This window comes from Neolamprologus multifasciatus, chromosome 19 (assembly GCF_963576455.1).
Source record: "Neolamprologus multifasciatus chromosome 19, fNeoMul1.2, whole genome shotgun sequence".
NCBI classification, from domain to species: domain Eukaryota; kingdom Metazoa; phylum Chordata; class Actinopteri; order Cichliformes; family Cichlidae; genus Neolamprologus; species Neolamprologus multifasciatus.
In genome coordinates this window covers 30118641-30171468 of record NC_140457.1, presented here as the reverse complement: position 1 = coordinate 30171468, position 52828 = coordinate 30118641, and the positions used below count along the sequence as shown (strand labels likewise).

Below are 52828 nucleotides of genomic sequence, written 5' to 3'. Positions count from 1 at the left end.
GGTCAATCTAATGAACATTTTTAAGGAGATGGCAGTTACTGTGAATTCACAGCAGTTACACAGTGATTATTAATAAACAGAGCCAGTGAGAGCGAGTGGATTTAAGAAAGTCAGTGACTCAGGTGTGTCGATTGGTTTGTCATCTGTTTGTCAGACTGGAGGAGACGTAGACATCTTTTGTTTTAAATCTTAGTTAGGAAGATTCCTGTTTGAAAACAAGCACTTTTTGTGAGAAATGCAAGAAGTACATCTGCAGAAAGCACACAGTTACATTCTGTCCATCATGTGGACAAAATCGAAAATGTTGAACATTGAAAAACTGAGAACGTTGGGCAAGTTCAACAGAAATGTGTTTGTAAGAACGAAAAACTAAATCGTTCCTAAAATAGTTATGGAAAGTCTAACTGTTGTATGTCTGTGTTCTACGTGTTTATCTGATGGAAAATAAAGTTGCTATTGTTTTATTGCAGTTTCTTGACAATTCTGAGTGGATTTACACAGTACGGGTCAAAATGACCCGCAACAAAATCAATGTCACTTTTGTTTTTCAACATAATACAAGGGTTAATTTCCAAAACTTGCTTATGATCTTCAGTTTGTAGCAGATCCACTATCACATAGCAGCTGGAGCAGTCTCCAATGGAGGTCAGTCCACTGCTGCCACCTGTGGCCAAATACCACAGCCTACTACTAGATTAACTTGTGACACATCTGCACCTGCTGCTGTGATCACATTGAGTAGAGGCTGAGTGGCTGCACTTACCCCTGGTACATTCAGATCTACCCACAAACATGTTGAAAGATGCAATCCCAGCAATGTGGATTGTCAACACTAAAAACAATCAGTAAGCTAACACAACAGGGATCAATTTTTTCTGTTTATTTAGCAACCACAACATTTGTAGTTGCCTTCTGCAGAGGGGAAGTCCACACACACTGTGTGGTACCACTTCCCATAGAAGGTGCATTCAATCTGCAAGAAAAATTAGATTGTCAGAGCCATTCATCTGAAGTCAGGCTCTTGAGTAAAGCAACTAAACATGTTACAGTGTGCAGATACTGCATATTTCTGTGCAACAGTCTTATCTGTGTATCACTTGATGTTTCCATGCATCCTTTAGGTGCTCTAGTGTCTTTAAAGTGCAAAGGCATGCAGGTCACCACGAACAGCATCCTAACATAATTCCCTCTGCCAGTGTCCAGGTGACTCAGGGATGTGTGGAGCAGGTGAGATATGGCATCGTCTGTGGAACGATTAGTCCGGTAAGCAAACTGAAGAGAGTCGATGGTAGCAGGAAGTGAAGAAGTGATGTGATCTCTCATCAGTCTTTCAAAACACTTCATCACAATTGAAGTCAGTGCTACTGGACAGTAGTCATTGTGGCAAGCGGGCTGTTGTTTCTTTGGAACAGGAACAATAATGGACTGTTTGAAGCACGTGGGAACCACTGCTTGGGCCAGGGAGAGGTTGAAGATCTCCGTGAACACCGGTGCTAGCTGGTCAGTGCAGGCTCTCAGGACCCGGCCAGGGATTGCATCTGGTCCTGTTGCCTTCCTGGTGTTCACCCTCCTGAAGGTGTTCCTCACGGCATGCTCTGTGATGATAAATGCATTTTCTTCACTGGTGCACTCCAAGCGCGCGCAGCCGTTTGTTGTTTTAATTGCTGCAGCGTCAAAGCGAGCATAAAACGTGTTCAGCTCATCAGCCAGTGAAGCATTGGCATTCATCATTCATAGAAGAAGCTGGTCGTTTATAGTCCGTTATAGTCCGCAGTCCTTTCCACAGGCTTCTAGAGTCGCACTGTTGTAGCTGTGACTTTAGTTTTTCCCCGTAGCTCCGCTTTGCCTTTCTGACCGCGCTGCGCACGTTGCAGGACGCAGCCTTGTATAGGTCCATATTACCGGAGACGAGCCCTTCATTGTAGGCAGCGGTGCGTGATCTCAGAGCGTCGTGGATGTTTTTATCCTTCTGGTTGGGAAACGTTTGGATGATAGTTCTTTCTGCTGTGTAGTCCGCTAGTTTCCCGATAAATCCCACAACCGCTTCCGTAAACATGTTGATGCCGTCAGAGCTGCGCCGAAACATGTCCCAGTCTGCGTCAATCGGTGCGTCCTGCAGCGCGGCCACTGATTGGTCCGTCCAGCAAGCAACCTCCCTCCTGATTGGTGGTTGCTGCTTTAGCCTTTGTTTGTAAGCAGGCATGAGGAAGATGGCGGCATGGTCCGATTTTCCAAATGCCGGCATGGGCTGAGCCTTGTAACAGTTCTTGAATGGGGTGTAGCAGTGGTCTAATGTCCTAGTGCCCCGGGTGGGGCAGTTGATGTGCTGGTGAAGGTTGTGAAATGTCCGTTTGAGATTCACTCTGTTAAAATCTCCCATAACAATGAGTGCGGCATCTTGGTGAAGTGTTTGTTGATGTGTGAGAGCCTCATGCAGCTCACATAAGGCAGTGTCCGAGTCCGCGTGAGGCGGAATGTAAACAGTGCAGGCAATGAATTCCCGAGGGAGATAGAAAGGGCGACATTTAACGATCAAAAGTTCCAGATTGGGCGAGCAAGAGCGTGTGAGTGGGGAGATGTTTGTGCTGTCGCACCATCTGTTGTTCACCATCAAACACACTCCACCACCTCTTTTCTTCCCCGACTCCATTGTCCTGTCCATGCGGTAAACCGAAAAGAACCCCGCCGGCTGCACGGCGTGGTCTGGTATCGCTGGGTTCAGCCAAGTCTCGGTGAAGCAGAGGAAGTAGCAGTCCCGAATGTCTCTCTGGAACTTGATTCTGGCTCTGAGGTCATCAAGCTTGTTCTTGATGGATTGAACATTGGCTAGCAGGATACTGGGCATGGGTGCGCGGTGTGCACGAGCCCGTAGCCTGTTCCTGATGCCGGCTCGTTTCCCTCGAGGCCGTCACTTAGGGTCGCGTCCTTTGTTCTCTCTCAGCATCTCCTTTGGCCAGGTTGGGTCCGGAGTTAAACATGGTGTTTGTGTATTGTAGACCAATAGAAACCAGAGTGTCTCTACTGTAGCGAATTTGTGTGTTTTGCATGATGCCCAAGCAAGATTATGGCAGATATAGCAAAAAGTGACGAAAAACCGCAAAAAGTGGAGAAGTTGGGGCAGAGCATCCAGCACGGCAGCCGACCTCACCGGCGCCATTTTGCCATTTTGCCCAAGTGACGTACGCAAGTTTTCGGGAGTTAGACCAGAGGACGAGGTCTGGTCACAGAGTTGTTGTTACAATCTCTGTGGGAAAAATTAGCCTCTGATCCAAGTCCACTTGCATCTGCCAATCCCTGGCAACCTTCAGCGGACCCAGGTCTGGGATTGAGGGGCTTGTCTCCTTCCTGGACAAATGTTGATGAAAACTGATGCTGCTCTTAGTTCGTGAAAGGTTGAGCGATGATGGATTTTCTTTTGCACTCAACTTTCTCGGCTAAACACCTGAGAACCTGGTTGTGTCTCCATGTGTATCTGCCCTGAGTAAGGCTAGTCCTACAACCAACCAAGATGTGCTTGAGTGTTGCTGGGACTGTACACAGGGGGCAGGATGGGTCCTTTCCAAACCACAGCTGCAGATTTATTGGGGGAAGGTAGCACATCATATGTCGCTCGGATGATGAAACTTAGTCTATTAGACTCCATGCCCCAGATTTCACTCCATGAGAGTTTCCTCTTTTCCATACTCTCCCAATTCATCCAGTGACCTTGCTTGGCCAGTGCCACGGCTCTGGCATGTCTGGCTGTTTCCTCCTGTCGACGCACCTCCTCCACCACCATTTTTTGACGTTCAGTTACAGATGCCTGTCGCCACCGAGGTGTTACTGCGCCAAGGCCAAATCCTCCTCTACCCTGTTGGACGTGACCACATCATAGTGCCGAAGAGCGGATTTTGCCTGTAGCACAGATGTGGCTGCGGTCCACCTCCTCCCCGTTGCTAGGGTGGGACCAATGCCTCTCACTATGGGGTCCCGGGAGCCCGTGAGTGACATCTCAAGCCTTACTTTTGCACATTTAAACTCCTCAACCAGGCTAGGGATAGGCAATGACAGTATCCCGTCGCTGTAGAGTCCAACGCTGCTGAGGCATTTGGGAAGTCCGAGCCACTTCTTAATGTAGGAGCTCACTAGCCTCTCTAGTTGATTGGCATGATTGAGTGAGACCTCGTACATTGTCAACGGCCACAGTAGTCTGGGTAATAACCCAAACTGGAAGCACCAGAGCTTCAGTTTCCCTGGGAGTGCAGTGTTGTTAATCTGTTTGAGGTCATCAGCCAAGTTCTGCCTTAGTTGTTCTAGTTGCCACGTATCATTGAGGTCTGCATTATACCACCATCCCAAGCTCTTTATGGGCTTCTCTAAGACTGCTGGAATTGGTTCTCCACTGATATAGAATTGCTCGGCTGTCAGTTTTCCTTTTATGATGGAGATACTGCAAGATTTACTTGGCTTAAACTCCATTCTTGCCCATTCTATGTTTTCCTGGAGCTTCTGTAGCAATCGCCTAGTACATGGTTTTGTAGTTGTAATGATGGTCATGTCATCCATGTAGGCCCTAATGGGTAGAAGATGAAGGCCACTCTTGAGTCTCTCACATCCCACTACCCACTGGGATGCCCACATAACCAACTCCATTGCCATGATAAATGCCAGAGGGGAAATTGTGCAGCCTGCCATAACTCCAATTTCCAGGTGCTGCCAAGGAAATTGGAGTTATTAGTTATTATTAGTTATTAGTGATGTGTGAATGATGAGCAATAACTTTGTAGAAAGGCAATTTATAAAGTTCAGCCATTTACTAGTATAAAGGGCAGATCTGCCAGATGCAATGTTGTACGTGCTGACCAACCCACTCAATATGCTGTCTACGTCTGAATATAGGTTTGAAACCTTATACCTTAAATTACCCACCCCAAATAAAAAATAAAACTTCGTTTACGCCCATGGAGCTTAACCTAAACCAAAATCCTTGACTTTAATCCCACTATTTTTAACAGCTTCTGAGCTTTCTTAATATTATTATAAGTTTTAGTGGGGAACGCTGCCTTGTTTATTGTTGTGTCATGAAGCCTTATGCAAACTGCAAGAAAACAGGCACCTGTTGCTACTTTTTTCCATCTTGTTCTGTGTGTGTAAGGTTCTTCAATGAAAATGGCTGCAGAGTAACTTGAAAGCTCTACTTTGGAGCTTGGAAGCCGGACACCGGACCAGCATGGAACAATGGAACTGTGAGAAGAGCTTGATGATTGGACTTTTCAACAACCAATCATGGAGCAAAGAAAGAACACAGATGTCATGAACAGCATGGAGTAGAGTGAGTGTTTAAAAAAAACAAACACAAAAACAAAACAGGTGATCACCTTTGGTAAGCCTGCTTAAATTCTCATATTCGTGGGATGCAACAGTGTTATAAGAGTTTCTGAAATTAGAATTTCCATATCCTTTGGCCATGGTACTCAGAAGTTTACATTCGTTTGGACAATCTAGGACTGGAAAAATGAGTAAGACAAACACCTAGACCAGTAGTTAAACCCTGTCCTTCTCCACAGAATTTGTATATCTAATCCTAACCTGGAGATTCTAATGACTAAACCAAATCCCAGCGTTATTCCACTTTTGACAACTAGGGTATTCAAAGCACAGGAAATAAATCAGGATTGGACCCTAAATTTAGCTGATTTTATGAATGTAAATTAAAATGTAGTGCTTGTGTTGCCGTCTTAGGTTATCCTGGTGACTGTGCAGTTAGCTATATGGGAGTAGGGAGATGACATGATTAATGGGGAGTCACGGATTACACTACACTTGTGGTTGGCTTTCTATTTGATTTATTCAAAGCAGTTAACACAATATAAAGTCAAACTACAAAATCATTTACAATCACATCAAACAAAGTTCCAGGATTCAGTGCCATATGATATATTTTTTTCCTCCACATACACTGTATATAAAAAGATGGAGATGGAGGCAACCGCCAAGACATTAAGTATTATTTCCGAAAAGTGTGGTGTGTTGAAACTTAGCTGTTTTGAAAACAGATGCAACAAATGAGGGGTGGAGCCCATTGAGGAAACTGAGGGATGCTCCTATGGTAGTGACAAGCCAACTACACGGCTAACACCAAATACTAATATGGTCATTTGATTCTAACACCAGGCTATAAGGCACATCCTGTACAAGTGTGATGGATTCTGATGTGCTACAAACACACGATTCACTACAAGTTATGCCCCAAAACAATTCCAGCCTTATCTTGAAGTCTTGGCATCTCTTCAAAGAAAGGTCTTAAACCAGTGTTTTGTTGGCTGTGAGCTGTAGAAAGACATTAGTTTCTGTTCAGGACTGAGGTTTGATATGACAGGATCATTCCAACAAAAACACAGTGATGCATAATTACATGGTAATTAAATAATATAACCCATTTCTGTCAATACATCGCCCAAAATTTTACACCTACATCATTATTATGCTTGAAGCTATTGGCTGTAAAGTACTAATCAAGTCCATAAACGAATCAGGACATTCAGCATAGTGTAAATCATGATTTAAAGTTAATTCATCACTCTGCCACCAAAGCAAAGTTATCAAACTGGGCCAGTTCAAATGAGCGTGTTCCTATGGCAGCCCAGCCAGCCTTTGGGGTCAGTACCACAGCATTCTTCCACAGAGGGTATCCATTCAGTGACCCTGATGCATACTGTCCCTACAGTAAAGAGAAAAACATCTTTACATTTTCAAATCCGTGCAACAAGATAGACTTTTCATAGGTTAATTCGTAAATTAATGTGGCTGTGACAAGACAGGCATATTGCTGAAATGTTCAATTACAGTGTGTCAACACAATAACCTACATCAGAAAGGACTGTTCCTGCACAGCTACCAGCAAGCAGGACTGATTACTGCCCCAGTTAACTGTGTCGTCAAGGTTATAATCCTTCACTTTTATTTTGTCTTCATATATGATCACAAACGGTTTACCTTGCCTTTTTTCAGTACAACCTCAAGTGTGACGTCTGTTATTTCTTGATTTTGACATACTGTATTAACACACCTACAAATCTACAAATCACCTAAAAAAAAAACAAACTTCCACATAAAATCCAAGTTGGAAAAAGGTAGATTTTTTGCTATGTCTTGCTAATACATCATCTTAAATCTCTCATGTGATTTAGATGCTGACTCAAAATACTATTGATAATAAGAGTAGCTAATCTGAGTTGATCTAATCTCCAAGTCCTAACATGGTTTATTGGATTACAAACTCCTTTAATCATCATAACAGTGGAAGAAGTGAGAGTATAAAGAAACATTAGAAATAGTAAAAAGTGTCTACTTACTTTTACAGTGAGTGACAAGGTGTACCAGCTATGTACCTCAGTACCAGACTGTCCCTCTGCAAGTACAGTCTCGCCAACTGTTGACAAAAGAACAGTGATGAGAGGCACAGCAACAACAAACTGTCCAACTATGGAAATTATGGAGAAACTGTCTACGAAATAAAAGACTACAAGTGATGATTTTGGTTTTCAGTTTGGAGTTAAGTGTGATGAACCAATTCAATTCTATTTTATTTATACAGTGCCAAATCTTAACAGCAGTGGCCTCAAGGAGCTTTGTCAGTACTGTCAGTACTCTTGCTGCAGGATTTTGGATCATCTGAAGGCTTTTCAGGGAGTTTTTAGGACATCCTGATAATAATGAATTACAGTATTCCAGCCTAAAAGTAATACATGCATGAACCTGTATTTCAACATCACTCTGAGACATGATATTTCTCATTTTAAAGATATTGCACAAATGGAAGAAAGTAGTCCTACATATTTGTTTAATATGCACACTGAGGGACATACCCTGGTCAGAAACAACTACAAGATTCCACACAGTGTTATTGGAGGCCAAGGTACTGCCAATCAGAGTAAGCCTCTGGTTAGATACTATATTTCTAAGATTTTTGTGGCCGACTATAATAACCTCAGTTTTATCTGAATTCAGAAGCAGGAAATTAGAGGTCATCCAACTCGTTATGTCTTTTAGACATTCCTGCAGTTTAACTATATTGGTGTGTCATCTGGCTTCATGGAAAGATAAAGCAGGGTATCATCTCTATAGTACTGAAAATGTATGATATGCCTTCTAATGACACTTCCTAAAGAAAGCAAGCATAATGTACATACAATTAGCCTAAGCATAGAGCCCTGTGGAACTCCATAATTAACCTTACTGTATGAAGAAGACGACTCCTTAACAGGAAAAAATTGGAGTCTATTAGATGAATGTAATTCAAACCACTGCAGTGCAGTCAGCCATGGAGCTACTCCAGTGCTCCATTAATAAACAGCTAACAACGCACCCGGACTGCGCTGTGACCATGGCAGGAGATTTAACCAAGCTTCCCAACAAGTGAAAACAACACACTTGACCAGGTCTACACCAACATCTCAGATGCTTACAAAGCCACCCCACTGCCTCATCTTGGACTCTCAGACCATCTCTCTCTGTCCCTGATCCCTGCTTATAAACCTCTAACTCAAAGACAAAAACCATCTGTAAAAACAGTACAAGTGTAGACCATGGAAGCCCCCAGGGCCCTACAAGACTGTTTTGATAAGATGAATTGGAGTGCATTTGCAGAAGGATCAGACTTGGAGGGCCACACATTTGCTGTACTCTCATTCATCAACTTCTGTAGCGAGAGTGTAACAACAACAAAGACTGTTAAAGTGTTCCCGAACCAGAAGCCATGGCTCAACAGTGAGGTGCGAGCCCTACTAAGAGCATGGGACAGTGCCTTCAGATCAGGAGACCAACAAAGAGGCACGCCAATCTCTGCTTAAAGGCATAAAAGAAGCCAAGCGGAAATACAAACAGTGCATCAAGGAACACTTTAACACAAACAATTCCAGAAACATGTGGCAGGGGATCAAGACACTCACTGGCTACAAGGACAGTCGCACACAAACAAACTCCCCGGACATCACCTTACCTGACACCCTAAACCAGTTTTTTGCCTGCTTTGACCAACAAAACAGGGACACCAACACCCATCCTGCTGTTTCAGAGAGGGAAGGCATGCTTTAACTGCTCTAATAGAATATTATGGGCAACAGTATGGAACGCTGTACTGAGATGATGTGCAACCTTAACTAATGCTGTTTCAGTACTTTGATAAGTTGTGAAACTTGACTGAAACTCTTCTAATTTTAGATTTGTTTTATGTCTTATGTTTTTATGATTATGTAAACGGCATGCTTTTATGTTACTTTTATTATTCTGCTGTGTACAGTGTCCTTGAGTGTTCTGAAAGGTGCCTTTTAAATAAAATGTATTATTATCATTTTTAATAAAATCAATCCTCTGTAGAGGATCAGTTACTTGTTTTAGGACTATTCTTTCAAAAATTTGAGAAAGAGTTGACAAATCTAATATTAATGTTAGGCCAATTTTCAAAAGGTTGAAGACTGGCCTAGAACTAGCTAAGACAGCGGGATCATGTGATAGCTTTGTATCACATGATCTTTGTAAGTAATGGTTTAACTAGTAGAACATCAAAACCCTGTGGTACACAGTCCATTAATAAAGACAGATTGATCATTTTTTAAGACTCAATCATTAACTAATGGTAGGACATCTTATATAAGGTTGGAGCAGAGACAGATTGTACTGACCAAGATCATTGGTAACTTTGTAGGTGCCATCAGCAAACACCCAGAAGAAGACTCCTTTAGCACTGCGGATTGACTGTCCCCCTTTATCCACTCTGGCTGCTATGAACACACCACCAGCATTCATCTTCTCCATGAAGACATCACATGTCACTGTCAGGCTCTGCCTGTATAAAATAATGTAACAGGGTGGAGAAAAAAAATATATATATATTTTGTGTGTCTGTGTGTCTGCCTACCTCCTCAGACACCCCATGAATTACTTTAGTTGGGTTAGTGATAGTAGTGACTAACCCAACTAAGGTAATCATAGTAGTCACAGGACTACTCACCAGTAATAGTCTCCGATGACACTAATGGTCTGATCAGCATCCGTTGCCCATGTGATGGGCCTTTCTGTCAGAACCTGTCTTAAGGTGAAAACGTGAGGTCCAGGATCAGTCAGGTTAATGTAGTACTCAAACACTCCTGTCTGATCAGCAAAGTATGGAGCTTCTGAAAAAGGTGGCCTTCCTATACATACACAGAAGCAGATTTAAAATAAAGGTCACATTTTCTGTCATTTTAATGGACGTTAAAAATTCGGTGAGATTTCGGTTCATGCACATGGTTAACTTACGAACATCAAAGTCATCCTTGTACACTTTAGGAAAGCGAGCTGAGGGAGGTGGGTCGGGATAGCTGCCTTTGCTTCCTGTGATAACAGTGGTCAGTGTGTAAACCTCGTCTTCAGCCAGATTCAGGGTAAACGAGCCATCTACAAGCTAATGTCATATAAAGACAATGTTACAGTTGACAAACTGGTGCCCACATATCACTGAGGTGCATCTTTCTTCAGAGTGTAAACAGCACCTTCAGTGGTTTTAGTTTCTCAAAAAAGGAGGGCTTGTTCGTCTTAAAGTCAAACTGTGACCGCCACACTTGGAGCTCTTTAATGGATGCCTAAGAAGAAATAAATAATCTTGAACATGAGAGATGTACAAGTCAGAAACTCTAAGCAAGATTCAAGAAGATAACATGAACTTACAATAGACCCCTTTAGCCAGAAAGTTGCATTTTGGGATGTTACATTAAAGGGAGGTAGTGGAGGTCTTATGCACACTGAATGATTGTGAGTCTATAAAGGAAACAGAAAGCTTTGTTAAAAGGAGCATTCCAAACATTAGAAAGCAGAGTTGGATGTGGCTGATAGTGCTCGTATGTTTGAGCTATATATTTTTATGTATTTGAGCTACACACACACACACAAACAAACATTGTCTACAAGTGTCTACAGAGTCGGCTAAAATGGTTTTACTAAAGCTGTGTTCCGCATAGTGATAAGATGATAAGACTCCCTGCTTGTATTTGACATGACTTGTAATGAACAAAAGTAGAGGCCAACTTTAAGCCAATAGTACATCTTCGTTGAGTTCTTGATGAAGGCTTTTAGGGTCCTGTTGTCAGTCATGTTGTACATTTCTAGCCACTCCAGGATCCATGTGTGAGGCATTGAGTTGGCATTGGCTTTCTTATAGTCAACCCAGGTGGTGCACAAGTTGGTCAGTCTGGTCTTGGTTCCCTGCTCATGTATTCAGCCATGTGCCTGTTCATCTTAGCCGCTGTGAGGCCTGACAAGAGCTTCCATGTGTTGTTGAGGCCTGTTATTGGCCAGAATGAGACCAGTCCCTTCTGGGGATCCTTACTGGATCCTGTTCAGGGAGGCTCATGTTGTCAACTCTTAGATCCACTAGCCACTAAGCATTGTAGTTATCGATTGCGTCCTTCTCCCATATGTTCTTCCAGTGTTTCTGTCTCCAACCTGGGTGGGGCTATTCTGATATTATTATTTCGATGCCACTGAGTACACCAGACTGAAAGTGAATTACTATAAAGTACGTTAATATTTAAAAACATGAAAACTAAATTAAATTAAATTGACATGTTCGGTACTTATTTTACCTGCTCTGTGTGTATGTGTGTGTGTGTGTAACTAACTTACCATTGTTTCTATGACAACAGTGAGATTTCCCTTCCCATCAGTCAAGGCAATATAGCTTCCACCTTGTGCCAGATGTCCAACAGTCTGCAGGTAGGTCCATCCTGGCTGGGTGAACTGTGTGGTGTGGGCTGCAAGGAAAACATTTTAAAACAAAGGGTTACAAAACAATCACTCAGCCAGACCTAACAACTATCAAACTAATTCACTTCTAAAAAAAAAATCAAATTGCTTTCATGCCAAAACTTTCGACAAACCATCAAATCTGTCTGACAAGTGAGATGTCTTCTAATTACATGCAGTCTACCCCATCAGTATGCAACATACAGTCAACACTAAAAATGCAGTGACATAATGAATTATATTTACTCAGAACCTTAAGGGTTAGTGTCATGATTTCTGGATTTAAAAGTACACTGCTGACCTTTATGATCCGCGATAAATAAGTAACAGAACACTCTCTAATAACTTTGCTATTATGAGAAATGTTATGTTGATCTGAAACACATTTTCAAACTATCTGTCTCTGTATGCAGACCCGTGATCCAAATTGGAGACTCGACCACATAGTTGCCACTCCAGGGCTCCTCAGCTGTCATGAGCCCGTCCCTGCCGAATGGGAGATCCTCATAATAACTGGCCACCAGATTCCAGGAGATCGTGCTGGAGGAAGGATCACAGTCATATTAACCACATTGTTCAACATTAAGGCTTAACAGTCTGTCCAAAGCATGTATTCACCAAGTTTACACTTTATTCTAACTAAAAATAAACTTACCATCAAACTGATTAAAATTCAATAAATTTAAAAACATTCTGTGTAAGGCTTAATATTTTTGCTGGCATGTACTGCTTGTTTTTTAACTTACGCAGACATTTGTCCATTGACATAGTTCTGGTTGAGGATACGAGCCCAACAACCTCCTCCCACCTCATTGTTAAAGGTGCTGTAGTCCTCTGACGACCACAGCTTCTTCTGTGTCTTCAGGGCCTCTGTTATTGTGGTGGTACCCGGGTAGTGAGCCCTGATCACCACAAACAAAAGTCAAGTCAAGTCAAAATTTATTTCTATAGCACATTTGAAAGACTAGTGTACCGCAATGCGGGCAGAACAAGGAACAAGTAGTACAGTTACAATTAAAATTACATTGCATGGTGTAGTGCAGGACACTTGCCATCCCCAAGTTGAACAGGTGTGTTTTAAGCATGATTTGAACGACTGAGTTGATTCCAATTTACGGATATCAACTGGGAGATTATTCCAGAGTCTAGGGGAGGTAATGTCAAAGGCACGGTCACCTCTGGTTTTTAAACAAGATCTCGGCTGCATTACGAGCAGTTGGCTGGAGGATCTTAGTGCTCTCTTTGGGTTGTACAGATCAAGGAGATCACTTAGGTAGCTAGGGGCCAGGTTATTTAGAATTTTAAATGTGAGCAGAAGGATTTTGAAATCACAGCGATATTTGATGGGAAGCCAGTGTAAGTTAGCGAGGGTAGGGGTGATGTGCTCATGCCTTCTAGTGCCAGTTAAGAGGCATGCTGCCACATTTTGGACTATTTGCAGGCGCTGAAGGAGGGAGAGTTGGAGGCCCAAGTAAAGAGAGTTGCAATAGTCCCATCTGGACATACAAAAGGCCAAACTTGGTGATCACAGTTCAGATTTCTGTATTCAAGCTGTTCCCATACAGCAAAAAAACAAAAAACAAAAGTAGCTACAAAAGGAGTTAAAGCTGAGTATCAAACAGTCACAGATTGTAAAGCCTGTATTTTATAGCTTGTGAAGCAAACAGTTATGTCTATTTGTCAGGGTTATATAGTGGATTGTCATTTATGCTTAGAAATATCTACTCATATATGCTTAGAGTTTTATAATCAATGTCGTGTTGGTAGAGGTTTGATCCTTAGTAGTCTGTGGAGACTCTGTGTGCCTCCCAGAGCACTCTGGCATGCACACACAACTTAAGGTCAGGAGAGAGGTTATATCTGCTCTTACTGATATATGGTATAACAAGTGCCTTTTGTTTAGATGATCTGCTGGACTTCCAGACCAGCAGGTTTAGGGAAGTCATTTATGGGCCACACACTGACCCCACACACATACACACACACATACACATACACACACACTTACACAATGTACAGGCACAAAGGTACTCTTTGTGTGTATGTTTGCCGCGTTTGAGTTTTGGACGAAATGCATTCTGGGATATTTAGCTGTACCAAGTCCACACAAGTCACCACCGATACATGCTCGATAAAACAGGCGGAGCGAAAACACATCCGGGACTTTTTCGTGTTTTCGGCTTGATGCGTACTTTGAATTGGAACAGTACTTGGTCTCCGACTGATGACGTATCTCGAGTACATGAGTGCTTGTTGCACAGCATTACATAGCATTACATAGCTTCTATGACTTAATTACATAGCTTCTATGGTTACATAGCTTCTATGATTTAAGCATGCAGCATTCCTAAGAAAGGTAAAATTGTTTCTTAAACATCTGGCTGTAGAGCTCCACTAACTGTGAGTTTAGAGAGCCTGAAATATTACCTAGATGAACCTGAACAGACAATCTGTGGAGTGGACAGAAGAGAAGGATGTGACAGGGTTTCTTTAATAGTCTAAGGAGCTTGGAAAGAAAACGGTCTGGACATCTTTAGTAAGTTGCTCATTGGTCTGAACTAGTGTCTGATCATGCTGTGTAAATCTAAAGAATCTTATATTATATTACATTACACAGCAAGCTCGTAGCACACCTAGCTTGCAGCAGCTAAGTTTTTTATGCTTTGTGGTCATCTCTGTGCAGGTAACCACTGGATTAACTTTAGTTATATCTGTTTTAGATCCGTCAGTCTGGTCTCTGGGCCTGGACTTGCAGACCACAGGGAAACATCACGCATCTATCAGCTGTCTGACAAAATTGCACAATTTCCTTGAAATTCTTTTAATTTTTGTTTAATAAGTTTATATATTTGTTTATTTTAAATCTTAAAAGTGTTCAGAAAGGTACGAGCAAGAACAATATTAAAAAGCTGTTTCTGCTCTGTACTTAGATCCCTGGTTATTAGTAAAATTACTGATCACTGTTTTGATGAACAGTGAACAAATGCTCTGATCAAATATTGATTAACTTTTTACAATTGTGGAAGAAGTACTTATCCTAAATCCAGGATGCCATCCAGGCCAAGGTAATGCCATCCAGAGTAAGCATCTAGTTAGATACCATTTTTTTGATACTAGAAGCAAAAAAAAAATTAGAGGTCATCAAGGTCAGTATGAGACATCTTTATGAGCTTCTTAAGACATTACTACAGTCTAACTAATTGGTGTGTGTGATCTGGCTCCATGGATAGATAAAGCTGGGTGTCATCTGCATAGCAGTGAAAATGTATGCTATCCCTTTTTCTTTTTTTTTTTGCCTGTCCCGTTTGGTTCTTTTGCCATCAGAATTATTGTCTAAAGGCGAAGAAAGATGTCCAACGGATTTACTTTACCAAATTGAACATCCCAGTCTTTGCCGTAATGGTCTATTTGATTCACCTTTTATTGTTTATTTTATTTATTTTTTTATTTTCACTTGCTAGATACGGGACAGACTTGAATGAAGAAAAGAAAAGGGAGACCGAGGAAGACCAACAGAGGGGCAGCTGCGCCACTATCCCAGAAAGAGCTGAGGAGAGTCCCAGATGAGGGGTCACTCAGCAGCCACGGAGCAGAAGCTGGGGGGGTTGCAGTGACGTGCCCGTGAGCTCCGCCGGCAGCCAGCTGTGCCAGAGTGACCGAGCCCCAGGCTGAGAGGCCGGGGGCACCCCTCCTCCGAAGTGGCCCGAGCGAGCCCCAGGCTCCAGGCCCCGATAAGCAGCCACCAAGGAGTGAGCCGGTGTGTACCTGGGCGCCCATCCCCGGACACAAAGAACCACCAACGCACCAATGTCTGAGGGCGTCTGCCACTGGCAGGGGAAGTGGTGGGGGGAGATAGGCCTCCGTACCTTAGAGGGCCTGAGATGTCCCCAGAGAGGTGGCGTCTGATACCCAACCTGACATATAGACACAGACATACAGGCACACACAGATACAAACATCCATTCCCACCCTCATGCTCTCATATGCAATTACTCAACACTCAGCCAACGTGGAGACAGACATAGAGAGACACTGTACACACAATCACACTCCCCAAGTGTACTCTAAGAACCGGGTCTAGGTACCTTTGCCCCTGGAGGGGGAAACTGCACCCAGGCCCAGGTGGTGTTACCCTTTTTCCCTGCGGTGGGGAGAAGCAGACCGCCCCGACTCCGCAGCAGCAGGGTGTCATTTCTGTAATATTATAATCCCACACCCCACATTCCGGACCCCAGTCGGACGGCCAACTCCTCCTCCTGGCCCCCCGCTCCAGCAGGTCGCAGAGAACGGGGGTGTGAGAAGACTCCAAACCTCCCTCCGCCCGCTCATATGTAGTGTTGATGCATGTGTGTTCTAAGGTGCATTTAAAACCCAGGAGGGCATGGAGCTACCTGCCAGAGAGCAGCAGGTAAGCGCATAGCCCCTCCTGATAGCCCTCAGTGTCTACGTGTATTTAAAATTGAGAGGTGGGCAACGATGCCAGGGTTGGGGTGTACACCCTGATGGTCTTTTGGAGGCTGTGTAGCGTGCCCACCCCCAAGATCCTATATGTATGTGTTATGAGAGTGTGAGTAATGTGAATGTCTAAGTTGTGAGATAAAATTGAGGCACAAGAAGCCAGAAGGGGACAGAGGGGGGATGCCTCCCCTGCACCCTGGTGACACACCTTTACCCCAAGGCCCTGCATGTGTGGGTGATTGTGGTGGAGCGGGAAGAGGGAGGCAGCTAGAGATGGGGAGGGAAGGAACGGAGGGGCAAGTGACCCCTCCCTGGGGCCAGATCCCCCGCTGACCCCAGTAGGCACCCCCATACTCCGCAACCCGCCAGGGAAAGGGGGCCCAGGCCCATCCGGACCGGGGCCCAGAACAGCAGCGCCGCTCGGCCCCATAGAGCCTGGGACAGCCCACCTGACCCCACCACAGAGAAAACTGCACCCACCCCGTCATCCACTCATCTTAAAGACTATACAAGACAATAGACGCCCAGGCTGAGATCTTCCTCCACCTCTCCTGTATCTCCCCCTCCTGCGGAGTGAGTTCTTGAAGAGAGGAGAGCTCCTGCAAGGTGTAACAACCTCTCCCACCAGTTGAAGAGCCCCCCAGGTGGCTCGATGCACTGGCGGAACCCTGCACCAAGGCCGGGCCCCACATACCCACCCGCCCACAACCCCAGCAACACACCAACCAGGACCCAAGCCCCCGAGGCACAGCCAGGGCCCCAGCCCAGAGACGGAGCGCCCCAGAACCTCACGCCCGTCCCGGACCCACCCGGGGGCAGCCAGGCTACCAGGTCAGTAACCCACGTCCGTCAGCACAGACCCTCCCCTAGCCCCGCTGCACGCAGCCACAAGGAAACCATCACCTAAGAGCCCCTAATAGGCCATGACCGCTACCCCGGGTTGAGCCCCCCAAGGAAGATGCTCCTGGGGAACCCCCCGACGCCCTAAGCCTGTCCCTACCCCAACACCAATCACTACAGCGAAGGTGGGAGCAAACTATGACCCCCCACCCCCACTAGGTGATGAAGCTAATCAAAGGAGCCCAGAGCAATTGATCTGATGTGGTGGCAGAGGCTGTATCGAGACTAATGTAATCTAATAGATCATTTCTATATTGGTTAGAATTAAGATTATTTTTATTTTTCCAGTTCATGAGGACTGTTTTCTTGGCTATGCATAGGGCAGTGAAAACCATATGGGCTATATTCTTATCTGTAGTGACATTATCTAAGCTGCCCAACAAACACACTAAAGGGGAAGTTGGAATGTTACATTTCAGACACTTTGGCTACGTTCACACTGCAGGCGAAAGCGCATCAAATCCGATATTTTTGACCCTATGCGACCCAGTATGACAGTGTGAACGGCACATATCCGATATTTTCAAATCCGATCTGGGTCACTTTCGTATGTGGTACTGAATCCGATACATATCCGATGTTTCAGAAAGCGACTGCTGTGTGAATGGTCAAGTCGCATTAAATCCGTGTTTTACGTCACTGACACAAGACAGACGCCAATTATCAGCGCCGGAGAAGCGCTCGATAAGACATCGTGAAACTGCTGGGAAGACAACGTTGGAGACACGTTAACATTATATTTGTACTGCATAATCTGCAGATTCTGACAGAAATCTGCAACTATCCTTTGAAGCACCGCTCCTCTCTAAAACAGCAATAAGGATAATTATTAGGTTATCTACATTATTATGTAAATAACAAAATAACTTAAAGCAAAACTTGGGAAACGTGAAGTGCCTTCAGCTAATCTAAAATGCTGCAGCAAGAGTACTGACAGGGACTAGAAAGAGAGAGCATATTTCTCCTGTTTTGGCTTCCCTTAATTGGCTTCCTGTTAAATCCAGAATTGAATTCAAAACCCTGCTCCTCACATACAAGGTCTTAAATAATCAGGCCCCATCTTATCTTAATGACCTTGTAGTACCATATCACCCTATTAGAGCACTTCGCTCTCACTCTGCAGGCCTACTTGTTGTTCCTAGAGTATTTAAAAGTAGAATGGGAGGGAGAGCCTTCAGTTTTCAGGCCCCTCTTCTGTGGAACCAGCTTCCAGTTTGGATTCGGGAGACAGACACTATCTCTACTTTTAAGATTAGGCTTAAAACTTTTTTGCTTTTTGCTTAAACCTTTTTGCTAAAGCATATAGTTAGGGCTGGACCAGGTGACCCTGAATCCTCCCTTAGTTATGCTGCAATAGACGTAGGCTGCCGGGGGATTCCCATGATGCATTGAGTTTTTCCTTTCCAGTCACCTTTCTCACTCACTATGTATTAATAGACTTCTCTGCATTGAATCATATCTGTTATTAACCTCTGTCTCTCTCCCACAGCATCTCTTTTATCCTGTCTTCCTTCTCTCACCCCAACCGGTCGCAGCAGATGGCCGCCCCTCCCTGAGCCTGGTTCTGCTGGAGGTTTCTTCCTGTTAAAAGGGAGTTTTTCCTTCCCACTGTCGCCAAAGTGCTTGCTCATAGGGGGTCATATGATTGTTGGGTTTTTCTCTGTATCTATGAAGCGCCTTGAGGCGACTTTTGTTATGATTTGGTGCTATATAAATAAAATTGAATTGAATTGAATTGAATTGAATCAAAGTCTTTATATTAAGGGCCATTAGTCAAACAATACTGTTTGCTCTGGGTCTAAATAGAGCGCGTTGTGTGTGACATCTTCTTTTGCGCATGCGGGCCGCTTTGAGCGTTCACACTAGTGCGCGTTTGCTGTTGCATTTTATTTGTAGTGCAAACGAGCAGACAAAAAAAATCAGATTTGATCAAAAAATTGGAATTGAGCATTAAGACCTGCAGTGTGAACGTAGCCTTTGATAAGTCTTCACATATCTCGCGCCAAAACGTCTGAACTGGTGGTATGCTATGCCTTCTAATGATACTGCCATAGGGATACCATGAACCCAGTGGAACTCCATAATTAAATTTAGTGTGTGAAAAGGACTCTCCATTTCCTGTCGTGTTCGGGTCAAATCAGACCGATTTACAAATTTAAAAACTCCTAAATATTGTGTTTTACATCCGATTGCCTCAAGGCCTTATCACATCCTCCACACTATGCACTTGAACATATTAAAGTGATGAGCACCTCTTTCGTTGAATTTTGAGTGTTTTAATCAATTTTGTTACATCTGTGGTGTTCAAAAGTGACCGTCATGGAAAATGAATGGGAATCCATCATCATTTATTTATATAGCACTTTAAAAAGTGCTGTACAATACAAATATAAATATAGTAATAAAATAACAGAAATCAGACATAGCAACAAAATTAATAAAAATGTCAGTTACCCACAGAGTTAAAAGTCAGGGAATAAAAATAGTTTTTTAATAAGGACTTAAAAACTGGCACTGATGTAGCCTGTCTAATATGGAGAGGAAGGTTATTCCAAAGCATCGCCGCTGCAACAGAGAACGCTCGGTCTCCTCTAAGTTTCAGCCGTGACTTTGGGACCGAACGCAACAACTGCTCAGCTGATCGAAGGGAACGAATGGGGACTTGGGACTTCAACAAGTCAGACAAATAAACAGGTGCCAGACCATTTAGAGATTTAAAAACCAATAAAAGGACTTTAAAACGGATCCTAAATTCAATTGGAAGCCAATGTAGAGAGGCCAAAATCGGAGTGATGTGGTCAAATTTCCTTTTACCAGTTAAAACATAACATTGCATTGATAATATAACCTACAGCATTGATATAGCATCAAGATGTTTATTAAAGCTACTGGCATTGGATTAACCTTTTATTACAGGTGCAGCCATAATCACTTTATACACACATTGCATATTTGTGCTCATTCAGAGTTGATGCTCAGTCTATTAAAGGTTTCAAGCTTTGTGAAGCGCTATGTCTTCACAATATATTGTGTAGGTGACGTGGAGCAATAGAAGGATAAACAGCATTCACGCTTACAGACATATATGATTTAAACATAGGCCAGGCCGAAGGCCTGGAATTCATTTAGCTTCTAACTGCATTTTAATTTGCTTAGTGACAGATGACAGAAGACGAGTCAAGAAGAGGACAAGCCCACAGGGACCGTCTGTGTCTGAAACAAATTGCCTTGTATGGAAGGTGTGATAGAAAAAGGAACTTCTTTGTCTAATTTTAGGGATTTAAGATTGACCATTTACTGTAACTGATGCATATTATGTTCATTTGTGACGCAGAAGGGGTTGAACCCTGACATGAATAAAACCATTCTGAATTGAGCTGTTCGGTGAAGATCGATGCTGGTGTTGCAGTATACATCTTCCCACGCGTGTACTCAATAAATCATTGTTTGACTGCACTCTTCTGGGCCTCTGTTGGTTTGTTCCATTGCTCAATATTTTCGAATTCGGGACAAAAGAGAATTGCAATAATCTAAACGTAAGGTAATAAAGGCATGAATAACACTTTCCAAGTCACGCTTGGAAAGAAAGGGCTTAACCTTCATTAAACGTCTGAGGTGATAGAATGCTGATTTTACCACCCCGTTTACGTGGTCATGAAAAGTAAGTGATCAACAGTATCGAACGCTGCACTAAGGTCAAGAAGGACAAGCACAGAGATGAGTCCACTGTCAGAGGCCATAAGAAGATCATTTGTAACCTTCACCAAAGCTGTTTCTGTGCTGTGATGGGCTCTGAAACCTGGATGAAATCTGTCTTAGAAGGTATTAAATGCTGCACTTTGTTTAAACGCAAAAGAAAGAATAACAAACTACTCTGTGCTATACTGCCATTAGAAAAAAGCATGTTGTTTTTACTGCTAGTAGTTTACATAATAATAATAATAATAATAATAATAAAAACTTTATTTATAAAGTGCTGTGAAAATAAAGATATAAATAAATAAAAGTGATGCATAGCAATACAAATTAAAAACACAAATTAACAAGTTAAAAACATAATAAAAGTTAAAAACGATAAAAATTTTAAAAAAAAACCTAAAAGGCAAAGAATTAAGACATGTAGGATAGGGTGAACAAGTGGGTCTTCAACTTAGCTTTGAAAACCTCCACAGAGCATGCCTGCCTAATATCTTGAGGAAGGTTGTTCCACAAAAATGGGGCATGAAAAGAAAAAGCATGTTCCCCAATAGTTTTTTTTCTGGCTCTAGGAACCTTTAAAGGGCCAGAATCCTGGGATCGGAGAGCACGAGATGGAACATAAGGGTGCAAAAGATCAGAAAGGTATGAAGGTGCCAAACCATTTAAAGCCTTGTAGGTGGTTCATTTTTAAGCAGCAACCATCAGCTGGCTGAAGTTTTAGCTGCTGAGGATAGAGAACATAAGCTACGTATACAAACTATTGACAGAGGAGGATCCTACCCTATCACGTCTACAGCTGTGCTCAGCTCAGGGTCTAGCAGCAGAGAGAAGGCAATGGGCTCCCACAGGTTGTCACTGGCTATGATCTTGACCCTCTCCAGACCACTCTTATCCAGAGTGTATCGCAGCAGCTGGTGCAGACGGTCACAGTCATAGAAGGAGATTGACAGCAGAGAAGACGGATTCACAACTAGCACAATTCAGAATTTGTCTATACAATGTTTGCTGCTTCCATATAAAACTTTTATATCCAGAACTAGTTTCTCAAGAAACTGGTGGCATTAAAGATGCTTTTGCAGAGACTTGATGCAATAGGAGGGATAAACTACTGACTACAGTTAACATTTCAGTGATTCTGTCCATGTTTGGGACAATTTATTATCAATCAATCAATGCAGTGAAATGGGACCCCCCCTCTCCCCGACCATACACACACAACACAGACATCACATGGGGATACAGGTCGGAGATCGGTAGCGTTACAGAAAAACACTGAAATATACACTACAATGGGAAAGTACAAGAGGAAAAAAAGAGACCTCTACTTATGCTGGGCTCCTGGGAGGACAGCATGAGAACAGGAAACAAAAAAACTCCTCTGCACAAAAAAAGCACATAAATGTCCACAGCACAACATTATGGAACACGTGACAAGCCACAGGGTTGGGTAGGGGGTGAGGAGTAATCCGAAGCAAACACAGCAGCCATCCTGCCCAGCGCTACCATTCCAGCGTGGGCTCAGACCCGCCGTGTTCCCCAGGAGGGAACAAGCATCGAAGGCGTTTGGAAAGGGAGGGGTGATGAGTGTGTGCATATCAGTGTATGTGCATGTGTGTGCGTGTCCATAGTTCAGCTGAGACAGTGTCCTTCGCCCTGCCAGGCTAAGTAAACAGTCTTCCAGCCAACCCAGGTGGCCTTGCATGGAATGGGAAGAAACAGTCTAAACACAGTCGTTATCAGGGAGTTTTTGTTTGGCTCCAGCCTTGAGCCACAGCTGGCGCCGAAGGGATAGCCACAATAAATGGTGATTTTTCTTTTATGCGAGCAACTCATGAGAATTTCAAAGCTGCTCTTTAACACACACTGGTCTCTCAATCTCCTGTTGGAGAGCCGCGAGCCTCTCCATTATGTTATCAAACTTGTGCTCCGTGGTCTTGTCATTCTTGTGCTCAGATAGCCGATTCTGAGAACTCACAACTAGGGATGGGTACCGGTATCGCACCGGTTCTGACATAAATGGTAGTAACCAGACCGAAAAGCAGCGCACATTTCGGTGCTTTATTTCGGTGCTTTTTATCCCTGAGCTGTGATACACTTTAGATTCTAGCCAATCATTTTACGTTTCTGAGGATAGTAGGCAGGCCCAGGTACGTACGTTCTTTTAGAGCAGAGCTACAGATTAAGAATGCCCAAGGCGAAGCGGTCAAAAGTCTGGCTGTACTTCACAGCAAAATATGCAAACTCAGCAGCCTGCAACAAGTGCTTTAAGCTGATACTGTGATACTGTCAAAGGAAGTAACACCTCAAATCCGATGAAACACCTGGCGACGCATAGCGTTTTTTTTAAAAGCCGAGAAATGCGCCGTATTTGATAGCTTGCTGCGAGACCTCACACCGTGCACATCTACTGTGGGTGTGGTGCCTTTTATCGGACCCGGAGTTAGCAACATCCCCCAAAAACCCGAAGAGGAGAGTCCTGGCCCCTAGCCCTGCCAGTGTAGCAGAAATGATGACAGATGATGATGACAGCAGCAGCCGTTCTTCTCTGCGTGAGCAGCTTAATGTTGTTCGTGTGTAATTTACGTTGAGTAGGCTGACCTAATGCAGTAAGGTGAACTAGCAAAGACCATCATAGCTACATGCGGCTGTCTTCTTGTTTGATGGCAGATACTCCCTTCACCCAGACCAAAAAGGCTAAAATGACCAAAGAAAAAGTGGAAAACAGTTAAACATGAGAGGTTTTTGGACAAAGTTTGTGTTTTTTCCATTGTTTAAGCACTGCTTCCAGCCAAGAATGATACCATATATGCCCCATAGCTGCAGAAAAGGCTAACATTGTTATCTTTTTACAAAAAAAACAGCTGAACATGAGAGGTTTTTCGACCAATTTTGTGTTCTCCATTCATTAAGCACCGGTTTGAGCACCGGCACCGTTTCAAAAGTACCGGTTTGGCACCGGTATCGGATAAAACCTAAACGATACCTATCCCTACTCACGACTGCAGTGAGCTGCTTCACGATGTAATCCAACTTTCCCTCAGAGATGTTATTCTGAGTGATCTTCTCCTTGATGTAATCCAATATACGCTCAGAGGTCTTATTCTGAGTATTCACGGCAGCCGTAAGCTTCTCCAAGATCTTAACCATGCTGCACTCAGTGAGCCCATTCTGAGAAGTCGCGCCTCGTCCCACCGTTTCAATCCCAGCGGGCAGCCTTGGGGGGTTTGAACAGCCGGTTCCGCTTTCTTAATTCTCCGATAAGCCAGGGCCAAGCCATCTCCGATCAGCAAGAACCCTGTTATCATGGTTCCGAATAGGTAGATATCTTCAGCGTCCTCGATCGACAGTCCCGCCAGGCACACGATCCTCGATGTCTGCCACCCGTCCATCGTGTATCTGGCAGGGAAGGTCCCTCCAGGGCACTCGGGCTCTCCCAAGCCCAGACTTCTCGTTGAGAAAAGGGTGTCAATAGCATTCAGAGACCAGTTGATCAAATCCATAATTCTATTTTAGGTTTTAGAGAACAGACTGTGAGAGAGTGTTCCAGGGAAAGTAAAAACACGAGACAAGACAAGGACACAAGAGGCTAAGCAGGGAAGATAAGGGGAAGGAGGAGAGGAGAAAGGTGCGACTGCCTTCGCCGAGAGCCAAAAGAGAAGAGAAGATATTATAAGTCATCATTGAGGTTATGGCTCCCAGTCCTTCATATAATGTTTGATACATTTTGGTGCTCTCTGATGCTACAATGTTACTGTAAAGTCTTGAACCTTTCCTTTTTTTTCTTTATATTACACTAGGAAACGGAACATAGATGCATTCACTCCAGCTGTCTCTTCACCAGGCCAGCTATCACAGTCATGTGTCCAGGAAAGGAAATTTGAGGGGGGCAGGGATTGAGGCTGGTGATCAGCTTCATCTGCTTTTACACTAACTCTTGATATTTGGTATGGTTACCTTTATTCCTTAACAAGCTGCCTTTTGTTCTGTTCAGTCAAGATGATCCTACACTGCTTCAGTAATGTTAATGGGTCAGTCCATGACTGACAGTGTTTCACTATGTGTTTGTAGTGGGGTGTGGTGTGTGGGGCAGTGTGGATGCACCTGCGTGGCATCCGCAATCACGCCCACCGAGTTAAAACCAATAAATCAATAAAATGGCTCAAAACTGTGATCTATGGACTGTTTCTTTTCACTGGAAATAAGAGGCTGAACACAACTCTTGAAAAACAACTTGTTGTCCTGGTAGCATCCTATGACGGCATCACACTGGAATTCACTGTGTGATGCCATGAATTCCAGCATCACACATCACACAGAGCGACCCATTCTTTTACAAATGTTTGTAGAAGCAGTCTGCATGCCTAGGTGCTTGATTTTATAAGTGTGTGGCACAACTGTAGTCATTCGTTTTTTCCTACAGTGGCACATCAACATGCTGTCACTCAGGAGAGACCGATGCAAATTACACTCCAAATTCAATAAAAAAAAAAATTCTCAGCACTTATGATTACTTTCTGTATTGGGTCAATATTCATGTTTAAAAATTTTTTTTAATGCAGCTTTAAAACCACCTAAGAAATGTGGCAGATCTGAAATTTTTTTCGGCAGCAACACACCTACACATGATTCAGCTCCGACTTTATCTTTCAAGTCCAGCAGAATAACAGCCACAAACATTCAGCTGGGTACTTGTGGAAGAAGAGTGTGCTTTAACAGAGACGCACCCAAACTCAGTGGACATTTCGGATTTACGCAATCAGTTGTCAAGCACCAAATAGCCTTCAAGTAAACTTATAGCACATGGTAAAAGTTCTGCTTTTACTGTGCCATCTGGTCCAATGATTTACGCAGTGGGAACATTTCATTTCAAACTTGAAATTTGAAATGAACTGTACTTACCCAATCACATCAACAGAATTATTAAGATATGGGTCAAGGATCATAGAATTAGCGACGCTCCAATCGCCGTCTGCTGCGATGATGCCAACACCAATTAGACCAACTTTATCCAGCATGTTCCGGAGCACCTTTGGCGACAAAGACATGCTCTCAGTGGAACTCAGCTAGAGCTTTAAAATCATCCCAAACACCGTCATACTGCATCTCTCAGGAGGACAACTCAATGTTAGTGGCTGTTTTTCTACTTCAATTTACATTGCAGGCTATTCATTATGACAAAAGTACAATGAAAGATAACAGTAAGTTATGTTTACCTTAATGTACTTGATGTCAAAGCTTCGCTCATTCCAGATCTGAATGGATGAAAGAGAATTTTAGTTTGCAAACAAACCTTTGCAGGCTCAATTTCCTGCTAAGGCAAATCCATCAATCCAGTATCACGTGGTAAAGCTTTGATGCAACAGGCTTTATAGCAAACTGAACACAGTATTTGCAAAATAATGAAAACAGCCTTTCTTTACCTCAACGGACAAAGATGACTTTTATATTCCAGGCAGGCCTTCAGTACTAAGCAACTAATAAATGTCATCTGTCACATTTTACAACAAAGTCAGGTTTTGATATGTTCCCACTTACCATGTTAAAGTCACACTTTAGTGGACAGAAACCCTTCATTTTCTAACAGGGCTAATTCCATGCAACAACAGTCACACAGGATTAAGACAACATGAATGAATCAAAGCCATGTAAGTTACTGTAGAGAGCAATAAGTAACATTTAACATTAACAGAACTACTTTTTTCCTCCCTGTGTTTGTGGGCTGGCTTTCACTTGGTCACATTGACCAGATTCACATCTGCTACTAGAGGTCCATATTTGTTCCAATTCCTGGTTTATATTTGATGAAATACAGATGTTGGTAACAGAACTTAAATTAGAGAATTTACTGTCACTAGGTGGCTGCAAATAACTGCTTAGTGTTTAGAAGTTTTGACCATTACTACTTTTGGTTATTAAAATCCTGAGAATGCCAGAGATACTGAGAGATAATGCAAGCAGTCAGATGTTCAAACAGTTTAACCAGAGCTCAAAAATGAATGTGTGTGTGTTTGAAATGCAACAAAGAATTATAATTAATAGCTATATTAATTAATTATAATCCTGTTATGAAAGGAAAGTTCAAAACAGGCCAAAAGCCACCAAGCTGCAAAGCATTCACTTTTTGAGGAAGCAGCCTCTGTAAGGACCACAAAAGCAATAATTATCTCTACTTCAACACAGATTTACGTGTGTTGAAGTAGAGATGATTATTGCATGAATTTTGTGGGTTTGTGCAGAGCTGTATTCTAATCTGAGAAGTGGTATACACACCCCAACATACTGAATGTCTAGGTCATGGTACTGCTTGGCACCAAGGATCCAGTTCACCACATATGTTGCAGTGACATCCGGGTAGTCATAGGGCCAGTTCTTGCCACGGCCCACCCAACCGGGAAACGCCCAGGGCAAACCTATATGAAAACAAGCAGACACACAAGAAAAGACAATGATTCTTTTTCTGTTACATTTAATATAAATTTCACTATCTGGTCACATTTCCAATCACCCCCACCATCTATCCAACAAACTGAGCAGACTTGTTAGACTTGTTAAAGTTTTCAATAATATCATTGTATTATTTACATTCCATATAAAATAACTGCATGCATTGAATTGTAACCTTTATATCAAAACTACTTTATTCAAATTTAAAAATAAAAATAAAAAAATACAACAAAATCTCCAGATAGAAGTAAATGGGTGGAAAGTTCTGGCAGAAATTCCATGAGGTTTGCCAGTAATACCAAATGTGTTCATGCCAAGAAAAGCAGGAGTGGTCATTTGTAACAACACATGTAGATTCTAAATCTTAGTTTCCTACTATGACATTTTCCCTCTGATGTCTACTTTACTGCTGTCAAGTTATCAGACAGAAAAGGAAACAATGTTCCTTCTTACCTATGAGTGTGATATTTGGGTTCCTCTTCTTGGCCTCTTTCATAAGCCACCACTCATAGCCTCTGTAGTAGTTCTCATCATTTTCATAGCGCATGTGAGACGGCTCTGTTCCATCTGATCAAGTCAGAGGTTCAAGAATACCAAAAAAAAAAAAAATGGAGAGAGTCAGTTTATTCTTGAAGTTATACTATGATCCAAAGTGTCTATCACGACCCCAGCACCAAAATATGTGGTGATTATAGCCAATATCCTATCCATACAAGACTTTAAGATCCATATGAAGCAGATGTCACAAGTGTTTCCTTGTTAAGAAGGAATTTGTGTCATTCTGTTGGACTTTAGCTGTGGGTCATAATGCATTTCAGACCTGGCAGCAGAGAAATGGAAATGTAACAAGTAACAAATTAGAAACTGTCAGGAATGTAGTGTGACTAAATGTACTTTACCAGTAGTTTGCGCATCTCCTCCGATCTCCACCTTCAGAATGTGCAAAGAAGCTCCAAAGTTTGGCTGAAAATAGGAACACAGAGCAGTGAGTTCCCGTGCTTAAAACTGAACCGTGTGAATGCGTTGCTTCTGTCGTACCTTAAACAGGAAGTCTAGTATCTGGCTGCGGTATGGCTCCGCATAACTCACCAGTAACCGAGACGTCGCCTACATTAAGGCACAGGTAGAAATGTTCTGTTAGTAAAATGATAAGCTAATCAGAGAAACAGAAACATGCAGGCATGCATAGATCAGCTTGTTCCTGTGGAGGCAGTGTCGTACAAGGAAGTACTCTAGTAAAATACACTAAACTCACCCCTCCGCCGCTTAAACCTCCAATTCCATCAAAAACCCTTCCCAGCCCCCCGTTATCGCTCAGGACATAATTCTGAGCAGAGCACAAATCCAAAGCCAAGAGGAGAACGGACACTAATAACGCCGACTCTCTGCAGTCCATCCTGAGCGCTAGCTGACAAGACGCTGTACGCGTGCGCACATTCTCTATCACATGACAGCGCAGCTGAGCGGCCACGTGACGTTGAAACCCGTCACACCGGTACTTTTAAACATTTATTTCGTTCTACGACCGTCCGCAATTTACAAAAAAAAAAAAAATCTTCAGTGTTCGCAACGATTTTTTTTAAGGATACACACGACCCACCCTTAAAATCCGGGGAAAAACAGTGAGGCATTTGTGTGCGGCATTAGAAGAGGCTTTTTTTTTTTTTTTTATTTATTGATGCAAAAACAAGAATTAATATATAACAACATGGCTCCTGCAACATTCCTTTGGAGCAGGTGATTACAAGAAATTAGCTTTCAGTTTTAAAAAAAGGAAGACAAAATAAAGGGGTAAATTTGGGCTTACTAACTAAATCATATGCTTCAGTTGTGTTCAAAGGTTTCACTGCATCTTTTGTTTTCATAAAATAGGGGCTTTAAAGTATGAAATAAAATTTTTACAAAAGCCACCTTTGTATGTTTAGATCTGTGTATTTAAAATGTACAAAGAGTGATTATAGCATTTACCAGAAAGTCATCTTTGCTATTGTGCATAATGAGTCCATAAACAATATCCTTTTAGTGAAGTCTTCTAAATGAGAGAACTTGTAAAGTAATGGGTTATTAAATATATTTATTGTGAAACAAATTAAAGCAAGTCTAATTGAAAAACAAGACTGAAATGAGGAAAAACCATCAAATGACATATTCATTTTACAAAAATAAAAATAACAAGATTTGTGTCACGGACCCGGCTTTGGAGGACTCGGGGGTCCGTGAGCAGTGTTTATTATTATTATGATTATTATTATTACTACTATTTGGGGTCTGTGTCGTCTACTGTTCTGTCCACGTTTGTATGTAGAGTGTGTGTGCGTGTGTCTGCTTCTCTCCCTCTCTCCCCCCTGTCCTCGGGGCTGTTTACCGAAGTGCGCGCTGTGCGAAAGGCGTGACCTGGCGACTGTCGTCATCGGGAGTCCCTCCTCGCTGTTGCCGGTATTCTGACAAAACGTCCTACCCATCAAGCTGCCCTACTTGTTGTTACTGCGCATGCGCACAATTCAAAACGGCCATGTTTCCGAGTGCTACATAATTGTGACAGAATAGGGTTATGAGAGACACACTGGAATTTGGGAGGAAATCTAGGAATTCGCCATTTACCATATTCAAATCTGCCCTCATAATTACAGAAGCAGTTTGGTAGTAGCCTACGATTATCAATAGCAACAACGATGTCAGAGAAAAACTGTCTATTTTGAGATTGGTTATTAAATTCATATACACTGATTAGGAAGTTATAACAATCTCAACTGTGTGATGTCTCTTTAAGACAACCCAAGTTAATGTTTAGTGATGTCACAAGTATGTGCTACTGCCCTCTGTAGAGTGTGGGAGAAACGTGCTTACACATGGAGACATGGACTGAGATGGACCTCGTATTTTCAGCTCCCAAACTCAAAGTAATGTTACAGGTTATATGAACACTGCTTGCTTCATGTAAGACAGCAGCTGTTCAACCAGCCTTTGTAAGGTTGGTGAAGAGTGTGTTTATTAAAAGACGAACACTGTGGAATTTCCAGTACCAGTGTGGTCATGAGTGTCCTGCTGAGTGTTTCTGCGGCCTCCTCTCAACCACTTACTACAACCCACGTTACAAATTAGTAATGTTTATCCATGTTTATAACACAAATTATCCAGTGGTCACTGTTGTCATGTTTTGCTGTGTGGCCGGCAGGAGAAAGGACCCACATACAGGACTCGAACATGGAAATGTAACTTAAAATGGTAGCTTTATTGCTGGGAAAAACACTCCATTAAATAAGCACGTGAAAAGCAAACCAACACCCTGAACATGGAAACTAAGAATTAACACTGGAAAACTAGGAACTTGCTCAGGAAGTTGCTGAAGCAAAAGTAGTTCGGCGAGGCCATGAAACTCAGGTCTGACTCAAAGCGATTCTAGCAAACCATCAGACAATTCAGAAGGGGAATATAGTGCATTATTTACACAGTGGATAGTGGCAGTTGGGGTAATACTGATTATAACTGGGGATATAGACAGGCGGTGGAAGGAATACTTTGAGGACCTCCTTAATACCACTGACAAAGAAGAGTCTGGAGACAGCTCATTTTCTTTTCCTTTCAGGAATCAACTTAGCTGTGTGTAGCTTCTGGCTGAGCTTGCTGCTGTGTCCTGCTGATCTATGACAGGGCAGGACCAGCCCCACACAAGGAATACTTTATTCAAACTTGTCAGCTTCATTTTCTCATGCTGGGGATTTTTTCTCATTTCATCAATACTTGATTGTAATCAAAATCTAAGAAACCCACTGAACTGAAAGAAATCCACTTGTGAATATCTTTACAGTTTAATATTGGAACAAGCTGTCATACAAGAACAGAAACATGCTTCATTAGAATTCTTTGAATCCGAACTGTTTCCAAAAGGGTTTGTATAAAATTACAAAAAGGTCTGAACACCCCCTCAGACCCTCTGCCAGGGTTATACTTATTGCTTTCCAATTAGCATAAGCATTATTTATTTTTAGGTTCAGAATTTCAAACAGTAGTTATTATGGTCCGTGAAAAATATGTCTTATCTTTTTAAACTAAGCCTCCTGATAATGATGCTAATTAAAGTACTAGTGTAGTAGCAGCTGTCTGATTTTACAAAGAAAGATAAACCTATAGTATGGGAAAAATATGAAGCGACTAGATGGGTTGCTTGATAGGACCAGATTTACAATCCCTAAAATAATTAGCACAAGTCTTGAATGGGTTGGGGGGGTGAGGTAGCATAACATAAGCAGCATGGAAAGTGATAGCAAAACAGCATCTGCAGGTTCTTGTTGAGAACCGGTTCCCACTGTTTCAATTCCTTGGAATTGTTTGCCATTTTTGCAAACAATTTCCTTATCGATTCCAGTCGCCCCGAATGACGTCACTACGTTGCGGAGCGTCATTTACCTGGCAGGAAACATGGCGGCGCAAACGCTAAAAAGTTTGGTCATACTTTACGAGAACAACAGGGCAAATTGCAACACTTGCAAAGTAGATATGATCATATCATCATTTATTTGAAGCCAGCTCACCTCCTGCAACCACTTTTCCGAGAATACGCGCTTCTTTGGTGGTTCGGACTCCTTCTGACATTTCTTTGGAGGTGGAGGAACATCACAGTAATTGCTTAAAGGAGCTTGCTTCTTCGACATCTTTAAGAGTTCTAAACAAATGTCTGTCCTCCTCCTGAAAATCTTATGTACGCAAACACGCGTTGCAACTTCTTATCTTGGGCGCGTTTTTTATTTTGACAGCGAATGCGCACCTGCGGACCACTTATGTGCAGCCCTGGTTATTTAGCTTGTCATATTGCAGCCACAGAAATTCTTTTGTCCATGAAACCATAAAGCTGCACTTTCTTTTTGCCTTATAGTCTGATTTGTCATAACTTTTCCGTTTTGTGGTAAGCTTTTCTCTGGCTGTCACTTCTTCACCCTGACCTGTCTTATTTGGCTCAGCAGAACTAAAATATATATCCTGCTGCTTTTACACACGCACTCACATAACGCTCAGCGATTCTCTGCGCGATCAACCTCTCACATGTTTAAGCTTGCTGCAGGAGATTTCACTTGTCATGTTTGCATAGTAAGCTAACGATTGATAAGACGATGTCAGAGGAATTGGTGCGCAAATTATCATCACTCACCAATCAGTGCTGTCGCTCTCTATACACAGTTCACGCGAATGCAAAGTGAAAGCAAAAAACAAGCGCAAATTCAAACGTAATTTCAATATGTCACATATTGACAGTGGCTCACCGATGCCAATGACATAATTACCCAGCTACATTTCCGAAAGAATGCAAAAGCATTGATATATATTTTTCCTTCCTACGATAGGCCGACGGGCAGGGCAGAGATAGACTTTGGTAGCCCGACTGGAAAAATTCTGCAAGCCCTGTATCTGATTGAGGAATCACTCATCTTTGGAAAAGAGAGTTTATTACAGAGAAATGGCTCTTTCCAAAATAAAAGCTATACTGTACGCTTCTTCTGGGCTATATTCTCAGCAGCATATTAAACATATCAGGTCCCCATAAGGAGAATCATGTGCTAACGGCTGTCTAAATGACTTGGGTAAAGTTTGTAGCATGCGTGCTTGTTGTTTTTGTCTGCTTCCACTTGTCTTTGCACTAGGATGATGTTGGAGTAAATGTGCAGTCATATTCGTTGTGTTCCCACTAGTGCTGTCAGCGTTAACATGACGTTAACGCCACAACACGGCAAATCTCCGTTAACAAGCTACCGCGGATCGCTCCGTGCATGGGGCTGGACGGCCAACACGTTAGCGAGCTAACTGCGCTAACACACTAGTTCCCACCCATGTAATTGAGCATTGCTGGCTCATCCAACATACTGTTTTACTTTAGTCCATGATGCACTTACCTTCAGGGTCATATATGGACTGGTTCTTATATAGCGCTTTTCTACTCATCTGAGCACTCAAAGCGCTGTACACAACTTGTGCATTCACCCATTCAGACCCATTCGCACAAGCACATCTTTCTAAGTGCTTTATAGCTAACATTCACACACATTCATACTCCGATGGATGCATCGGAGAGCAATTTGGGGTTAGTATCTTGCCCAAGGATATTTGGCATGCAGACTAGGGGAAGCCAGGAATCGAACCACCAACCTTCCGATCAGTAGATGACCTGCTCTACCACCTGAGCTACAGCCACCCCGTGAAGCCACATCACATGAAAACCAAAATAGTTCCAAACGCCAGATCTGAATGAGGGTAGGGGAGGTTCAATTTGCCATGTTGCAAGGAGAGCTTAACTTCTGTCTCGCTAGCTTGCCCTGCGCTCAGTGAATCTGCATTCGACTACTCCGCCTAGGCTGCACTGTCGAGCGCAGATCCACTGAGCGCTCAACACAGACAGCACCGTCAGAAGGAAAGTTGATAAAATAAATTAAAAATTGTGTATTGTTCGATACATATGCGTACCGAACCGAAAGCACTGTATCGAACGGTTCAACATCAATACGAGTATCGTTGCACCCCTATATTTTACATTTACAATTTTTTTCCCCGGGGACCCTGTGACACCCCAATGAAGAGCCATAGGCTGGATCTCTTAAGGATCTCTTAATATCTCACTGTTGGGTTTGTAAGGCCATGCTACTCCTAAATTTCTATCTTGTTCAAAAAGAAGATATAAAACAAAGTTCTAAGCTAATCGACCTTAGTGTTCTCCTTTTTAAAAAAAAAAAAAAAAAAGAATCGATAAGAGAATCGATAAAGAATTGAATCGTTAAACAGAATCGAAAATGGAATCGGAATTGTGAAAATCTTATCAATACCCATCCCTACTTTTAAGTGTTCTTTATTTTCTAGCATCGCCTTTCAACAAATGTTTCACAAAACATAAGAACCTGACAGTCAAAATCTTACCTGCTTTATACAGAATTCCATTCACATCTGAACCTCATTAACCTCTACCATCGAGAATATAGGGTAGGCTAAATAACACAGTCTAGGCAAAGAAACAGGAATAAAATCATTTTTCCACTTAACAAACTCATTTACCCAACTAAACGGTGTGAAAAGTCAATCTCTTCACTTAATCTGACTCGTGAGGTTATTTTAAATGAAATAAACAATTTTACACAAAAGAAACAGCCCTTCATTTGGTTACACCCAATTGATATGATCAGTGACATCATATCCTATAAAATCAGGAAGTACTGGGGCGGCCATTCCCATATACCTGTTTCACATATAGGACCTGCACCAAGGAACACACAATGGTAAGTATAACCAAACTACATAAACAAATGAAAGATTCAAATCAACTAATGATGAAGTGACATTTTGCTTTAAGAACATTTGCAGAGATGTAATGAATAAATGGTAAATGGCCTGTATTTGTATAGCACTTTATTTAGTCCCTAAGGACCCCAAAGCGCTTTACACTACATTCAGTCATCCACCCATTCACACACACATTCACACACTGGTGATGGTAAGCTACATTGTAGCCACAGCTGCCCTGGATTGCACTGACAGAGGCGAGGCTGCCGGACACTGGCGCCACTGGGCCCTCTGACCACCACCAGTAGGCAACAGGTGAAGTGTCTTGCCCAAGGACACAACGACTGAGACTGTCGGAGCCGGAGCTCGAACTGGCAACCTTCCGATTACAAGACGAGCTGCCAACTCTTGAGCCACGATCGCCTCAATATATAGACAATGCTACCACAAACAGACCCGGGATAGTATGTAGAGCCAAGGTTACATGTGCAGTGTCTACATTAAAGCTAGAGATGTGCTGATTGATACTGAAATATCGATTCCTCCAATACCAGTCATTTATGTTGTAGAATCGATTCTCACATTAAAATATTGATATTTTAGTAATTTAGGGTAAATTTGTAGTTTATCGTTAACAGGACTTACTTACTTAGACTTAGATCCTCCCATGCCTTATGTGGCATATCGGGCGGCAAGCGAACACCACCAGGCTTGATCTTGTGCGCGGGCTTCAGCTTCTTCCTTTTTTTTTTTTTTTTTTCAGCTTCAGCTTCTTCCAATGATATGTTCGATGTCTTTAGGTCTTGATGGACCTTCACCAGGTGTTGCGGGGATATCCTCGTGGTCTTTTAATGCCCAGGGGTTGCCAGCACATCGCTGTTTTTGGAATCCATGCATCATCCATGCGGAGGATATGGCCGGCCAGTCGGAGTCTTTGGCATGCAACGATGTTGTGAAGTTTGACTGTGCCACTCCTTCGCAGGACCTCCTCGTTGGTGATGTGGTCGGTGTAGCGGATCTTCAGAATCCAGCGAAGACATCGCTGCTGGAAGACATCGAGCTTGGTGTTGATGCAGGCCGATACCTTCCAAGTCTCGCTGGCATAAATGGCAGTTGGGATCACGATCAAATTAAGCACGCGGAGTTTGATCTTGAGGGAGATGGTCGGGGAGGACCAGATCTTGTTCATCCTCCGAAATACCGCAGCTGCCTTTCCAGTGCGGCACTTGCCATCCACCTCTGCATCGCCATCATGGGAAATCGCGCTACCGAGGTAGGTTCTCCACTTCTTCTAGCAGCTGTGTCCCGATGTAGATCCCCCGTCGTGGGTCCATGGAGCTGACGTGCATGATCTTCGACTTTTCAGAGCTGATCCTCAGGCCAGTTCCATTAACGGGAACACAATGGAAAGAAACTATATCATTCGAATTGTCAACATAGGAAGGAACTACTTCCTCTTCCGCCTTTCATAGTCATGTGCCAAATACGGCTGTATAAATGTGTTGCAGCCCCTTGGCGTGCACACTCACAACAATGGCTGTGCATAAATGGAGTCATGTGCGGACGTATTTTACATCCACAAACAGCCGAGGCGTGGTTTGCGATACATGTGGCAAAAAAGTAAGGTATTGTGGCAGCTCCACTAACCTTGTCAAAGACCTCAGAGTAAATCATATCACAGAATATGATGAGCATATGTTGAGGCAAACTGAAGAGGAGGAGAGGAGAGGGACAGGTGCTGCTAGGGCAAGACAGACGTCTCTCACGGAGTCCTTTAGTGTCGCAGGCAGGCAAGGTGTTCAAATAGCACAACTTCAGTTTTTTTATTTCTATATGATGAATTCTGCATTATTAAGTGATAAGAACAATTAATCGAATGTCCTGTAAACATTATGACTCTATAATTTGAGATACAATAAAAGATACAATAAATAAAATAAGTTTTTGTACAAAGTATCAGTATCGGATCAGTATCATCGATACCACCCTGAATTTTACTTGGTGTCGGATCGGAAAGGAAATCAGTAGTATTGCACATCACTAATTAAAGCATTATGATTGACTATAAGATAACAGAACACAAAATAACAATATATGCAAGTGACAAATGGCATTCAGTCCAGCCACTTTGTCACAGGGTGGGTGAAGCAAGTTTTTTTAACTGACTTTAAGTGTTTTCAATAATGTAATTCTTCAGTTAGTTGAAGACTAATGTGAACCACCATTTGTCACGAATACGAAACATCATCAGTTGTGCACCCCCAACTCATTGGGTGTTTCAGCTGTTTATCACAATACACCCTCATTTACAGAGTATTTTCCAAAAGGTCTTTGGGATCATCAAGATGTTTTCTTCCAGGCACATTCTTTTGGTGGAGTCATGAACACTGACTTCAACTGAGGCAAATGTTCTGGGGTCTTTTGTGACTTCTTGGATGAGTGATCACTGCACTCTTGGTCAGCTGGACACCCCTGGGAAGCTTCACCACAGTTCCATGTTTTCGCCATTTCTGGAAAGGGGAGCAATCACTTTTCACACAGGGCTTGAGCACTCTGATTGAATACTAGAGAGGCCTTTCCCCCATGAAATCTTTTTAAATCCCCCAAAACATTTCTTTAGAATCTTTTTGTTTATTTTGGCATTATCAAAGACAAGAGATAAGCATTCAAATCCAATATTAACTGAAACTGAGAATCTCTGAGCTGTTGGATGTCAGAATTTCCTTATCAGTTCTCTTACTGATTCTTATTAGGTTCTCACTGGTTCAGCTTTAAGAGTTACCACCATCTCTAAGCAGTATATGAAAGACGTTTTTTGCATTTTGCATGTGCATGCTACCCTGAACAACAAAGCACTGTATGATGAACAGTGTGTTTCTGTCCAACAGGGTACAAAGGTGCCATGGATTCAGATGAAAGGAGGATTGTTCTTGTGGGGAAGACGGGAGTGGGGAAGAGTGCAGCAGACAACACAGTCCTGGGGAGAGAGGCCTTTGAATCAGAACTGTCACCATCCTCTCTGACATCTGAATGCCATAAAGCAAAGGGGAATGTTGACGGTCGAAAGGTAGCTGTCAATGATACTCCAGGCCTTTTTGACACGAATTTCACTCAAGAAGAAGTATTGAATAGGATCAAGATGTGCATCTCTCTGTCTGCCCCTGGTCCTCATGCCTTCCTTGTGGTTCTTCAGCTGGGCAGGTTCACCCAGGAAGAGAAAGATACTGTTCAGATGATCCAGACCACCTTTGGTGAAGATGCAGCAAAATACACAATGGTGTTATTTACACATGGAGACCAGTTAAAGAAGCAAACCATTGAAAACTTTATTTCAGAAAGTCCTGATCTCATAGCCATCATTCGAAAGTGTGGTAACAGATACCATGTCTTCAACAATGAAATCAAAGATCCCAAACAAATCTCTCAGCTCCTGGACAAAATTGACAAGATGACTGCGGTTAATGGTGGAGGTTGCTATACCAATGCAATGTTCATGAAAGCAGAGGCAGCCATAGAAAAGGATAAAGAGCGACTCCTGAAGGAGATGGAAGCACAGAAGCAGAGAGAGCTTGATAAACTGAGAGCCAAATATGGAGGAAGGGCCACCAGAGAGAAGCGCAAGGTGCATATGAGATATCATTATGAAGCCAGAGCCGAAAAATCAAACGACTTCACTTCAGCACCAGCAATAGCTGTTGCAACGCCTGTGGTGCTGCCATTGGAGGTGTGCTTGGAATTGCAGGCGGTCCAATAGGTTTGGCATTTGGAATTGCTGCTGGAGCAGCTGTTGGAGCTTGGAGCAGTTGGTGCTTTAGCAGTGAGAGTCTCAGATTGCTGCCACATACAATGAAGATTTTGGAGGATTAAATTATTCCCCAGGAAAATTTTGGCAGTTTTGGTCAACTGCATCTCAAGAAACATTTTTGCACAAATAAAGAATACGACTTTCCTAATCACTTTTTAATACTTAGAGAAATAATTTGAACATGTACAAGTGAGAGATACTCAACTGTTAATAACTTCGCTATTATTTGTAAATGATTACAATCACTAATGGAATATCAGTATCTATATAAATTCTGTTCTGGGAATCTTTTGTAATTTTTTGTCAGACTGGATTGAAAAAGTGTCATTCTAAGCAGTGTTGGTCAAGTAACTTGAAAAAAGTAATCGGATTACGCGTTACTGCCCATCTCTGATTCTAAGCTTGTTCAAGCACAAACATGAAACCAGCCAGTCATGCTGGTACGATATTCCATAACCTTGGACATGTGAGCTCTAGGAGAGATGTAGCTATCTATGTGAAATCTCTATACCAGCGGTCCCCAACCCCCGGTCCACGGACTGGTACCAGTCCGTGAGTCATTTGGTACCGGGCCGCGAGAGTTGCGACTTGGGTGTGAAATGTATGGTTTTCAGGATTTGTATCGGTTTTTAGCGTTATTTTGTTATCGTTTTTTTCGTTAACTCGGTTTTCCTGGGTCTTTTCACGTGTGTTATGAATAAATCTTCTTTTTTCGGTACCGGTACTAGTTTTACTTTGTTTGTATTTATCCGCGACTCCCTAAAGGCTGGTCCGTGAAAATATTGTCGGGCACAAACCGGTCCATGGCGCAAAAAAGGTTGGGGACTGCTGCTCTATACTATTCTCTCTAATATTCTGGGGATTTTGCCTTGCTGTTGGTCAACAGTGGACTTGCACATTCAACTCAAAGTTCTTGATTAATTCTAATTAATTCTTTTGATGCTGGTGTTTGAAATGGAAGAAACTCATTTATTTTGAAATATGTGTCACCATTTAAATGACCTGAACCCAATTCAAAAATGTTCAGTGTTCATCTTTTGGATATGGATATATCGATATATGGTTGTTGTGTTTTGGCTATCGGTGATTGCCTTAGAGCAGGGGTCTAGTAAGGAAAAAAGATTTGCACTCACTTTTGCAGTTTTGTGTTATACAATATTTAAAACTTAAAAAACCCACTACATTTTCATAAATATTTGTCAGTGTATTTTTTGTTTTGTTTTTTTGTACTTCTCCAACACTTGAGTGGCCCTCCAAGGAGATGACAGTGCTAGCAGTGGCCCCCAGCTCATTTGAGTTGCAGACCCCTGCCCTAGAGTGACTGTCTGCTCAACCTGGTATATAGGTATAGACATGTTTGTCTGGCAGTCTCTCTAAGGACTTCAACAGTAAAATCAAGGGTTGAACCTCACACAGACCTTTGAAGGGTTGTAAACACACACACACACACACACACGTTTTAAAGAAATTGTAAGTCAGCATGTTCTTGTAGGGTGAAAACAAAACCTTTTAAATTAAGTTGCTTACATTGTGTCATTAGGGTTTTTGTATTTAAAGTTTCTTTTTTTCCATCTAGGTGTTCCAAATAGGTAAAAATACTATTTAAAAAAAGGGTCAGTAACGTAACCCTAGATTTGTTGTGGGTGGCCTGGTAGATAGAGGTTAAAATAAACATGCTTATTTGCTAATGAGGGTTGGCACCAATTTATGCACTCATATTTTATTAGTTTATGGAGATTGTTTTTTCAGTCTCTTAGAATTCTGCTTTAATATTGGGTGCTTGACATTCTGGAAAGGCCAGCTTTTATCTTACACTGTGATGATGAGCAAATAACTTGTACACTGTACACAATCTACACTAAAGTTCAATATTTTATACAATGACGGCAGAAAAAGAAAAAAAACTGAAAAAGAAAAAAGATGTTCCTATGTTTTATGTCTGCAGGTTCCAGGAAGCAGAAGAAGAGTGATGAACTACGAATTATTTTGGTGGGAAAAACAGGAGGAGGGAAGAGTGCAACAGGAAACAGCATCTTAAGAAGAAAAGATTTTCAGTCTGAACTGTCCCCATCGTCCTGGACATCTGAGTGCAAGAGAGCTCAGGGAGATGTGGAAGGTCGAAAGGTGACCATCATTGACACTCCTGGGGTATTTGACAATAATGTGACTGAAGAAGAAGTGTTAAAAAAATTAAAATATCTATTTCTCTGTCTGCTTCTGGCCCTCATGCCTTCCTGATGGTCCTAAAGCTTGGTAGGTTCACACAAGAAGAGGAAGACACTGTGAAGATGATTCAAAGTACTTTTGGTAAAGAAGCAGCCAAATACTCCTAGTTCTGTTCACACACGGAGACAAACTAAAGAAACAAACTATTGAAAATTTTATCTCAAAAAATGAACGACTTCAAGAGCTCATTGAGGGTGTCTATGGCAGATATCATGTCTTCAATAATGAAGCGGAAGACCCAGAACAAACCAGGCAGCTTCTAGAGAAAATTGACAGAATGACTGTGGAGAATTGTGGGGGTCACTACACAGTAAATATGTTGAAAAAGGCAAAGAAGGCCTCAAACAAAGAGAAACAGAGACTTGCAAAGGAACGAAAGGATGAAGAGCAACAGAGAAAGAACAACCTAAAGGCTGAAGTCAAAAGAGAAATGAATTTAACAGGACAGTCAGTGAAGCATGCAACATGTCTGTTGCAATAAGAAATTCTAACTTCATAGAAGCAAAAAACTATTGCCTAATTTAATGTATTACTTTTATAATGCTTTTTGGCTGTAGACTATGTTGTTAACTTGTTTTAGTCAGAGCCAACTTTGCTTAACAAAGCATTATCTATATTACCAAAAGTATTAGCTCATCTGCCTTACCACGCATATAAATGTGAGTGACATTTTATTTTTAATTCATTATAATATGATTTAATATGTAGGTTTAATATGATGTCAGCCCACCCTTTGCAGCTACAACAGGATTAGTTCTTCTGGAAAGGCTTTCCACAAGGTTTAGGAGTGTGTTTATCTGAATTTTTGACCAGAAGCGCACTTTTCACGATCTTCCTCACCAAACTCACTTATTCATGTCTTTATGCACTGTAAAATGTAATATTGTGTTTAATTAAAAATATTAAATAAGCTGAACTCAATTTTTATCAATTTGTTATTAGAACAGGGCAGCACGGTGGCACGGTGGTTAGCACTGTTGCCGCACAACAAGAAGGTCCTGAGTTCAATTCCAACATCAGGCCGGGGTCTTTCTGTGTGGAGTTTGCATGTTCTCCCCGTGTTTGCGTGGGTTCCCTCCGGGTACTCCGGCTTCCTCCCACCGTCCAAAGACATGCAGCTTGTGGGGATAGGTTAATTGGAAAATCCAAATTGTCATTAGGAGTGAATGTGAGCGTGAATGGTTGTCTGTCCCTGTGTGTTGGCCCTGCGACAGACTGGCGACCTGTCCAGGGTGTACCCCGCCTCTCGCCCTATGACAGCTGGGATAGGCTCCAGCGCCCCCCGCGACCCTGAAAAGGAGAAGCGGAAGCGAATGGATGGATGGATGGATGTTATTAGAACTCAATTTAAATAAGTTACAAGTACTTTTTATGCAAAACGCTGAAAAACTCAATTTATTTGAGTTGTCTTAACTTAACTAATCAAAGGAGCTTGCAAAGAAAAGCGTCTGGACTTCTTTAAGTTACTTGAAGACGTTTCACCTCTCATCCGAGAGGCTTCTTCAGTTCTAAGGTCAAATGGTGGAGAGTCCCAGATATAAACCTGGTGGGAGGTCCTTTGCAAGTCTCTGTTTATATGTGGGACTCTCCACCATTTGACCTTAGAACTGAAGAAGCCTCTCGGATGAGAGGTGAAACGTCTTCAAGTAACTTAAAGAAGTCCAGACGCTTTTCTTTGCAAGCTCCTTTGACTACGATGACCTGGATGACTGAGAACCTTCACAGACTTAACTTAACTAACTTAACTAAAAGTAAATAAGCTGGAAGTTTTGCTTCTCAGAGCGGAAGGATGAAAGATGTGTTTTGAAAATGCCACGTCACTACCGTCCTCCTCCCTCTCGGATCAGTCCACATGTTCATGGTGCCAGCATTTGTTATGGAATATGTTGCGCAAACCTGGAGAAGTGTCAGCTCAAGAGATTATTGTCATTGCTGTGGATCTTTACCTGATACACTGACTTGGTGAGTAAATGTTTACTCTTATTCAAACTGATTTTGTGGCTTCTCTTAGTTTAGCAGCAAGTTTATAATCTTGCTAGCTAGTTAGTGTTAGCCTAGCGTTGCTGCTGCCGCTGGGCTCATGTTACTTAAAAATTAACACACCCTTAAAAACCTTACATAAAACTATGTCGGTGAAATTTTCTGTTGATTGTTTGAAATAAAAAAGTGAGATAAGAGCCCAGACAAAATTCTTCAGGAGGTGCAGCCATTAGGGGTGTGGTGTGGGGGGTATTTTCAATCCATAGCCATAACTAACTAACTAACTAACTAACTAACTAACTAATTATATATATCATGTTTAACCGGAGTAGCAAAAGACCGCAGGCCCAAATTCCAAGATGTTTTAAACTTTCCAAGCCCCTCAAAAGCCACTTCATCTTTCATGGTGAACTGCGTTGCCACCAGGGTGCGCCGTTCAGTTTAAACTCACAATTTTCGCACTGAAGCATCATGAAAGACTGATGGTGATATTCACCGCTTTTGAGGTGGCAATGATGAACCTGTGAAAATTAGTACAACAAAATTAAAGCCATGACATTTCCTGTTCCCACTAGGTGGCGCTCTGCGTATTCCTGACAATGGGCACATCAATCTGTTCAGGGCCGGTCTGACATCATGCCTGTAAATTCTGGTACAGATCAGATTGGATTTCATTGAGTTACACTAATTTGTTTCTTCATGGCGAGACATCAAAGTTCGCCATGCTTCTGGGGTCACACCCTTTCGCGAAAAGTCACAGTTTTCACTGTAACCCAAGACCAACTCCTTAACGCTTTCCTGGAGAAATTTGAGGCTGCAGATGTCACCCATCACAATATTATACCCCAAAGTGTAAAACATGACATTTCCTGTTCCCACTAGGTGGCGCTGTCCCTTATGTTAAATATGGCAGTTGAAATATATTCAGTGGTGGAGCCTTATCATATGTGTGCTCTTTGGTCCAGATCGGACAATGTATGACAGAATGAGAGGCAATAAGATATTCATGGCGAGTCATCGAAATTCGCCATGGCGCCACGGCCTCACTGTATTGTGAAAACTCAAAAGCTCCGCAATTTAACATGACCCAGGTGTGTAGTTGACACTGACCAAAGATGAAGCTTATACGACCAAATCCCAAGGAGGAGTTCGCAAAAGTTCGAGGCATGGAAATGGCAAAATTAGAGCCAAAATGTCACCTTCACTTCTAAATTGCGGACTTCCTGTTGGGTTTGCGTCAATGGGCCTATAGACTTTTTTGTTCGTCTCGGCATGATACAGATGTGTGCCAGATTTCATACATGTAGCTCAAACAATGTGGTCGTAGGGCTGCATTTAACAACACATAGGTGGCGCTCTAGAGCCATTTCCCAGTGCTCATATGTAAAACCATTAAAATACTAACTTTTTCACCAGACCTGGCATGTGTGCAAGATTTCATGAGTTTTTGAGCATGTTAAAGCCCTCAAAAAGGCAATTCATTTCGGTGAATAATAATAATAATAATAATAATAATTAAAGCTGCAAGCAGCGTTATGAGGGCCCTCGCACCCCCGGCGCGTCGAGCCACGCCCAACACCTAAAACCAGCACGTCTGATCTGATGTCACATAGATGGAATTCATGCATTTAACCACCAGCTTACATTTCATCTCATTCAATCATGATTATAGTCATCCCACTAGGTGGCGCTTTAATCATTACTGACAAATCATATATCAAACATTTCCGAGTTTGACTCTCATCACACCTGCGAACTTTGGGAGAGATTGGACATGGTGTTTTTGAGTGACAGCAGATTACTGCTTTTTGGCGAGTGATTGACATTCATGTTGCCGCCATGACCACCCCGTTTCCCTGAACGTAGAAAGCTTCGCAATTTAACATAACAAAGGTCTTTAGATTCCACACACTTTAGATTGGTTCAATATGATGAAATCCCTTGGAGGAGTTCGTCAAAGTATGAGGCCTGAAAGGAGGGTAAAATGTCGCCAAAATTACACATTAATTTAAAAATGGCTGACTTCCTGTTGGATTTGGGATATTGCTCCAAGAGACTTTTTTGTACATCTTGATATCTTCTATAATCTTACCAGGTTTCAGACTCATACATAAAACACAGAGCAGGGGCTGATGTTTTGAAATTTTGTAGGGGGCGCTGCGGAGCCATTTTGCGCTATTCGATGAAAATGATCACATAACAACAAAGCCTTCCTCACATTGGAGTTGTGCGCCAAATTTCAAGACTTTTTGAACTTTCCAAGCCCCTCAAAAGCCACTTCATCTTTCATGGTGAACCGCGTTGCCACCAGGGTGCGCCGTTCAGTTTAAAGTCACAATTTTCTCAATGAAGCATCATGAGGGACTGATGGTGATATCCACCGCTTTTGATGTGTCCACAATGAACCTGTGAAAATCAGTACAACAAAGTGTAAGACATGACATTTCCTGTTGCCACTAGGTGGCGCTCTGTGTATTCCTGACAATGGGCACATCAATCTGTTCAGGGCAGGTCTGACATCATGCCTGTAAAGTCTGGTACTGATCAGACTGGATTTCATTGAGTTATACTAATTTGTTTCTTCATGGCGAGACGTCAAAGTTCGCCATGCTGCTGAGGTTACACCCTTTTGTGAAAACTCACAGTTTTCACTGTAAACCAAGACCAACTCCTTAAGGCTTTCCTGGAGAAATTTGAGGCTGCAGATGTCACCCATCACTATACTGTACCCCAAAGTGTAAAACATGACATTTCCTGTTCCCACTAGGTGGCGCTGTCCTTGATGTCAAATATGGCAGTTGAAATATGTTCAGGGCTGGAGCCTTATCATATGTGTGCTCTTTGGTCCAGATCGGACAATGTATGACAGAATGAGAGGCAATAAGATTTTCATGGCGAGTCATCGAAATTCGCCATGGCGCCACGGCCTCATCGTATGATGAAAACTCAAAAGCTCCGCAATTTAACATGGCCCAGGTGTGTAGTTGACACTGACCAAAGATGAAGCTTATACATTCAAACCCCAAGGAGGAGTTCGCAAAAGTTCGAGGCATGGAAATGGCAAAATTAGAGCCAAAATGTCACCTTCACTTCTAAATTGCGGACTTCCTGTTGGGTTTGCGTCAATGGGCCTGTTGACTTTTTTGTTCGTCTTGGCATGATACACATGTGTGCCAGATTTCATACATGTAGCTCAAAAAATGTGGTCGTAGGGCTGCATTTAACAACACATAGGTGGCGCTCTAGAGCCATTTCCCAGTGCTCATATGTAAAACCATTAAAATAAAAAAATTTTCACCAGACCTGGCATGTGTGCAAAATTTCATGAGTTTTTGAGCATGTTAAAGCCCTCAAAAAGGCAATTCATTTCGTTGAAAAATAATAATAATAATAATAATAATAATAATAATAATAATAATAATAATAATAATAATAATAAACAGAGCAGATACAATAGGGCCTTCGGACTCTCGGTGCTCGGGCCCTAATTAAAGCTGCAAGCAGCGTTATGAGGGCCCTCGCACCCCGGCGCCTCGAGCCACGCCCAATACCTACAACCAGCACATCCGATCTGAAGTCACGTTGATGGAATTCTTGCATTTAACCACCAGCTAACATTTCATCTTATTCTAGCACGATTATAGTCGTCCCACTAGGTGGCGCTCTAACCATTAATGACAAATGGCATAACAAACATTTCCGAGCTTGAGTCTCATCACACCTACGACGTTTGGGAGAGATTGGACATTTTGTTTATGAGAGACAGCAGATTACTGCATTTTGGCGAGTGATGGAAACTCCACGTGTCGCCATGACCACCCCGTTTCATTGAACGTAAAAAGCTTCGCAATTTAACATCACAAAGGTCTTTAGATGCCACGCACTAGAGATCGGGTCAATCTGATGAAATCCCTTGGAGGAGTTCGTCAAAGTACGGTGCCTGAAAAGAGGGTAAAATGTTGCCAAAAGTACACATTAATTTTAAAATGGCCGACTTTCTGTTGGATTTGGGATATTGCTCCAAGAGACTTTTTTGTACATCGTGATAACTTCCATAAACTTACCAGGTTTCAGACTCATAGATAAAACACAGAGCAGGGGCTGATGTTTTGAAATTTTGTAGGGGGCGCTGTGGAGCCGTTTTGCGCTATTCAATGAAATTGATCAGATAACAACAAAGCGTTGATCACGTTGGAGGTGTGGGCCAAATTTCAAGACTTTATAAACTTTTCAAGCCCCTCAAAAGCCACTTCATTTTTCATGGTGAATCGCATTGCCACTAGGGTGCGCCGTTCAGTTTAAAGTCACAATTTTCTCACTGAAGCATCATGACGGACTGACGGTGATATTCACCGCTTTTGAGGTGTCCACGATGAACTTGTGAAAATCAGTACAACAAAGTGTAAGATATGACATTTCCTGTTGCCACTAGGTGGCGCTCTTCGTATTCCTGACAATGGGGACATCAATCTGTTCAGGGCGGGTCTGACATCATGCCTGTAAAGTCTGGTACTGATCAGACTGGATTTCATTGAGTTATACTAATTTGTTTCTTCATGGCGAGACATCAAAGTTCGCCATGCTTTCGGGGTCACACCCTTTCGCGAAAACTCAAAGTTTTCACTATTACCCAAGACCAACTCCTTAAAGCTTTCCTGGAGAAATTTGAGGCTGCAGATGTCACCCATCACAATACTGTACCCCAAAGTGTAAAACATGACATTTCCTGTTCCCACTAGGTGGCGCTGTCCTGGATGTCAAATATGGCAGTTGAAATAGGTTCAGGGGTGGAGTCTTATCATATGTGTGCTCTTTGGTCCAGATCGGACAATGTATTAGAGAATGAGAGGCAATAAGATTTTCATGGCGAGTCATGGAAATTCGCCGTGGCGCCACGGCCTCATTGTATTGTGAAAACTCAAAAGCTCCGCAATTTAACATGGCCCAGGTGTGTAGTTGAAACTGACCAAAGATGAAGTTTATACAACCAAATCCCAAGGAGGAGTTCGCGAAAGTACAAGGCATGGAAATGGCAAAATCAGAGCCAAAATGTGACATTCAATCCAAAATGGCGGACTTCCTGTTAGGTTTAGGACATTGCCATAATAGACTTTTTTGTTCGACTCTGAACGTTACATATGTGTACCGACTTTCAAACATGTAGGTCATACCCATACCGGGGGCTCGCGTTTTTCATTTTTCTAGGTGGCGCTACTGAGGCAATTTTCCCTGGCTATGTCTGAGAAAATTAAAATACGTAAATTTTCACCAGACCTGACGGGTGTGCAAAATTTCATGAGTTTTTGAGCATGTTTAGGCCCTCAAAAGGCCGATTCATTTGCCGAAATAATGATAATAATAATAATAATAATAATAATTAAAGCTGCAAGCAGCGTTATGAGGGCCCTCGCACCCCGGCGTGTCGAGCCACGCCCAACACCTACAACCAGCAACATCCGATCTGAAGTCACGTTGATGGAATTCTTGCATTTAACCACCAGCTAACATTTCATCTTATTCTAGCACGATTATAGTCGTCCCACTAGGTGGCGCTCTAACCATTAATGACAAATGGCATAACAAACATTTCCGAGCTTGAGTCTCATCACACCTACGACGTTTGGGAGAGATTGGACATTTTGTTTATGAGAGACAGCAGATTACTGCATTTTGGCGAGTGATTGAAACTCCACGTGTCGCCATGACCACCCCGTTTCATTGAACGTAAAAAGCTTCGCAATTTAACATCACAAAGGTCTTTAGATGCCACGCACTAGAGATCGGGTCAATCTGATGAAATCCCTTGGAGGAGTTCGTCAAAGTACGGTGCCTGAAAAGAGGGTAAAATGTTGCCAAAAGTACACATTAATTTTAAAATGGCTGACTTTCTGTTGGATTTGGGATATTGCTCCAAGAGACTTTTTTGTACATCGTGATAACTTCCATAAACTTACCAGGTTTCAGACTCATAGATAAAACACAGAGCAGGGGCTGATGTTTTGAAATTTTGTAGGAGGCGCTGTGGAGCCGTTTTGCGCTATTCAATGAAATTGATCAGATAACAACAAAGCGTTGATCACGTTGGAGGTGTGGGCCAAATTTCAAGACTTTATAAACTTTTCAAGCCCCTCAAAAGCCACTTCATTTTTCATGGTGAATCGCATTGCCACTAGGGTGCGCCGTTCAGTTTAAAGTCACAATTTTCTCACTGAAGCATCATGACGGACTGACGGTGATATTCACCGCTTTTGAGGTGTCCACGATGAACTTGTGAAAATCAGTACAACAAAGTGTAAGATATGACATTTCCTGTTGCCACTAGGTGGCGCTCTTCGTATTCCTGACAATGGGGACATCAATCTGTTCAGGGCGGGTCTGACATCATGCCTGTAAAGTCTGGTACTGATCAGACTGGATTTCATTGAGTTATACTAATTTGTTTCTTCATGGCGAGACATCAAAGTTCGCCATGCTTTCGGGGTCACACCCTTTCGCGAAAACTCACAGTTTTCACTATTACCCAAGACCAACTCCTTAAAGCTTTCCTGGAGAAATTTGAGGCTGCAGATGTCACCCATCACAATACTGTACCCCAAAGTGTAAAACATGACATTTCCTGTTCCCACTAGGTGGCGCTGTCCTGGATGTCAAATATGGCAGTTGAAATAGGTTCAGGGGTGGAGTCTTATCATATGTGTGCTCTTTGGTCCAGATCGGACAATGTATTAGAGAATGAGAGGCAATAAGATTTTCATGGCGAGTCATGGAAATTCGCCGTGGCGCCACGGCCTCATTGTATTGTGAAAACTCAAAAGCTCCGCAATTTAACATGGCCCAGGTGTGTAGTTGAAACTGACCAAAGATGAAGTTTATACAACCAAATCCCAAGGAGGAGTTCGCGAAAGTACAAGGCATGGAAATGGCAAAATCAGAGCCAAAATGTGACATTCAATCCAAAATGGCGGACTTCCTGTTAGGTTTAGGACATTGCCATAATAGACTTTTTTGTTCGACTCTGAACGTTACATATGTGTACCGACTTTCAAACATGTAGGTCATACCCATACCGGGGGCTCGCGTTTTTCATTTTTCTAGGTGGCGCTACTGAGGCAATTTTCCCTGGCTATGTCTGAGAAAATTAAAATACGTAAATTTTCACCAGACCTGACGGGTGTGCAAAATTTCATGAGTTTTTGAGCATGTTCAGGCCCTCAAAAGGCCGATTCATTTGCCGAAATAATAATAATAATAATAATTAAAGCTGCAAGCAGCGTTATGAGGGCCCTCGCACCCCGGCGCCTCGAGCCACGCCCAATACCTACAACCAGCACATCCGATCTGAAGTCACGTTGATGGAATTCTTGCATTTAACCACCAGCTAACATTTCATCTTATTCTAGCACGATTATAGTCGTCCCACTAGGTGGCGCTCTAACCATTAATGACAAATGGCATAACAAACATTTCCGAGCTTGAGTCTCATCACACCTACGACGTTTGGGAGAGATTGGACATTTTGTTTATGAGAGACAGCAGATTACTGCATTTTGGCGAGTGATGGAAACTCCACGTGTCGCCATGACCACCCCGTTTCATTGAACGTAAAAAGCTTCGCAATTTAACATCACAAAGGTCTTTAGATGCCACGCACTAGAGATCGGGTCAATCTGATGAAATCCCTTGGAGGAGTTCGTCAAAGTACGGTGCCTGAAAAGAGGGTAAAATGTTGCCAAAAGTACACATTAATTTTAAAATGGCCGACTTTCTGTTGGATTTGGGATATTGCTCCAAGAGACTTTTTTGTACATCGTGATAACTTCCATAAACTTACCAGGTTTCAGACTCATAGATAAAACACAGAGCAGGGGCTGATGTTTTGAAATTTTGTAGGGGGCGCTGTGGAGCCGTTTTGCGCTATTCAATGAAATTGATCAGATAACAACAAAGCGTTGATCACGTTGGAGGTGTGGGCCAAATTTCAAGACTTTATAAACTTTTCAAGCCCCTCAAAAGCCACTTCATTTTTCATGGTGAATCGCATTGCCACTAGGGTGCGCCGTTCAGTTTAAAGTCACAATTTTCTCACTGAAGCATCATGACGGACTGACGGTGATATTCACCGCTTTTGAGGTGTCCACGATGAACTTGTGAAAATCAGTACAACAAAGTGTAAGATATGACATTTCCTGTTGCCACTAGGTGGCGGTCTTCGTATTCCTGACAATGGGGACATCAATCTGTTCAGGGCGGGTCTGACATCATGCCTGTAAAGTCTGGTACTGATCAGACTGGATTTCATTGAGTTATACTAATTTGTTTCTTCATGGCGAGACATCAAAGTTCGCCATGCTTTCGGGGTCACACCCTTTCGCGAAAACTCACAGTTTTCACTATTACCCAAGACCAACTCCTTAAAGCTTTCCTGGAGAAATTTGAGGCTGCAGATGTCACCCATCACAATACTGTACCCCAAAGTGTAAAACATGACATTTCCTGTTCCCACTAGGTGGCGCTGTCCTGGATGTCAAATATGGCAGTTGAAATAGGTTCAGGGGTGGAGTCTTATCATATGTGTGCTCTTTGGTCCAGATCGGACAATGTATTAGAGAATGAGAGGCAATAAGATTTTCATGGCGAGTCATGGAAATTCGCCGTGGCGCCACGGCCTCATTGTATTGTGAAAACTCAAAAGCTCCGCAATTTAACATGGCCCAGGTGTGTAGTTGAAACTGACCAAAGATGAAGTTTATACAACCAAATCCCAAGGAGGAGTTCGCGAAAGTACAAGGCATGGAAATGGCAAAATCAGAGCCAAAATGTGACATTCAATCCAAAATGGCGGACTTCCTGTTAGGTTTAGGACATTGCCATAATAGACTTTTTTGTTCGACTCTGAACGTTACATATGTGTACCGACTTTCAAACATGTAGGTCATACCCATACCGGGGGCTCGCGTTTTTCATTTTTCTAGGTGGCGCTACTGAGGCAATTTTCCCTGGCTATGTCTGAGAAAATTAAAATACGTAAATTTTCACCAGACCTGACGGGTGTGCAAAATTTCATGAGTTTTTGAGCATGTTTAGGCCCTCAAAAGGCCGATTCATTTGCCGAAATAATAATAATAATAATAATAATAATAATTAACCCTTTAAGACCTACCATAGAACCAAGTCCGCCAGAGCTTATATTATATGTTTACATGCTGTGGAGCCATTTTTGGGAGCATTTCAAGTTGCTATACATCAATACAACCACTACAGCCTAAATTTTAATAATATGTAGGAATTAAGTGCATAGTGATTACATAAATTGCAAAAAAGTGCAATAAACTACAAAAAAATTGAAAATCGTTTTTGTTTTGTTAACATATATTTCTAGTTAGAGAAATTTAAGAGGCTTATCCCTCAAAACTGTAAATACAAAAAAGTTGCACAAAATAGTTTCTCACCACAGGAAATTTATTTTGAGTGTCTTCATAGTTTTATTTTTGAAATACACCAATTTTTATACACTGCAGGAAAAACGAAAATAAATATTATAGTGCAAATTTGCAAAAAAGCAGCATATGCATCAAAATAAACTATTTCCAGCAGTGCAATATGAGTCCTAAGCATCCCAGAAACGACACAGAAAGTCATAAAGTCAAAGATAACTTTTAAAAACACCAGTATAGGCTCATTGAGGCCCGGACCGTAAAAAACTACATTTCCGCAAAATGACGTCACTTCCGGTTTCGGGCAAGTCATGGCGGACATGCGATAGTTCGCGCTGACGTCTAATCCAATGTAGGAAGTGTTACAAACAGCTGATCGGATCAGCAAAGCCTGTTTCTGGAATATTATGTTTTTGTTGCTGCAAGTGCTTTTTATGCAGTTTTTGCAAAACTATATGTGGAAGGAAACTGTGACTTAGGACAAGCTGATGGCATAAGATGTAAGTACAACTCCTCAGGTTTCATATGCAAAAAAAAATATTGCGCTAGCTCACGTGGTTGCAGAGCTACCGGGATTTAAAAATAGTTACGCAAAACAGAGCGTGCCCGCTCCTACCGGTTTTAAAGGGTTAAAGCTGCAAGCAGCGTTATGAGGGCCCTCGCACCCCGGCGTGTCGAGCCACGCCCAACACCTACAACCAGCACATCCGATCTGAAGTCACGTTGATGGAATTCTTGCATTTAACCACCAGCTAACATTTCATCTTATTCTAGCACGATTATAGTCGTCCCACTAGGTGGCGCTCTAACCATTAATGACAAATGGCATAACAAACATTTCCGAGCTTGAGTCTCATCACAC

General features: G+C 42.3%; 1 protein-coding gene and 2 pseudogenes across 2 annotated transcripts; 2 read left to right on the top strand and 1 right to left on the bottom strand.

The window, feature by feature from the left end:
* Positions 1–5808: 5808 nt before the first annotated feature.
* Positions 5809–28705, bottom strand: galcb (galactosylceramidase b). Of its 2 annotated transcripts, none has more exons than XM_085143117.1 (17): positions 28517–28705; positions 28300–28368; positions 28161–28224; positions 27715–27828; positions 27088–27227; positions 26031–26069; positions 25717–25844; positions 12507–12662; positions 12176–12300; positions 11641–11768; positions 10687–10776; positions 10512–10601; positions 10279–10423; positions 9992–10172; positions 9663–9826; positions 7335–7411; positions 5809–6700 (listed from the first exon to the last, which is right to left on the bottom strand). In XM_085143117.1, the coding sequence occupies exons 1-17, from the start codon at positions 28655–28657 to the stop codon at positions 6557–6559; spliced, it is 1995 nt and encodes a 664-aa protein (XP_084999243.1). In that variant the 5' UTR covers positions 28658–28705; the 3' UTR covers positions 5809–6556. The 2 variants fall into 2 exon arrangements, with proteins under 2 accessions (XP_084999243.1, XP_084999242.1); XM_085143116.1 differs by lacking the exon at positions 25717–25844 and adding an exon at positions 21598–21728.
* A 6584-nt stretch (positions 28706–35289) lies between these two features.
* On the top strand, positions 35290–39854 carry LOC146496826 (GTPase IMAP family member 9-like; annotated as a pseudogene).
* Positions 39855–39925: 71 nt separating this feature from the next.
* Positions 39926–41831, top strand: LOC146496825 (GTPase IMAP family member 9-like; annotated as a pseudogene).
* Positions 41832–52828: the final 10997 nt, after the last annotated feature.

What these genes read in the sequence shown, in the direction of transcription:
- galcb (XM_085143116.1), bottom strand. Translation starts at nt 28,657, where the DNA reads ATGGACTGCAGAGAGTCGGCGTTATTAGTGTCCGTTCTCCTCTTGGCT. An exon ending in TACTAGACTTCCTGTTTAAG is followed by an intron (nt 28,225 to 28,299) that starts GTACGACAGAAG and finishes TCCTATTTTCAG; the next exon opens with CCAAACTTTGGAGCTTCTTT. An exon ending in AGAAACTAAAACCACTGAAG is followed by an intron (nt 10,424 to 10,511) that starts GTGCTGTTTACA and finishes ATATGACATTAG; the next exon opens with CTTGTAGATGGCTCGTTTAC.